This window comes from Saccostrea echinata, unplaced genomic scaffold (genome assembly GCF_033153115.1).
Source record: "Saccostrea echinata isolate AGI-Se365-2 ecotype Australia unplaced genomic scaffold, CSIRO_AGI_Sech_v1 ptg000002l, whole genome shotgun sequence".
NCBI lineage: Eukaryota > Metazoa > Mollusca > Bivalvia > Ostreida > Ostreidae > Saccostrea > Saccostrea echinata.
In genome coordinates this window covers 19,447,669-19,519,757 of record NW_026889751.1, presented here as the reverse complement: position 1 = coordinate 19,519,757, position 72,089 = coordinate 19,447,669, and the positions used below count along the sequence as shown (strand labels likewise).

Below are 72,089 nucleotides of genomic sequence, written 5' to 3'. Positions count from 1 at the left end.
CGTCACGTAGATCTTTTAGTGATAACAAACGGACAACGATCACATTACTGCTGGATTAAAAACTTTAATCGACTTCTAGCAGATCAAAACAGCGATCGCAACCAGTATTTCTACTGCTGCTATTGTTTACATGGCTTTACAAAAGCAAAACTGTTGGAAAAGCACAGACCTTATTGCAAAGTGCATGGAGCTCAAAGGATAGAAATGCCTTCAGAGGAAAATAAGTGGCTGAGCTATTCTGACGTTTCCAAGCAACAGAAAGTTAGTTTTGTCATATATGCAGATTTTGAGTGCATATCCTCCAAAATTTCAACATGCCAACCCAACTTGTCTAAGCCAAGTACAACTAAGCTAGCAAAACACACTCCTTCAGGGTTTACATATAAGATTGTTGGACCTGATGACAATCTTACGGAAGATCACGTGACATACCGAGGAGAGAATGTTGCCGAAACGTTTGTTGACCACATGGTGCAAGTGGAAGAAAGGTTGATGAAAATTCTCCGGAACCCTTTGCCTCTTGAGATGTCAACAAACGATGAAAACTTGTTTCAAACTGCTGAAAAATGCCATATATGTATGCAAGAATTGGGTGCAGATCGTGTTCGCGACCATTGCCACGTAACTGGGAAGTTCCGAGGTGCTGCACATAATACATGCAACCTTAACCTGAAACAACGGGAACGCATACCTGTATTATTTCACAATTTAAGGGGATACGACTCCCACATAATCATGCAAGCAATTGGAAAAATGAAAAACAAAACACTGAGCTGCATTCCACAGAACCATGAAAAGTACATATCTTTTTCAATGGGAAAACTGGATTTCATTGATTCCTTTCAATTTCTGTCAACATCTCTAGAAAAACTTGTGAAAAACCTTTCAAAGGAAGGTGTAGAGAAGTTTAAGCACCTTTATCACTATATTGAAAAGCAGCATCCAGGTCAAATTAACGAAAAGATGAATTTACTCATGCGCAAAGGGGTGTATCCCTACGAGTACATGGATAGTATAGATAAATTTCGAGAAAAATGTCTTCCAGAGAGATCAGCTTTTCATAGTAGTATTGATGATCAGGATTTGTCAGAAGCTGATTTTTATCATGCACAGTCTGTTTGGAAAACATTTGAGATGTCCGACTTAGGAGACTATCACGATCTCTATATGGAAACTGACGTCATTCTTTTAGCCGATGTATTTGAAAACTTTAGAAATCTTTGTCTTCGTATTTATGGACTAGACCCAGCACATTTTTACACTGCCCCGGGACTGGCATGGCAAGCGGCTCTAAAAATGACAGACGTTCATTTAGAACTTTTTACAGACCCTGACATGCATCTATTCATTGAAAGGGGTCTGAGGGGAGGCATTTCTATGATATCACAAAGATACGCCAAAGCTAACAATCCATATGTAGAAGATTACAATCATAGCCAACCAAACAATTACCTCATGTATCTAGATGCAAACAACTTATATGGATGGTCAATGAGTCAAGCTCTTCCAACACACGGATTCCGATGGCTTTCCAAGGAGGAAATAAATTCTTTTGATATTCAAAATATCAGTGAAGATTTTAAAGAAGGCTACATTTTATCAGTGGATCTTGATTATCCAGCAGAATTACATGACCTTCACAGTGATTATCCGTTAGCACCAGAACCATTTGAAGTGAAACCAAATATGCTATCATCCTACCAGAAAGAACTACTCAAAGAGCTGAATCTTCTTGAAACATCAACTCGAAAATTAGTTCCGAATCTCCACAACAAAACCGATTACGTAATTCACTATAGGAATTTGCAGCTATACTTATCACTCGGTATGAAGGTCTCTAAAGTTCATCAAGTGCTTGCGTTTCAACAGGAGCCATGGTTGAAAAAGTACATTGACTTTAATACAAACATGCGAAAAGCAGCTAAGAATGACTTTGAAAAAGACTTCTACAAATTAATGAATAACAGTGTGTTTGGAAAGACAATGGAAAATCTCAGAAAACGAGTAGATATTCAGCTTATTCACCGGGAGCAAAGGCTTCTTAAGGTTACAGCAAAACCAGGGTTCAAATCATTTAAGATATTCAACAAAGATCTGGCATCGGTGGAACTTACAAAACAGAATCTTGTCTTGAATCGCCCTATATACGTTGGATTTTCCATATTAGAAATGTCAAAGGTACTGATGTACGATTTCCACTACAACCATGTCAAATACACATATGGAGGAAATGCGGAGTTACTGTTCACAGACACAGATTCCTTATGTTACAATATATTTACAGAAGACTTGTACAAGGATCTGGAGAAAGTAAAGCACCATTTTGATTTCAGCGATTACCCAAGTGATCATTTTCTATATGATGACACCAACAAAAAGGTCTTGGGTAAAATGAAAGATGAAACCATGTCAGAGCCTATGACAGAATTTGTAGGTTTGAGACCAAAAATGTATAGTCTTACCTATGGACCAAGTGAAAAACGCACAGCTAAAGGTGTCAGCAAATCGGTGATTAGATCGAAAATGCGCCATTCGTCGTACAAAGAATGTTTATTTCAAAGAGAATCTCACATGGAAACCATGATTACATTTAGATCAGAAAAACATCAGATACTTACCATTGCCTTGAACAAAACATCTCTTTCCCCCTTTGATGACAAACGTTATATATTGAACGATGGAATTCACACATTAGCTCATGGACATTGGAGAATTTCCCATAATGCAATGGCTTTGAGTATTTAAGAAGTGACATGAGAGAGACTGGTCATTTGATGTTCTGTAGTCGAGGAGTCAGCGTCGATCATCATGAATCAATGTAAATTCTGCCCAAAAACTTACGTGTGGCCTCATGATTTACAGCGTCACTTGAAACTGAAACACCCGAGGAAAGATAAAGGATATACCGTAAGTTTCAACCAACAGCAGGAATATACAATGTTAACCCAGCAGCAGCAGCAGCAGCAGCAGCAGCAGCAAAAGTTATACAGCACTTTAAACAATCAACTGCAAGAAGAAACCTTTTTAACGCAACAAAAGATAAATGACGCTTCAAAGAAACAATACCAGGAAACACATCTTAAGCAGCAGCAGCAGCAGCAGCAGATTTTTCAATTCAAACATCCATTTACTGCAAACGTATCGGGACCAACCTCATGTGGAAAAACATACTTTGTCAAATTACTATTACAAAACTGTCTAACCAAAATTGCTCCCCCGCCAGAACGGATAATTTGGCTTTATAAACGGTGGCAACCTTTGTATGACGTCATAAAGGACACGGTTTTCCCCAGCGTGGAATTCATTCGAGGAATACCAATGGATTTGGAAGAGGATTCTTTTTTAAATCCTCAAACAAGAAATGTGTTGATTTTAGATGATATGATGTCAAGCACCTCCAAGGATTCCCGGATCAATGAATTGTTTACTGAAGGAAGCCATCATAGAAACCTTTCAGTCATCGCTATTAACCAAAACTTGTTCTACAACAAAGATCCAACCCAAAGACGAAACTGTCATTATCTCGTTCTGTTTAAAAATCCAATAGACAAACAACAAGTGATGACATTGGCTCGACAGATGTATCCTGGAAATACCCAACAATTGATGAGGCATTTCAAAGAAGCAACAGAAAAACCCTTTGGATATCTTTTAATAGATTTAAAACCGACAACGCCTGAATCAATGCGCATGCGCACTGAAATTTTCACAGACATGCCTATAAAAGAACACAAACCAGAAACAACAAGTCATTTGCAAAGATTTTCCGAAGAAGAAAGGACGCATCTAAATAGCTCTGGTAAAGTAAATAGTCAGACTTTTGAATCCACTGATACATCTTTGCGTTCTATGATGGCATCTTGTGATGATTGTGGACTCGTATTTGATTGTACGCATGACCTCCAACGACATGTCAAGAGATGGTGCCCGGAAAATGATAATCGTAAACGACAACTCCCTCTGGATGATTATGAGGAACCACTTAAAAAGAAGCAGCATATCTTTCAGTCAGATGAATACGCAATGGACTATGACGATGATTCTCCTAATGCATCAACAGAAGAAGACTACTTCAAAAGAATGAAAAAAAGATCAAAGGTTAAAAATGAGGATACGTGGTCTGAAAAGTTCAAAAAATATCGAAAAGAGGGATTGTCTAAAATGGAAGCAGAAAATAAAGCAAATAACAAAATGCAGGAAACCAATTTTATTGCATTTTTAGACCTATATGGAAGAACTATTCTGGACATTTTAGACTTGAAAGGTGGACAGATCCACGGAAAAATAATGAATAGTATTGAAAAGTTCCTTAAAAAGGGATATGAAAACTTACCGGCTGTTCGTATGGCTCTCAGGAAGTACAAACATCTCCTTGAGGAGATGATGTATTTAACAGACGATGAACAAACAGATGATGAAGATGATGACACAGATTCTGAAGATGAAACCGAGGATGAAAATGGTGAATAAATTGTCCTCCATAAATTTATGTAATATAGAACTTTTATTTCATTTTACCGCTGGAGATTGACGAGGAAACATGTCTTGGGAGAACTATTTACGTGACATTTATTACAATCCAAATAATGCTGGTAGTTTTCTGGGACCAGACAAATTATTCCGGTATGTGAGAAAAGACGGTAAATATGTAATTAGCAAATACAAAATTAGGAAATGGTTGCAAAGACAAGAAGCTTACAGCTTACAAAGACCACTACGGAGACGTTTTCAACGAAACAAAATAATGGTGACGGGTATTGATGACCAGTGGTCTGCAGATCTCATGGATATGGCCAAGTTTGCCAAGTACAACGAAGGATTCATGTATGTACTGGTCGTGATCGATGTTCTATCAAAGTACCTGTGGATGCGTCCTTTGGAAAACAAAAAGGGGGTTACAGTAGCCATTGCTTTAGAGGACATTTTCAAGGAGGGTAGAGTACCTAAAAGAATACGAACAGATAAAGGACAGGAATTTCGAGCGAAGGAAGTTCAGAGACTCTTCAAAGATCATGATGTTCAACATCTTTATGCTCAGAATGAAACCAAAGCAGCAATTGCCGAGCGGGTCATCAAAACTATGAAGACGAGGATATATCGTTTTATGACTTACCAAAAGTCGTATGCATATATTGAAAAACTTCAAACTTTTGTCAAAAGCTACAATAGCACATATCACCGAACTATCGGTATGACTCCTAAAATTGTCAACAGTGGAAATGAAACAGCTGTGTGGTGGAAAATGTATTGGCCAAAGGATCACACAGTTATTAAAAAGACGAAGACTGTAAGAAAACCTTTTAGATTTAAAATCGGTGACCACGTTCGACTTACCCATCTCAGGAATCCATTTTCTCGCGAATATGACGAAAGGTGGACGGGTGAAATATTTATCATTTCTCAGAGGATTTTACGTGGTGGTTTACCTGTCTACAGAGTAGAGGATTTTGACGGAGATGAAATCAAAGGATCTTTTTATCAATCAGAACTTCAAAGAGTGGATGTGAAAGACGATGATCTATGGAAAGTTGAAAAAATATTAAAGACTAGAGGAAAGGGAAATAACAAACAATATTTCATCAAATGGTTTTATTATCCAAAGAAATTTAATTCTTGGATCAATGCGTCTGATGTTTCAAATCTATGATATAGGAGAGTGCACTACCCTGGACAGGTCAAACATCAGATTCCATCTTTTCAGAAAGAGCGTACATAAACACAGATCGCTTAAGTATGATATGATGGATGGTAGACGACTCTCATAGTGTAAATAAATGTATTGTACATTATAGACTAGGCTGTAGGTCATTGTAAAATGGACATGGGATGGCTCTCCAACCCATGCTTCATAATTGTAACGGGGAAAATAAAAATCTAATTAAAAAATAAATGTTGTCTCTTGTCACTGATTCAAATTTTGTTAGTGCAACTCATGATTGTGTTTGAATCAATTATTGTTGTAAGCGAGGACTATCTATAACACCTTTGTTGGCGAGGACTATCTATAACACCTTTGTTGGCTACTCTATGATATAGGGAGACTAATTCAAATGATTCTTTTTGGAAAAATAATATCATTAATGAAAATGGTTACATAATGTCATAAAAGCCTTAACTCTTTGAAAGTTACTCTAAACTTAGTTGAATTGAATCTGTGTTAGAATCGAATGCGTTTGAAACATTTTGAGATTACTAGTGTGTATAATTATATAATTAATTTAATTGACACTCCGACTACACATGACAGAATCATATCGTTTCAAAAATTATGTAATTAATAATCAAAATATAATTAATTTTAATTAATATTTCATAATTAATTTGTTAATTTAATTCGTTAGATGACGTCATGGGTATCCTCACACGCTGGGAGGATACCAGGAGGATCCTCCATAGTAACTCTATGGGAGGACACTGGTCCAGAACCCTGGTTTTTCCCCTACTCAAATAGATGATATCAAAATACACGCTTGTAATTAATCTTTATCAATGTTGAATGCTACTCTTCTTAAAATATTTCAAAATGGTGTTCCCTTCTGTATATTATTTAACAAAAAAGTCAGAATCGACAAAAAGTTTTCCCCTAGAATGTAAGAGGTTCAAACCTCTGAAGCTACGGTCTCATCATAGACTCCTGGTGATTGCTAACAATATGAAAATGATCAATATTATAGACAATAATTATGCACTGAAAATATTTTTTAATGTTAGCAAAACATAGTACATGTATTCAAAAACAGACCTTCAGTGACTGATATACACCCCAAATCTGTCAATTAACGTACAAGTTCTCGTGCACTACAAAACTATAAATGGATAGACATTGTAGCAGAAAAAGGGATTCCAATGAATCCGCCCCAAAAAATTAACAGATAAAATGGCCAAAAATACAAAACAAAATGCACACGATATGTTTTTATGTTGAGCCATGATTACTGTTAAAACTGTATTCTTCATATATAGTGCCACTAGGACAATTAAGTCTGATCAAAATGCCGAATGCATGTTCATCTACAAAACGCACAAGTCTCAAAGGTTTAAGTAACATTACAACTGTTGGCGAAAATCAGATCCTAGAGGTGCTTTTCCATAGTAGTAACTGTCATATTCTACTCAAATGAAGACCTACATTAGCACATTAACACCGGTGTTCATTCTTAGAAGTCAGCCCTCGTGTGACAAAGTTAAAAAGCATGAGAAATGTAATCTAATAAGAAAGTGCTAGCAAACAGAAAATGTGCATCCATGTCAAAACCAAGTGAATTTACATCCTGGGGGCCACCATAGGATTGGGGATTTTTTTAAATTAATTTTTTAAAAGGTTTTTCTGAATCATAATTCAAAGAGTATCTCAAATTCAAATTCGACGCATGCGAAAACAACGTTAGAAAAGGTTATACTTCACAAAGTGGCGAAGGAGTTGAAGATCGGTGCCAATTAACTCTATTGCCCGATGCCTACTGTTAAGATTGGAGTGTTTAGTTATTTTATAAGTCATCATACATTTTTGTAGAATGGAAAACCTTTGTTTGGAATGTTTGACAAATCTAAAGAAAACAAATGAAAATATGAATGCAGTTTATTTATACATGTATATATACAAATTATTCATATTCTTTATTTTTACATTAACCCGATGGCAAAAGGATATAAATGAAGGGGAAATTCATGTTAAAATAAAAATCAGGAGTCGAATTAAAAAAAAAAGGTGACAAATTTACTGGATTAAATATTGACATTGGATGAAATATTGAGTTATCTTTTTTGTTATAATAGCATATATATATTATATATATATATATATATATATATATATATATATATATATATATATATATATATATATATATATATATATATATATATATATATATATATACGAGGGGTTATCAAAAAGTTCGTGGACTGATGCGATAAAATTAATACTATGTAGTTGATGATTACAAAATTTGTAGGGAACATAAAACAACAAAAGTTTAAGAAGTGTTGAAAATTTCAGCTTGATATGTTGATAATTTGCCAAATTATCATTAAATAAAAAGAGCATTATATGATCACCCGGCGCTGTCGCCGTTTAATTATTTTTATGACGTCCGACAACGTCATTATTTCTCCATGCCCGCTCCTTCTGCCTCAATACACTTATCTTGATGAGATTCTCTTGAGTAAAGTAAAGACCTAAACCCGTCTTGTTTAAACGACTTTACAGTGTTATGAACACCTGATTTCAACGCATTAATATTGTAAATATTAAATCTACACATAGAAAAAGATCCTCGCTTGATTTGCCAGCATAATTTTCTTGCCGGTGTTCAATGTCAACCAATGATCAACGTCACTTTTCGACGTGTCTGACTTTGGACACCCTGACTACAAATCGACATTAACCGTGTGTCTCTTTTCTTGCTGAATCTGTCTTGGTATTTAAACACAAGTACTCTGGATGTTTTATTTCTCTGTAGCCTGTTTAAACATTTTCTAGGTCTATGTCAGGTTTTCCAGGGGCTGAAACTTTATAGAATGTTGTAAAATGACACCCTACCCCCCTTCGACGTCATTTTTAACCCCTATATTGTTTGGACATTCCCTGTAAAATTTACGATAAAATTTCATAGAATATATAGAATCAGGTAAAAATTGCAACTTTTACGGAAAAATTATGTCATATCACATGAGTGATTTAATGGGAATTTCGGATGACAAATGCTCATATTAGAAGAGTTTTTCTCAGTTACACTCAGGTAGAAAATACGTCATGTTCGAGGTTGCGCCGCCTTGACATACCATTGCTTACAAAAACATTTACGATTCACTCAAAAATAAAACTTATGATTTATAGTTTATTTCACGGATAGAAAAGAAGATGCTTATTTAATGTTAAAAAATTCATTGATGTATCTTAAGCGGTTTTAATTTTATGACGCTAGTCCACGAACTTTTTGATAACCCCTCGTATATATAATTTACGGAAGCCCATTAGTGCCAACCTGTATATATAAAGGAAAAAGCAATATATAAAAGTAAACCTCGATATATAAAGGAAATGCGAAATATATAAACAAAACCTGGATATATATAAAGGAAATGCGATATATATAAACAAAACCTGGATATATATAAAGGAAATGCGAAATATATAAACAAAACCTCGATATATATGAAGAGAAATGCGATATATATAAAGAGAAAATTTTCCACTGCGTGACCTGTGTCGCTCAGCTGTCCATCAAGATTATATACAGATTAACTCCTGGCAGGGGGAAATCAGTTTTACAGTACTCTTGTATTACTTTCCCAGAATCAGCGGAATAGTGTTTGTTTATTTATACATGCATATATCGATGAACTGTAATGGTAGCATTACTTAATATAATGCATTTAATTGAGTAGATGAGCATTTAATTATGTATGCATGAAATAAGTATGTTTATCGTATTTTCTGTGTATTTATTGGCTTTACATGTATTTTGATCAACTTCCTTTTTACAACTACTGTACCTTGTTTACTGTTTTACAAAAATTTAGCCGTATATTACCTTAAGTTTGGTTTCACAACCGAGACATTATAAAAATAATGTTATACATGGAGTCTTTACAAGTTCAGTTTTTTTTAATACCCTAATTCAAATTAATTTAAATTAATTATAAAAATAATATACTAATATATCCCCATTAGTTTCAAAGAAAGTGGCTCCCATCAGCCACGTACCTTAATCACTTGACTCGAGTCTAATTTAGTGTTTCGGCGGTGTGATACGAGGTTTATGATTTTTAATTTCTTACAGTTTATTACTTAGCTGCAAATCCGTCATCATCAGGAGCCTAATTGCACATCTGTTATACAGATTATTTAATTAGTGAGGAGGTGATCATATCACCCAAATTTTTATTGCGTTTATATGACACACTAGGCAATTCAGAGAAAATCGCATTGCAGTTTTTATCTTCACTAAGAATGTGCCAGTATTTTATTAATTTCCGTTTTATTTTCCGGAGTCCAGGGTTATACTTGGTTACAAAAACAAGGGGGGATCTCTTGTTTTTTTTTATTATTATTTTTTACCGTGAGAGCTGTGTCCCTATTATAATTATCAAGGACTTTTTGTATATTTTGATTGATTTCATTTTCACTATAGCCTCTTTTTTGAGATTCACTTTAAATTCACTTAAAATTTCGTTAAGTGCAGTAGTGTCACTAGTACTTCTTAAATGACGAATGCTTTCGCCTTTAATTAATGAATCCTTTAAAAACAGAAGGTTTATGAGCACCACTACGATCCAAATATTGGAACGTATTGGTGAGTTTAATATACGTTTTAAAATCCAGGATTAGATTTCTGTCAAATCTATTTCCTTTTGTAGTTTCAAAGAAAGTGGTTCCATCAGCCACGTACCTCAAATCACTTGACTCACTTGACTTGATGGGAGCAACTTTCTTTGAAACAATTACTGGCACATTCTTAGTAAAGATAAAAACTGCAATGCGATTTTCTCTGAATTGCCTAGTGTGTCATATAAACGCAATAAAAATTTGGGTGATATGATCACCTCCTCACTAATTAAATAATCTGATAACAGATGTGCAATTAGGCTCCTGATGATGGCGGATTTGCAGCTAAGTAATAAACTGTAAGAAATTAAAAATCATAAACCTCGTATCACACCGCCGAAACACTAAATTAGACTCGAGTCAAGTGATTAAGGTACGTGGCTGATGGGAGCCACTTTCTTTGAAACTAATTTCCGTATTAACAACCAAAGAGAGCATTTTATTGTTTAAATAAAACATGATATCACAGAAATGCATTTTTGCACTGAATTATATTTCAATTGAAAATACCCCATTTATATATATCGAGTTTTGTTTATATATATCGCATTTCCTTTATATATATCCAGGTTTTGTTTATATATTTCGCATTTCCTTTACATATATCGAGGTTTGTTTATATATATCGCACTTCCTTTATATATCGAGGTTTGCTTTTTATATATTGCGTTTCCTTTATATATACAAGTTGGCACTAATGGGCTTCCGTAATAATTATATATATATATATATATATATATATATATATATATATATATATATATATATATATATATATATATATATATATATAATATATATATATATTAGCACAGAAACAGCGCGCTTGACCTCTCGGCCATCTAGGCAGGTCTAAAAACTTGCTTTCGATGCCAGGCCCGAAGGAAGCAAATTCAGTTCGGGGGGGGGGGGGGGCACAGCCATACATTTTCAGTTCACAGTTGAGGAGACACTATCAAAAATGTCCTGATTAGCAAAAAAAAAAAAAAAAAAAAAAAAAGGTCGTCAACTACCAAAAATTCCTTGACTAGCAAAGAAAAAAAAAGTCATCAGACTTTTTTTGAGGGGGCACAAGCATATAGTATCTATGTTTCCTATAGTAATCTATATATAGGCAATATTACTGGGGGCACGCCTCCCCGTGCCCCCCCCCCCCCCGGTTCCTACGGCCATGGATGCCGATGGAATTATCGCTGCGCTGTTCTACGCTACACGGTCATTGAGAATGGAAGTGAAATACAGTTATTTGAACATAGTTTTATGAGAGGATCGTTACCGATACGCATCGTGATGAATTCATTTTTATTTATAAAGCACATTTTACAACAACTCTTAATTAAACTAACACAACTGTCCTAAGTGAAATGATATCAATATAGAAAGCACAAATGCATTTTGATCTAGAGTGAAAATCTAGAGTAGATTTAAAGCAAAAAACTAAAGTATTGGTTAAATTGGATGAATCATCTCGGAGAAAATGCTGAAGAAACAACAGCGAACGACGGACAATATGGCAAAGTACACGTCGACGATCTCGATAAATTAACAGATATCAATACGACACATTAGTAAGAAATTATAGTCAAATATTTTTCTTCAGAACAATTCAACAATATCAAAAAGATTAATTATATTAACCTTAATCTTAGTGTTAATTGAAAACTGCGAAGAGACTCAGGTGAGTGTCAAGGCCCCGTGGTCTGTTTTTAAACGGGTCGTTTTCAATATTTTGGTTATCTTTCCTATAGAGGAAATTTAGTTGGTAGATTTTGCTTTAACTATGTTCTGTCTAAATTGCTTCTAGTTAACTAGAAAAAAAAGTTTGAATTTCTAGATGTAATCGCATAAAATGGCGATCTACATTAAATCTACTTGTACCTAATTATTGAATTAACGACAGAAGACCGTACCTTTACATCCCATAATTAATATACTACTGCCTTGAGAGCACTAAAAATATACAGAAGAAAAATGAGTTTCCAAACTACATGAATTATTAATTCATTATTCTACACACTTTTTGGATAATTTCGTTATAGGAATACATGTGTATGTTTCGTATAGCTGACTTACGGGGGAGTTTGTGTTTAAACGTATTATATAGCACTGTCCCTATCTGCATGATGCAAATATTATATTTTTGGTATAATTTCACCGTAAATAGAATCCCTACTGTAAAACATCTCATCTTTTTTTTAATAGAACAAACTCTCTTTTTTGAATAGAACAATGTCTCTTTTTTCTTCTCCAAATTGAAATGTTAGAAAATGCATCTATAACTGTTTGATTTTGTTTTTAAATACCTCGATTCCCTTGTCGTCTCTCTTTAGTCATATTTGGACATCTTTTTGATTTTTTTTAGCGATTGCTGTTTATTTTCATGACCACAAACTTCAAGTAAGTGTTTGCTTTCGTGGGTCGAGAGTCAATGAAAATTATGCGTGTGAGAATAATAATTTACTTGTGTGGGTAAAGCATCAAAGTCAAACACTTATAAAATGGCTGCCTCTTGAAAAACCGGCAACCGCCGACCACAAGGTCTAGTGAGAGGTACAAACAAGTTTTACTTAGTTTTGTACTTTAAATATTTTAATAACTTTTACTCCGTTTAAAAGATTTATACCTTAATTTCTTTGGTAATTTTTTTATCGAGTTACCCCCCCCCCCAAAAAAAAAATTAAAATGAAATGACAGCTTATTTATTTTTGGTATTGTAAAATAAACCAATGTACATGAATTGGCAATCCTTTTGTAAATTTTATTTAATCGTTTTTGACAAATTTCGAAATAGTGTATATTTAAATTATGAAAAACAGTACAGAACGTTCAACTGTCTATGACAGTGTATATTATCCAGTTCTTACTCTTACGATTTAGGAAAAATCATATGACAGTTAGGATGTCATTCAATTTTTATTTATAATGTAGTATTACTATTTTATCTTATTTGAATGTCATTCAATTTTTTTGATGTAGCATTATTAATCTTATTTTATATGAATGTAGCAGTTACCCGATAGCTATGGTGTCGTTTATTTCGTTCTCCAACACTATTTAACTTGAATAAAAAATATATATAATATCATTGACGTACAATATATATAAAAACCTTTTAATAAGAGGGTGTTCCAAAAATAAACATCCATGTATTTTTATATAATATGAAACTGACAGCTTCAACATTTTTAGACAATGACCTTTGTAGCCGAGATTTGATTATCAGGCAGATACGATGTTATATAATATTGAGGGAGAATGCTGGGTAATGAATAATCGTCTGAAAAATGCAGTAGGGCTACAGTGCGTAATGCAACTTTGGTGAAAGTAAGAAGGCTATAGATTTGTGTATTTAATAAATAAGTTAAAGAATCTAACTTCATTAAAGACATCGAGTATTAATAGAAAAAATTTCAATCTGAGAGGAAAAAACAGAGGAGGAAGTCCCAAAAGTGTGCGGGGGAAATACCGCAGAAGTCAGTATGATTTATAGAATTCTGAAATTTGGTATGATACATGTATTTTGAAGCTATACAATTTTTTGATACAAGACTAAGAAAATCGATTCTGGTAGTCGACTGACGTTCGCGCATTCAGTAAAACTGTTATCTTCAATGCGGTAAAAGAATGATTCCTGTCTCACAGATCATTTGAAAAAATTAATTTTAATCTGCAGCTATAAAGATTTAAAAATTTTTACAATAATGTCTTGAATGTCTAGGTCATTCAGATCGAAACTCTGTCACTTAGAATTTGTTTTCTGGATTGATTTTTTTTTTGTTTTTTTTTTGGCTAGCTGTGTAAATTAGTGATATATATGAAATTTTAACCAATTTTATGTAATAATTGATTTTGTTTACATAATTGAAAGTGTCGTTACCAATATCTTGTAATTTTGAATACTTATTGTATATAGTCATTGCGAAAAATAGTGTTTTCCAAATGGAAATTATTAGATATACATTCCAAATATCCTGGGGCAAAGTTAAAAATATATAACTATTTTGATCAAGAGACACAAATAACATATTATTTAGGGACCTATATACATATGAACGCCCCTGACTATGTCTATGGGTATATACATGTAATTACTATAAAAACTTACAGGAAATGGAAAAACCTAGTGGTAATACTGTATACGAAGAATACTTGATGTTTTTATATTGGCTCTTGAAAACGCTTAAACAGTATCTATAAATGATTTGAAAAAGCTTCGTTCTTTTTGAACTATTTAAGTGCCCACAAATTACAGATAGATGTTAATTGGCAGATATTGTAATTATTCCACGGGATAAAAGATTGTATTAATGTCAAACTGTTGTTAAAGATGAACATTTTTTTTTATTTTGACGTGAAGTACACTTTTTAACAACTTTTTAACAATACATGAAATTCTTAATCCAGCAGATGCTAAGAACAAGAAATATTTGTAACTTCATACATGATGCATTTATATACTGTATGAAAGACTTGCGCCACATGTAAATGTGGTTTTAGTCAATAAATAAATAAATAGACAAATAAATAAATAAGTATAATATTATATTTTCGTTTGTAAGCATAATATAATGAAAATAATTACATAAATAATCATAGACAATAATTAAATGGACAAGATTCTTATTTTTCAAAAAATGTAAGATATATATCAGTGGCCCTTTTCACAAAAAAATCTTACGAATAAGACAAAAATTGCACATTCCTCAAGTATCTAAGCTGTACTGAGCAGGCCCGTAGGAAGCAATTTCGGTTTGGGGCACAGCCGTACATTTTCAGTTGAGGGGGCACTATCAATCAAAAAAATCCTTGACAAGCAAAAAAAAAAAAAAAAAAGGTCATATAGTATAGCATATAGTAGCTATGTTTTCTATAGTAATCTATATATGGGCAAAATTATTGGGGGGGGGGGCACGCCCCCCCCCCCCCCCCCCGGTTCCTACGGCCATGCTGAGTAGGACACAAAAAATATTATATTGTAAATTACCTTTGATAGCAAAGAAAAAATATATTTATTCAACAAAAAAAGGGACAGAGTTGTTAATTTTTTATCTTAGTCGTATTAAAGATTTTTTGTGAAAAGGGCCACCGTATTGTGCGATCTTGGTAATTTATCTCGGAATTATGAATGTTTATCGTAACAATAAAACATTTAGAACCACGAATCTAAATCTAGCATGCGTTTGAAAATAACAGAGTAAATAACGTGCCATTATTAATGTTGAATGACATTGAATATCTTATTTCAACGTGCAATACCCAAATTTAATGATTGTGACATATTTTTTCTCCCCATTTTTTGTTTAAAAGAGGTAGGTTATGGGCTTGAGATTGGGTTATACATGCTGTACATTGTGAAGACCCTGTAGATTTATAATACCAGACTGTGCCGTACACCACATGTTACAATTAGTTTTGTATACCACCTAAATCAATCTTTGACAGGTGGAGAGACTGGCAGGTGTGTGACGTGGCATATAATCTCATAGAGATTCACCGAGACTCTAAATTTTTTACTGACGTCCCTTCTGAAGATTCGGAAGAGGCGTCAGTACAAAATTTTTAGTCTCGACGAATCTCGATGAGATAAAGGCATTGCATTAAGCAGGTTGGGCACAATTCCCCTTTTCAGTAATTGTTACGCTAAAAGGGAATTTTTCCTCTTTTCAGTAATAAAAAATAATATGTTGACGGTGCGACCGTTGGGGCGAGCGCATTGTTCACTTCATTTAAGGTCCGCCTCTTCAAACCGCACGAGACATTTGGAACGTCTAGACTGTGACGTCACATGACATCGTATGTTAGTTGCATTTCCATAAACAAAGTTTAATAAGTACGAAGATTTTAATAAAGAATGTTTAATCTACTATCTGTATGCAATATCCATTAAATTAAGGTGAGTTTATTTTTTGTGAATTTTTAGTTGTTACCTCGCGAACGAAGTTAGCAGTGAGAACAACAAGCGATGCATTGTGGGTCCAGAATTACTGCGGAAAAAAATTCTATTGAATGAATGTGCAGTAGTCCGAATTTTCTCTTCGCCCAGGCGTTGTCGTTAGAGCTCACAGTGACGAGCGGCACTTTGCGCCGCTCAAAGCGCCGCTCGCTGCGCTTTGCGCCACTCGCTGCGCTCGCTTTTACTGTATACAGGAATTTTCACTTGTTTACCCTCAATTCTTGTGTTTGCTTTGAGTAAAAGATTAAGTGCAAGAATGTTTTCACATCCTCTAAATATTTATAGTCTATTAATTAAGTGTATCAGTGATTTTTTTGGGTCAAAATGCCACCGATATTCGGCTGTTTCCCCTCACAAAAATTAGCTATTTTTTTTCCCAATTTTTAGTATATTTTTCCCAGTTTCAAACATACGGAAATTATCTTTTAATTTTGAACAAAAGTCGCTAAATTTGCTGACAGAGTAAATACGTTTTTATTCTTCAATTTTAATCTCCAAATCCATGCACATGCAGTCGATTTTTTAATGAATGTGTAAAACAATGCAGATATCCATATAAGCAGATTAGTAGCTTATAATATCCTAAATGAATTGGTAAATAGTTCCAAGATACAAGTCTTGTTGCATCGTTGACATCATGATCTTGGTTTGACCGCCATTATTATATAGAGGGTCAGGCTAATAGCAGGAAATGAACAACACATAGGGTTTCACTAAAATTGGGGAAAATCAAACAGTACAGACTGTAAACTTGATTATCAATATAAGACAGTATACTAGGTAGATTATGAGTCTAAATGCTGGTCATTTTTTTAATGAAATTAGACAAAGCAATTCCAAGAAAATACTGTAGAAGCTACAAGGTGTGACTAATATAAGCCATGTTCACATTCTATAAAATATTGATGTAAATTTATTTTAAATGATTATTTTCTGAATTTAAATCAAATTCAAAGTTAAAATCAAACAAAAGCTGTTGTTGTTACTTAGTTTGATTATTTAATGTATTTTTTAGCATTCTAATTTACTATAAATAATTTTTCCCAATTTGAGGAAAATATTGCTAATTTTTCCCAATTCAAAAGGAGGGGGTGGTGGTTTAAAAAACAAAAAAAATCACTGTATATGTATGCTTAAAACTACATTGTACCACAGTTAGGTGTATTTTCTTTTGTTAAAAGTGTGGGTTATCTGTACATAACTCACACTTTTCTATAAATTCTGCTCATCAAAGATCAAAGCAGGACAAAAAACCTTTCAAGAACCAAACCACATTATTGACATTGAACAATCATCCGGACTAGCTACATACACCAAATTCAAGAGGAAAAAAATTATAAATCATAGAAAGCATTAGACAATCATTATCAATTGGAAACTTGGATTTTAGACTTTGACTTACATTAACAAATAAGAACAAGTGAAGAATCGTTTGATTAATATTTTTTTCATTTTTTCTAAAAATATTCTCATGGCCAGTTAGCTTTTACCTTAGTATTGGTATTGATATCGTAGGTATTTCTTAAATGATTCCAATATTATCTATTTATAACCCACCAAAACATTTGGTACATAAAATTAAAAACGTATTTGAATACTTAAATTCCTTTACATTAATTTTAAGTAATTTAAATCATTATGAAAAAGATGACCCTATGTGCACGAAGAACATTAGGTAAAAGGTAACAGTAAATACTGTAAAATAAAGAAATTAATTCAGTTTCAAAAGTGAATAATTTGATTTTGACATTTTAAATACAGGAAAAAATCAAATCAACATGTCTTATTGAAAACAAGCACATTTTCAATAACACACGTCAGTTAAAATTGTAATGTAGTACATGTAAAAGACTTAGATATGATCAATTTTGGTAAACTATGGTACAAGTGACTTAACCCATATAATACTGTTGATTATGTGCAGATACCCGATAGCTGTGGTCATAATGACAACTCAGAAGCTACGCTCCCTCGTGTCATTATGACCAAGTCCATCGGGTATCTGCACATAACCAACAGTATTATGTGGGGTAACTACTACATACTTATCGCTGCAAAAAGCTGAAATAGAGTGATGAAATATTTCTACGATATAGATTTCTTACGGAAGCTTATCTGTGTTAAACTTTTGAGAAAATTTTTGTATTAAATAGTGGTTCAAATGACTGGTAATGTTAAAAAACTCGGCTCTTTAATAATAATAGATTCAGTGACCCTTAACCTTGGTGATAGCTATCTCCTTTATTTCATTTTTTAAAAATATTTCTTCTTACATATTTTACCTTATAATCATGCTGAAAAATAGATTGATAAAACAGTCTAACAACCGTATTTTCTTCTTTTTTTTTAAATTCAATTATCTTGATTACTTCAGGTACTGTGCACTCAAAATTAAAGTCTGACACAAAACTATGAAGGGAGCAACACCAGAGTTGCTGTCCTTGTTGCAAAGAAAGCCAGAAAATATACGCAACATTTGTATCTTAGCACATGTTGACCACGGTAAGCAAACCACAGAATTTCTTTTAATAAGATTTTGATACCAGTTTTATTCTGCTAATGAACACCTATATTCTCATAGGGCTTTGAGTACTGACCTTAAAAGTAACAAAAAGTAACTATTATCAGAGTACATTGTATAAATATTCCATTAATTATTTTAATGTATTGTAAGATTCTTACCTATAATAAAATGATTGTTACTTGATGTATATCTATACAGGCAAAACCACCCTGGCTGATGCTCTGGTGGCCAGCAATGGAATTATTTCACAGAGAATGGCAGGCAAGGTATGGGTTTATTGAAATAATACCTTCTTTCTTAACATATGGCTAAAATTTTGCATTTTAAGCACTTGCCCTTTTCTGCCTTGTGTACAAGAGAACCTTATAGGAAGGAAGCTTAAAGCCTCTTTGTTCAGAAACTTGAGATCTTGGGAGCTAGTAGCTCTAGTTTACACTAACAGTTAAGAATGTGTTATCGACTTATTTCAGAAAAAAAATGTTTTGAAATATACTGTTTTTTTAAGCTTAACTTTATCCTGTGTGGGATGTCTGTAATTTTATATGGTAAGAATTAAATTGTGGGATGTTTGTATGCTTATACTATGCTAAAAATTAAACTTAACCAAATTTATTTTTGTTAAATTTCTTTACAAATACAAGTATATTGGACACTTTCAAATATGACCATTGAATGATTTATGATGGGAAGTATACTGTGCGATTTTTTTTTCATCAAAAATACCTGTATAACCAAATTACAGTAATTTTTCTCTAATATTGTACAGCATTCTATTAATAATGAACCAAAAAATTAATTACAGCTTCGTTACATGGACAGTCGAGAAGATGAACAATTACGGGGAATCACTATGAAATCCAGTGCCATTTCATTAATATACAATTATAGTAAGTTATTGTTTATATAGCTGTAGTAAAAGAATAGTTGGAATTTTATTCATTGCCATGAATGTGATTCAGTTATTAGTGAAGAGAGTAATTTATACGTCCATTTACTGTAGATCACTTAATTTTTGTGACACCTTATTTTCATGAAATTCTTGTTCAAATTGTTTTTTATAAGCAATACAAAATTTTCACAAATTTTGGTTATTGCTATATGTAATCTTTGATAATAGAATTATTTGTGAGAATGAAATTTTTATGAGCAGACAGTCACACATAAATACGTGAAAATAAAGTTCTTGTGATAAAAAAAGATTTACAGTACACAGTAAAGAAATTTTTAACGTTCATATTCCTCTATGTACCAATACATATTTCACAGCATTAATAATGTCTTGTATCATGGAAATAAGTACTATACTCCCATTTCTATATTATGTGCTTTGCTCCTAGTTCATGTTACTAACAACAACATACACATAAATATCCAGGTCTACAGTACTTTATCTTAATAACTCCCATTTCTCTTTTGAGAAAATCTTTTAAGGTATTAACTAAGATACTTAAAAAAGGTTGAATAGAATTTCACTCATGTGCCTTCAAGGAAATATTTATATTTCACAAATCAGTTAGAATTCCTACCTGTTGATGTTTAGGATTCCTGATAATTTCAGAAAACGAGGAGTACCTAATTAACTTGATTGACTCCCCAGGACATGTAGACTTCTCCAGCGAGGTATCCACTGCTGTCCGACTCTGTGAAGGGGCTGTGGTTGTAGTGGACGTAGTGGAAGGTGTTTGTCCACAGGTACAGTTATATCCCTTGTTCAAGTTTGAATTAAGATTGAAACTTGTTGATGTGACTATAAGTAAAGGTATCGGAATGTAAAAGTGAAAAAGGTATACAAAGAATCTAAGAAACCAAATTATACAAGGAAAGCGAACTGTTTTGTTGAAATTTGATTAAATTTTACAAGATTATGTAGTCTGTCTTATTTCTCTTGTGACTTTTCATCTAGACTCATGCAGTGCTTCGTCAGGCTTTTCTGGAGAATATTAAGCCAGTGTTGGTTTTGAATAAGATTGATCGCCTGATTGTGGAAATGAAGATGGAACCCATGGAAGCTTTTTATCATCTTCAGCAAATTCTAGAACAGGTAAATATGACATGCAGAGTTTGTCAACACAGTAAAACTTTTTAAAAATTGTCTTAGCAGAATGCTTTTGTTCTGAAATCTTGTCTGTAACTATGGAAATATTTAATCCATTATGGTTGATTCAACTTTTGTTTAACCCAGAATGCTGTCTAATCCAATAAATTTGACTGGAATTTACCTGTGTCGAGATTAGACTCGTTTTGGTGCATTTAATGCAATTCATCTTAAAAGAGTAGCAAATTTTGTAATTTTGTACCCATACTAAGCAACAAATGCAGATTTTCTATGTATGAATGTCATAATTTTTTTCCTTTCAAATTACGCATGAACTGAGACTTTTCTTTGGTCGTCTTAGGTAAACTTGGTGACAAATGAACTTTTCACTGTAGAGGCCATGGAGAAATCTGCTGTGGTAAGTCAGGATTTTATAAAATTCTCATTCATACCAGTACATGCATTTATAATTTAAGAAATTATTTTATACATTGATTCATTTGTGATTTACTACATTTCTCAATAGCTTAAGAGACCAGTGTAAATATCAATGATGATACATGCTGACAGATATTTTACTAGAGCTAAAAATGTGTGGTTATGACTTTGATAAGTTTTACTTTGGTAAGCTATCAAATATAACACAAGAAGTAAACTTTGGTAAATGAATTTGTTTTTCTTTCAGGATGTCGATGGTGACAATGGAGATTTATCACAGGTACTTAATTACTTTAAAAAAGTACAGTTTTGACAGATGCCTTGTAAATATTTATTCTACATTTACATTAATTAGTGTTTTTATTGAATAAATTAATTAAATTCCAGATGCATGACTGGACAAATTTAGAGGACGAAGAAAATAGAAACATCTACTTCTCCCCAGACCAGGGAAATGTTATTTTTGCCAGTGCATATGATGGCTGGGGTTTTAGGTAGGTAATGCCTGTTTCAGGGTATTTTACAATGAATATTTCTAATCTCCAATACCCGTGTACAAAAATTTCATACCTTATGGCTCTTTTTGTCATTGAGAATGGGCATTAATGAAGCTAGTAAAACTGAAACTATCCTGAATGCTATTGTTTTTTCCTTCATATTTGCAACAGCAAAAAAAATTGTTGGCCAAATTTGTTATGTTTACCGGGGATAATCTGAAACATTTCTTAACAGCATTCAGGATTTTGTAGTGCTGTATGCCAGTAAAGCCAGAATTAATCAGGAAGTACTATGTTTATTAAATATTTCAACAATTTGAGACATTTCTTTACAGCATTCAAGACTTCGCGGTGTTGTACGCCAGTAAGCTGGGGATCAATCAGGAAGTTCTACAGAGAACCCTGTGGGGAGATTTCTTTCTGAACACAAAAACAAAAAGAATCATGAAAGGGGCTCAGGTTGTAGATCTTGTTTATTTGTTAAAATAGGTTTTATTTGGTTTCATTTAAAAAAAATGTAAAAATTGATTATGTTTGACACAAAGTACATGTGTGACTTTTTTTTTCAACAAAAAGAAATTCATGTAGTCAATAAAGTCTACTGTGGAACCATTATACTTCATGGAGGTTCAATTTTTGTACACCACACCCAGGAATTTATATTGAATTATAGGTGTAGTCTTTTATAATGACATTAATTTGTACGTTAAATTCAGTCCTCTTAAACCTGTAAGGTATTAAGAATTCTCAAAGATTGGAGACAATGAATTAAATGATTCCACAGAAATATCTAAAAAAAAAAAAATGGAATTCCTGCACATGACCAATTCATTTAATGGATTTGGAGTAAAGTGCTTGACAATGGAATACATGCATATTACATTTCAGATTAAAGCCAAGAAGCCCCTCTTTGTGCAGTTTGTCCTTGATAACTTGTGGTCTGTGTATGACTCTATATTCATCAGAAGGTAAATGTAGATTTCTTGTGGATTGATAATTAAGTTTATTTCATTGTTATGAACTCTAGTTTATGACTTTCTTTCATCTTGTTAAGTTCTGTCATTTTAAAAACATTTTCTATAAAATTATGAACACAATCAGTTTTAACTTAATGCACTGATTAAGGTTGTTTCTGTTTTTTGATAGAGATAAGGAGAAGACAGAGAAGATAGTTACCTCCCTTGGCCTGAAGATTCCCCCTCGTGACATGCGACATTCGGACGGTCGGGTTCAGCTACAGGCTGTCTGTAGTCAATGGTTACCTGTGTCCAGTGCTGTACTCAGTAAGTGTCCTTGAAATTTGTTTATTTATTTTATTAGTTCCCTACTAGTGAATCCGGAGTGGAATATAAATTTTCTCCTTATCTGTCCACCCATAGCCTTCTGTTCGTCTGTCCCTCTGTCTCTCTGTCAGTCTGTCCCATGGTTTTCCATACTTTTTTCCTAAACACTTGCAGATATTGAACTAATATTTGATATTTACTTTGATGATTTTTGAATGAATTACAGGCTTTTTAATTTTTAAGGGGAACTCAGAATTCCCACTTGGTTTTCTGTACTTTTTTCCGAAACACTTGACAGTTTGTAAATATTGAGATGAATTTTGGTATGTGAGTGTTCTGTGAAGAAGTCACGTTTTGTTTCACTTAAATGATTTTTAACAGAATTTGCAGCCTTTTTTAAAGTTTTTATCAGGAACCAGATTACACTTGCCAGTAGGGGGCTAATATTGTTAATGCAATACTGTCAGAATGCTTGTTACTAGTAAAATTTATCCCAAAATTATTAGTTTTATCATGTTTTCATTTTTATTTCATATAATTGGTAATATTTAATGTAGTTTACATAATTATTTCAATTAATATATTTAATGATGCAAAAAGATTGATTTATTTTGAAGAATTTTTAATTGCAGGAGTTGTAGTCAGTAAACTCCCCTCTCCACTGGCTCTCTCAGAAGAAAGGGTGGAAAAACTGATGTGTGCCCAGATGAGAAAGTTTGACTCACTACCAGCAGAAACTCAGGGTCTTAAACAGTGTATGCACTTTTAGATAAACATTATTTGACCATAATTTCCTCATATTTACCTTTGAAAAATGAATTTGTCTATTAGTAAAGCAATAACAGGTGTATTAAATATTTGTCGCCAAATGGATGTATTGAGAAATGACAATACTGTACTTGTATGTTTAATGAAAGTATGGGGTACAGGTTATTTTTACTTTTTGATGCAAACTATGTATTTCATTCTTTACTTCACAGCATTTTTAAACTGCTCTGCCTCAGAAGAATCTCCTGTGATTGTGTTTGTCTCCAAAATGTTGCCAGTTGACAAGAAAATGCTCCCTCAAAACAAACAAAGGTAGATATTTAGTAGAGAATGATTATAGCCAATGCTACTTTAGAAAACAATTTATTTTCTCTGGATTTTCATAGATTTTACTTGCAAGTATGGGGGAAATTTTTTTTACTGAAAATACATGTATGATATTCTGCAGTACTGTATATTATAATGCTTCATTTTCAAAACAAGTCTAGAGTTTTACATTTTTCCCGTATTTGGATAGACCGTTAACAGAAGCAGAGATTGCCGAGAGACGACGAAAAGCCAAAGAGAAAATGGCAGAGAGAGCGGCAGCTAGAAATCAGGAGCAGACAACTGAGGCAGCAACTCAGGAAGGGGACACTAATGAAGGTTGTACATATTAGGGATTCTGAAATGTATAATCACATTTTAAACATCTGTCAATTTTAAATGTTCTTCTATTGCGTCTTGTTAATTTATAAGGACACCTTCCAAAAACACAGTTTACTATTTTTTGGAATGAACAGTAAGCAATGTATATGTAGAAGTACAAGTAATGTGATTTGTCTGTCAGGTCAGAATGTACATAATCATTTTTAAATCATAAGAATGACTTCCTTTACAGCCCTCAACCCCCTTCCCGAGGATGACCCAGAGAATAAAGAGAAGGAGACAGACTTTGTCTTTGTTGCGTTTGCACGGGTATTTAGTGGCACCATCAGAAAGGGACAGAAACTGTATGTTCTGGGACCCAAACATGATCCAGCTCTGATATCCAAAAAGGTAGATTAAATTAAAGGTTATTCAATGGGATTTTAACTTCTTATGACCATATTTCTGTAATGTTCTGACCCATTTTAGCTGTAGGTTTAGTAATGGATGTTTTAATACAAATCAGAGAATCAGTTAAAATGGTGTGCCAAATTTGTAATATTTTTATTTGTTGACACTTTTCATCCTGTTACAGATACAAAGTGGTGAGGAAATAAAAGAAGTGAATAGCATTCAGGAGTTGTCACATGATGACCATGTGACCTGTGTCACTATCAAGGAACTGTTTGTATTCATGGGGAGGGAACTAGAGGGGATGGACCACATCCCAGCAGGGAACATACTGGGTTTGTATCAGAAATTACTTGTATTATTTAATTAATATTATACATTTATTGACTGGGTTCGAGGGCAACATGTGTTTTGTCGGACCCAAGAACCAAACTGTTTGGTTTCAGGGGTCAACAAAACGCATTTTGCCGGAGAACGCAGTCAATAAATGTTTTGTTAAACCTTTTATTTATTTATTTCATCATTATTATTTTTTGACATACATGTATGTCAAACACCAACGAATGCAAATGAGATTTAGCTGACCCTGCCTATTATGTGACGTAACCAGTCCAACATCTCATCGACAGGTCCAATATCTCACTCCGAGGTCAAACATTGATTTTTTTATGCCCACTCAGTAAAACATTAGAAATGTTAGACTTTTTTTTGTTTTGATTTATATAGGAACTAACTTCTAAAGGTATTACAATAATTAATATTAATAGTATTAAAATTTTTATGTAAGTCATGATTAAACTGTGTAGGCAAATATGCAAATTACTGAATTTCAAGATTACCTACATGTATTTTAAATTATATATTTGATTCATGCATTAAAGATTATGTGTTCGATTCATAATGAGAAGAAGAACATATTTTTTTATTGATTTATCAAAATGAAAGCTTAATCAAGTTTTCTTTTACTCTTGTCTAGGAATTGGGGGTTTGGAGGATCATATTCTGAAATCAGCTACAGTGTCCAGTACCTTAATGTGTCCAGCTTTCTGTGATCTCTACTTTGATGCAGCTCCTATCGTCAGGGTGGCCATTGAGCCTAGTCACACTCGTGAGTATAAGTCACAGTGGCCTTTGAGCATACTCACTCTTGTGAGTATCTGTCAGGGTGACATTGAACCTAGTCACACTCATGAATATCTGTCAGGTGATTTTGAACCTAGTCACCACAGTATTCTGTCTGTCTTAAGTATCTTGAAGATTATTCATGTGGTATATACTTCAATATAACTGTCATTGAATTCATAGGAGACAAATACTGTAAAAATTATTAAATCTACTGATTTAAGTTATTTTTTCTCACTTTGACCAAGCTTTTCTGATTAAAGAGTGTTCTGTCATCTCTGCCCTTCTGTTGTGTTTTGGCTATACTTTTTACATTTTCATCCAAAATCACTAGGCCCACTTAAATCAAACTTGCAGCAAATCAGTCTTGGTGGAAGGGAATGCATATTGGGCTACATCCACTTTCACTGGGAAATAATTAAGAAATAATGAAAACCTGGTGATTTCATTCCAAAAAAAATCTTCTTCTCCAGTTGTAAAGGCCTGAAAAAGCAAAACTTATATGAAAGTCTCCAGACAAAGTGAAGATTCTAATCTGTTCAATTCATGGCACCCAAGGATAAGATGGGGCCACATGTTTTACATGGGAATACAAAGGAAAAATATTGAAACTTTTCTTAAGAACAGCATGGCCATTAATATTGATATAATATGCAAGCATCCTCTTTACTACAATATACCCTGGTAAGTCTAGGTGTGGGTGGGGGGATGTTAAACATTCAAAATTTCAGAATACATTCATGTCTGAGAAATTCATAATGACATCTAGTGGACAATGTGTTTGATCAATTATAATGTTGTATGAGCTCTCTGTCAACTTTGCAAATTTTTAAACTCCCAGGTGAAATCTTTTATCCAAGGACTTCTAGGAGATTTTTTTTTGGGGGGGGGGGGGGGGGGGCATGATTCTGATAATTAAAATGCCCTAAGTTCCAAGTTGCAAATTTTGTGTTTTGAGTCCATGCATTAGGGCATCAGGTCTTAGGACAGTGTCCATATTTTCAGGCCAATTAATAATTAGTTTCAGCAAAATATTCTTAAGACTTCATTTCAAATTAAAGATGAAATATGTCAAGCAATGAAGATCTTTTAATATCTGCCACCTGATTTTTGCGAACCAGTTTTTGGTACTTAAAGCATGACAATATTTTCATGAATTTCAATTATTGATCTATATATTCTTTGATAATACAAAGATAAGTGAGAATGAAATTTTCATGAGCAGGCACCCATGCTTAATTACACGAAAATAAAGTTCTTGCAAGTAAAAACTGATTACAGTAATTTATTTTAGTAATTACTAAAGCCACTAGGTTTATGGTTTGTAGAAAAAGAAGAAAAAAGTTTTGGACAAGTTTATAACACAGCAACTTTAAAAAAAAAATTATGTGACAAAAGTTGGCTCGTCTTTTAATAGAGTATGTAGAAATAATTACAATACTGAGGTGATCAAGGCTCAATAGGAATCTTGCTTGCTCAATACTGATGTTAATTCACTGTTTTAATATCTAACATTAGTTTGAAAATACACATTGTTTTCATCCATGCAGTGTTTACTTTGTTTTTAATTTAGAAGTGTTTATAATTCCCTTCAGATATATATTGATAATGAATTATAAGACAAAAATTGAATATTCATTACAAGATTTCATTGTGTTACTGTAGCATACTGATACATCAGTAATTTTGCATACCCCTTATATAGAATATAACACAGAGATGTACATGTATACATGTAATTCACTGCAGATATTTGATTTTCTTCACATGTTTGTTCCACAATTGAGCAACAAACAGATTGTCATTTGTATCTATACATAGACCCCAGGGTCGACTCAGTCCACAGTCTAAGTAACGGAGGAATTGTCCATCCTGGTCTATGATGTGGACACAGTAATTGTTAACATCAACTGTAAGGATGTGACTCTGACTGTCTGTGGTGATTCCTCGTGGATAGAATGGTGTGTTCTTTAGAGCAGCAGTATGTCCAGTGTACCTGAATCTCAGTTTCCCGGCCTGATTGACCACCACTACTGCTCCAGCTCTATCATCAGACACACAGATATCCAGGTTCTCGTTCTCAGTTATGTATCTGTTATAAAGAGAACGAGGTGAATAGAGAGGTTTACCTTTATCATCAAACTGAATGCTTTGTTTCTCTGTGGAGCCAGAGTAACAGACAACTTTTGTTTGTGTGTCATCATCACTGACCATGATAACCAGGAGGTCACCAGAGGAGGTAGTACAGACACCTTTAGGTTTCCAGTTCTGTAGTCTGATCACCTCCTCTATCTTCTCATTCTTCACAGTGTTCACAGTTCTATCTTTGTAATCAGTATAAACTAGATCTCCACTTTTCTTCACTGCTATGTCCAATGGTATTTTCCCTGACTTGGTTGTGATTGACTTGACTAGTGATCCCTGATTGATGCTGTATAGTTTCGTGGTGCTGTCATATCCACTTGTCCAGATTTCTTCATCACTCAGACAGACCACATTGTAAAGGTTGTCTCTATACCCAGTGTGTATGGTGGTGACAGTCTCTGGTTTATCAAGTAGCTGTTTGACTGGAGGAGAGGATCCAGTTTCTGGTGATTTCTGTGTTGTCTTCATGCTGTAGCCATGTTTATCTGATATTAAGGAACTTGATGATAAGGCTCCAAACAGTTTACAAAGTTCTCCTTGGATTTTTCCAGGAGTGAATTTGGGTAAAGATGACATGATTTTGTGTGGAAGATTCCTATATAACAGTACATTAGATGTGATGCTTAATAGTTTTGACAAGTCATTACAGTCTATAGCAGTTTCAAATTTATTAATTTCATCCTTGATGTCAGAAATTTTCTGGTTTATTTCATCCAGATGTTTCTGTAGAGTTTGTAACTGTGTATTTTTCATCTCATGAACTTCGGCTTTTAATTTCTTGACAAGTTTGTCAATTTCTCTGTGCCAGTCCTCTCCATGTTTTGTTATGGCTGTTGAGAGATCTCCATATTCCTTTTCTAATTGACTCATTCTGTTTTGTAGATCAGAGGCAATGTCCTGGTAGGTTGGATAAATTTTATCATTTAATTCATTGTGTTCTTGTTTAATAATTTCCATTTTTTCATTGAAAACTTCCAAGAATTTAGATAATTCATGACCTAAATGTTGATTAGATGTGAGACAGCTAAGACAGACAGGAATATCACATTTATTACAGTACATTTCACATTGTTCTTTGTCATGAGTTTTACATCCAGGGTAGATGGGAGTGGATTTTCTATCTTGGAAGTCAACAATTTTATGAGGTTTTGAAAGATCAGCAGAAAAATGTTTTCCAACACAAGCTGTACACAGGTTGACAAGACATGTATCACAGTGCATCTGTACCACAGCGGTCTCACACAGGTCGCATCGCATCAGGTCCTGGGCACTAGTACGGGGATCCATCATTAAATTTTTCTTGAAGCATATAAAGTTAAAATATTTTCTTAAGAATATTTACACAAGATAGAGACAGAGAATTTGGTTTGGTGATAGAGATAGACAAGTCACTTATGTTTACAATATTCATGTGAATCTTTGCATGAAAGAGGATTTAAGAAATAGATGAATTTCATTCCCCATTGCTGAAGCCTCATTAAAGGATTTTAACTTTTTAAAATGATCAAAAATGCTTAAGTTACCTCCTATATTTATTTCCTGACTTCAGTAATTATGGCCGTCCTGTCGATCAATCTCCAAGTGCAGTCTCTATGTACTCTGATCACAAGACACACCTGTGTTATCTACCTGTCAGGAGTTTATACTTCCTGGTCTAGATGGAGATTTAAATACCTTAAAAGCAGGATTGGTATTTATAAAGATTTATGAATGTAAATTTACTAAGAATACAGATTTTCAATTTTTATGCCCCCGTATCGAAGATTCGGGGGTATATAGTTTTTGCGCTGTCTGTCCGTCTGTCTGTCTGTTTGTCTGTCTGTTTGTCCGCAAAAACTTCAACCTTGCCCATAACTTTTGATTGGTTGGAGCTATGGCTTTCATATTTCACATGTGTATTCCTTGTGACAAGACCTTTCTTTGGGTACCACCATATTTGACCTTTTGACCTTGACCTTGGAGTTTGACCCAGTTTTGTAAAATTTTACCAAACTTTAACCTTGGCCATAACTTTTGAACAATTTGTGCTAGGGCTTTCATACTTCACGTGTGTAGTCCTTGCGACAAGGCCTTCCTTTGGATACCAACAACTTTGACCCTTTGACCTTGACCTTGGAGTTTGACCTACTTTTGGAAAAATTTAATCTTGACTATAACTTCTGAACGGTTGGTGCTAGGACTTTCATGTTTCACATGTGTAATCCTTGTGGTAATACCTTCTTTAGGATGCCAACAACTTTGACCCTTTGACGTTGACCTTAGAGTTTTACCTGCATTTGGAAAACTTTAGCCTTGGCCATAATTTTTGAACGGTTGGAGCTAGGGCTTTCATACTTCACATGTGTAATCCTTGTGACAAGACCTCTCTTTGGATCCAACAACTTTGACCCTTTGACCTTTGAGTTTTACCTACTTTTGGAAAACTTTAACCTTGGTTATAACTTTTGAACGATTGGTGCTTCAGCTTTCATATTTCACCTGTGTATTTCTTGGGAGAAGGCCTTTCCTTGGGCACCATTAATTTTGACCATTTGACGTTGACCTTGATGTTTGACATACTTTTGAAAAAACTTTAACCTTTTCCATATCTATTCAATAATTGCTGCTAGGTCTTTCATATTTGACAGGTTTATTTCTCGAGACTAGACCTTACTTTAGGTACCAACTTATTTGATTTGCATTTGAGAAAGTTTAACCTTTGCTATAAGTTGCCATACGGGGGCATCAGTGTTTCACAAACATATCTTGTTGCCAGACTAATATTCCACTGCTTATTAATTTAAGAAACAAAATATTATTTTAAAACTTATATTCAGATGTAAACATAGTTGCATGGTCATGTGATCAAATCATATAAAGCCCAAAGGGCTTTATGGAAGATTTAATTAATTGTGTACCAACCCCTATTTACATACCGATAAATGTTCAGAAATGATACCTTATTACTTCCAATTGATAGTAATTGAAGTTTACATTTATGACCGATTTGAAATAATTTTAAAGCTATATATGGCTAAAAAATAAAAATGTGAGATTGAGTATTGATAAAAATGATATATGTTATATCCGTTCAAATTAAAATTTTCACCGATTTTGAGATTAAATAACCTCTTGTTTCCATAGTTAAATAGACTTCAAACTGTGTCTGTTATTTAAATGCAGAGTCAGTAAATAAGGTGGTTATGGTTTAAAATTTCTAATATCTTTCAAATGTGATTGATATAAATTGTGTAATTTACAGGAAAGTCCTATATTTACATAAAGTAATAAAACAAATAGAAAGATCTTTAGTGTATACAATGGTGTACATCAACTGTGTTGAATATGTCGACCACTTGTGACGTCACTGTGAAATTATGTCTATTGTTTATGAATAAACAATGAATTTATGGTCATGTGACCAACCTGTTTATATACAGGCTTAAAAATGTCTCATCATTCAAAGAGTGTCATATAAGGGAAAACATTTGTAAATGTAAAAATATACATACATACGAGGGTTGTTCGAAAAGTTTGTGGACTGATGCGATAAAATCAATACTATGTAGTCTATGCTTACAAAATTTTTAATGAACATAAAACAACAAAAGTTAAAGAGATGTTAAAATTTTTACCTTGATACCTTGAATATTTTACCAAATTATCATAAAATAAAAAAGACATTATATGATCACCCGGCGCTGTCGCCACTTAGTTTCATGACGTCATTGTTTTTCAATGTACGCATTCTCTACCTCATACACTTATCTTGATGGGTTTCCTGGGAGTTTAGTAAAGATTTAAACCCGTCTTGTTTATATGATTTTACAATGTCATAAACAGTTGATTTTAATACATATAATATTGTAAATAGATCTGAAAGATCCTCACTTGATTGTAACAGCATATTTGCTTGTCGGAGTTCAACATCTATCACACATGATCAACGTCACTTTTCGACGTGACAAACTTTGAACACTCTTACTACAAATCGACATTCACTTTTACATCTCTCGTCCCTCTAATCTTTTTCGGCGTTTAAAAACAAGTACTCTGAATGCATTTTATTTTTCAGTAGCCCATTTAAATATTTCCTAGGTCTATGCCATTTTTTTCAGAGGGTGAAACTTTATAGAATGTTGGAAAAAGAAACCCACCCCCATTTCTGATGTCATTACAACCCCATAATTGTTTGGACATTTCATATAAATTTTACGATAAAATTTCATAGAACTTATAGAATGGGGTAAAAATTGCAAATTTTACTGTACAATTGTCATACCATATGAGTGAATTAACGGGATTTTTGAATGACGAATGCTCATATCAAAAAAGAGTTTTTTCTAAGTTACTTACGTAGAAAAAACATAATCGACGAGGTTGCGCCGCCTGGACATACCATTGCTTTCAAAAACATCAACAACTTATTAAAAAACAAAACTAATGATGTATAGTTTATTATATAAATAAAAAAGAAGATGCTGATTAAACTTTAAAAAATTCATTGATGTATCTTAAGCGGTTTTAATTTTATTGCGCTAGTCCACGAACTTTCCGAACAACCCTCGTATATATATATATATATATATATATATATATATATATATATATATATATATATATATATATATATATATATATAAATCAATTTCTGCATAAAAAATTTGAAAGGTTTTTGTTGTTGACTTCTTCACTTTTTCAAAGAAAATATAGAAATGTCACAAATTAAGAAGCTCTGTTTAAAATTGCAAAAATGGGTTTTGAAACAAGATGGGATAGATTGAACAATAATTGTTCCTGAACTTATTTATTGACACTAGCTTGGGATAAGGTTTTGAAATGGTTGTGTGTGTTTGTTTTGGAATCTGTAAAATCATGTTACATTCTGTGGTCAGTTTTCATGGTTACTGTATACAGGGAAATTTTTGCCCCCATTTTATTTTCGCCCCTTTTGCCTTACTCACAGGTGGGTGAATTTAAAATGGAACGAATTCAAAGAATGCAGTATATTTTCTTAAACAGAATTGTAACATTTTCAGCTTCTTCTCTTGAACCACTGAACCAATTTCAACCAAATTTGGCACATAGCATCTATATGTGAAGGGGAGTAAAAATTGTGAAATTCATGACCCCTACCCCCCTGGGGCCTGAGGGGTGGGGCTAAAACCATCAGAATTAATGCAATCTTTAAAAATCTTCTTCTTTACTCCTGGGCATCAAGCAGGCAAACTGTTGGCATGAATGTAATAAGCATTGAGCCCTCTACCTAAATTGTGAAATTTATGGCCCCAGGGTCAGGGGTTCTGGTGCTAGGGTGGGGCTCTGTTGAATATGTAGTGAAAAGCATTATTCTTAAAAAATCTTCTCCTCTGCTCTTTGGTATTTAGAAAACAAACAATATGCATAGTTATGATGAGGAAAGGTGTCTCTTCTAAAATTGTGAATTTCATGGCCCCTGGGTCAGGGGTTCTGGTGTTAGGGCGGGTATCTAATGATTATATAGTGAAAATGCATTAATTATTCAAAAATCTTCTCCTCTGCTCCTGGGTATTAAGCCAATGAACTAAGTACATAGTTATGATGAGAAAGAGTGCCTCTTCCAAAATTGTGAATTTCATGGCCCAGGGGTCAGGGGTTCTGGTGTTAGGGTGGGGCTCTGTTGAATATATAGTGATAATGCATTATTTCTTTAAAAAGCTTCTTCTGTGCTCTTGGATATTATGAAAACAAAATAAATACATAGTTATGATGATGAAAGGTGCCTCTTCCAAAATTGTGAATTTCATGGCCCCAGGGTCAGAGGTTCTGGTGTTAGGGCAGCGTTCTGTTGAATATACATGTATAGTGAAAATGCATTATTTCTTTTAAAAATCTTCTCTGATCCAGGGCAAACAAACTGAAGGCATAGTTATGATGAATAAGGGTGCCTATTCCTATGTTGTGAATTTCATGGCCCCCTGGTCAGGGGTTCTGGTTTTAGGGCGGGGCTCTAATGATTACATAGTAAAAATGCAATAATTCTTTGACAATCTTCTCCTTTTCTCCTGGGTAATAAGCCGATGAACTACGAGTATAGTTATGATATGTAAGGGTTCCTGTTCCAAAATTGTGAAATTCATGGCCCCTAGGTCAGGGGTTCTGGTGTTAGGGCAGCGTTCTGTTGAATATATAGTGATAATGCATTATTTCTTTAAAAATCTTTTTCTTTGATCCTGGGTATTTAACAAACAAACTGATGCATAGTTATGATGAGTAAAGGTGCCTCTTCCAAAATTATGAATTTCATGGCCCCTGGGTCAGGGGTTCTTGTGTTAGGGTGGGGCTCTAATGATTACATAGTAAAAATGCAATAATTCTTTGAAAATCTTCTTTTCTCCTGGGTATTAAGCTGATGAACTAAGAGTATTATGATATGTAAGGATGCCTCTTCCAAAATTGTGAATTTTATGGCCCATGCATCATGGTTCTGGTGTTAGGGCAGAGCTCTAATGATTACATAGTGAAAATGCATTAATTCTTTGATAATCCTCTGCTCTCTTTCTGGGTATTAAGTAAGCTTACTAAATGTAAAATTATGATGAGCAAGTGTGCCTCTTTCAAAATTGTGAATTTCATGGCCTCTTGTTTAAAACATGAATCCATTGTGGCGAAGTTATTGCATGATACTCAGGTGACCTATAAGGCCCGTGGGCCTCTTGTTAACAGACTTACTCATCCCCCCTTCCCACAGAGAAGTACTGTGGAATCATCAATGTTCGTGGGGGACCAATGTTCGTGGATTTCATGGGTCATCCTTATCCACGAATTTACATCCCAACGAACAATTATTTTGTCAGCATATTTATTCATTGAATCTTCTGTATATACGAGTTATCCACGAAATTACGTCCCCACGAACCAACAAAATTTTGCTTACCCACGAACATTGACCCCCACGAATTAAAATGATTCCACAGTATATCATACAAAAGATATTTCCCTAGTATCTGAGTGGAAAATTAGGTACAGTACTAAAAAAGAGGCCTTTACCTGATTTAATTAGCCGAGATATAAGTAACCAATGGAGTTTTTAGCTCCCCTGAGCCAAAGGCTCAGGTGAGCTTATTTGATCAAAGAGTGTCTGGCATCCATTTTTAGCTCACCTCAACAAAGTTGGGGGAGCTTATGTAATACCCTTGGCGTCGGCGTCCCAGGTTAAGGTTTTTGGAGCAGTTTTCTTTTCAAGTACTTCTATGGCCTATATTAGTCAGAGATGCATGGAGGATGCTTCTAGTGTGTTTCATTGTACCAGTCAAGGTTTCAGAGGCTGCAATTTCAGCTAAAGAATGACCAGGTTAATGTTTTTGGAGCAGGTTAAAGTTTTGGAGCAGGTTAAAGTTTTTGGAGCAGGTCTCATTTCCAAGTAACTATAAGCCTATATTGACTAAACTTACATGGATGATACATCTAAGGATGCACACTACTGGACTGGATCTGACCTACATTTTCTGGATGAGTGACCAGGTTGAAGTTTTTGGAGCAGATGTCATTTCCAGGTAACTATAAACCCTATATTGACCAAACTTGCATGGATGATACATCTAGGGATTCACACTACTGAACTTGCTTCAGATGCTGGATCTGACCTACATTTTCCGGATGAGTAACCAGGTTAAAGTTTTTGGAGTAGATCTCATTTCCAAGTAACTATAAGCCCTATCTGAACCAAACTTGCATGGATGATGCATCAAAGGATCCACACTACTGGACTTGCTACGGATGCTGGATCTGACCTACATTTTCCGGATGAGTAACCAGGTTAAAGTTTTAGGAGCAGATCTCATTTCCAAGTAACTATAAGGCCTATATTGACCAAACTTGCATGGATGATACATCTAAGGATGCACACTACTGAACTTGCTTCGGATGCTGGATCTGACCTACATTTTCCGGATGAGTGGCTAGGTTAAAGTTTTCAGATAAGTCTATTCCCAAGTAACTGCAAGCCCTATCAGACCAAAGTTGCATAAATGTTGCATCTAGGGATGCACACTCCAAGGTTATTAGTTGAGTGTGGGACTTTGCCTTACTTAAAGACAACATTCGTTGAGGTGAGCTCTGTAATTTCTGATTACCTATGTTCTTTCTTCAGATTATGGCACCTAAGATTTAGGTAGTGCTAACATCTGGAATAAATTTTTTCCTATTGTACATATATATACATGTATATGGGGAGAAAAAAATTCTTTTTCTCCAGAACAGCAAGGTCATATTAGTCCTATTGATATTAAAGTATCCTCATAATTTGTAAACTCAAAATTGGTCATGTCATGACTGCTTGGGGCTGAAATTGTTCCACAGTAGGGGTTTAATTGACAGACGGACAGTAAGATCACCGTAGGGCACTTGCATGTTAATGCTGACCACATTTAAATGAAATATACTTTGAGCAGAAAGATTAAAATTTGTAGTTCATAAATGTTAATTTTAAGTATTAAATTTCATAAATTTTTCATGTAAACAAAGAAGGAAAATATCTTATTCTGAAAAACAGCAGGGCCAAAGTGACTCATGTGATCATTCTGGCCCGTGGGTCTCTTGTTTTTAATTCCAGGTGACATGCAGAATCTAGTGGAGGGTCTGAGATTGTTGAACCAGGCTGACCCATGTGTTCAGGTTCTGGTTCAGGAGACAGGTGAACACCTGATCATTACAGCAGGAGAAGTTCATCTACAGAGATGTGTGGATGACCTTGGAGAAAGGTTAGATAACTGCATTGGCAAAGTGACCTTCATCTGTCTCAATGTCTGTTTGTCTGTAGACAATAAAGTTTGAATATGGTGATTCATCGCTGAGAAGATTTTGCATTTATGCGAGTCATGATTTCTTAAGTGCGTTTGAGCTTGTTTTGACTGACAGTACATTTGTTCCTTTTTCTTTAGATATGCCAAGATCGATATCAATGTGTCTTCACCTATTGTCCCATTTAGAGAAACTATTGTCCCTCCACCAAAAACAGACATGGTGAACGAAACCATCTCAGACCAACGTCAGGTCATTAAGAAAGATACTGAAGACGATGAAATCATTGAGCCAGGGTTAGTTGAGGTCAACACGATCAATGGGAGGTGTACCCTCAGGATCAGGGCGGTGCCCCTACCGGAGAATATCACACAACTACTGGAGGAGAATCAGAATTTGATAAAGACAATGTCTCAGATCTCAAAGGCTCACGGAAAGGGGAGGGGGGGTCTGGAAGTCCAGCAATCTGTGATAGACTCTATCAGAGAATTCAAATGTCAACTCTGTAAAGTTTTCAAGACCTCTGGAAGGATATGGAGGGATGCAGAAAATCAGATATGGTCGTTTGGACCTAAGAGGGTTGGACCAAATGTACTACTCAATCGTGTGAGGGGATATGACAGAGCTAATGTGTGGAACTGTGTTGAACAGAAACAGTGGGAGCTGAAGCTTAGACAGTATGATAACAGCATAATCAGTGGATTTCAAATCGCCACCCTCGCTGGGCCTCTTTGTGAGGAGCCCTTAAGAGGGGTATGTTTCATTATTGAGGAATGGAACTATATTAGGAGTAGTCACTCAATTTCTCTTGATGAAGAAGTCCATAAAGGGGAGGTTACTGAGATCAATTCCTGTGATAATCCTACTTCAGTCAGCCAGGCTGAAACTGTGTCCCCTATTCAGAGCGAAACTGACAGAGATGGCAGTGAGTCTGAGACTGAGTCATCTGACAGCGAGATTGAGCCATCTCAACCGAGACAGAAGGAGGGGCACAGTCACGTGTCAGGTCAGCTGATTTACTGTGTGAAGGAGGGCTGTCGTAAAGCATTCCAGACCCGACCTCAGAGACTGATGGTAGCTATGTATAAGTGTAATATACAAGCTACTGCTGAAGTCTTAGGTAGGTGAAATATAATCAGAGCATAAACTTATTTTTGTAGGGGACTTTCTTCTGGATACATGTATCTGTAAATGGGGGGAGGGGGGTGTCCTAGGAAAGCACTTTGGCTGAATTGATGAGTTCTGATTCAGCAGTTCTCTTTTCTATTTGCTTTGGAAAACTGTATGGTGTTCTAGGGAATCAGTTTTGCTGAGTTACTGAGCTGTAATTCAGTAGTTCTGTTATTTACCAGGTATTTGCTGTACAAAAACTGAGAGGTGTTCTAGGGAAGCAGTTTGATCAATTTATTTAGTTCTAGCTAATTCAGTTGTTCTGTTATTTATTTGCTGTAGGAAAACTGTTAGGTGTCCCTGGGAAGCGTTTCAGCCAAGTTATTGAGTTCTAATTCAGTATATCTATTTTTTTTCATTGTAGGAAAACTGTGTGGTGTCCTCGGGAAGCGATTCGGTCGAGTTATTGAGGACACAATGATGGAGGGATCTCAGAACTTTAACATTAAGGCTGTGTTGCCTGTGGTGGAAAGTTTTGGATTTGCTGAGGACGTGAGGAAGAAGACGAGTGGTTTGGCCAGTCCTCAACTGGTATTCAGCCATTGGGAGGTCGGTATATCCATGTCTATGTAGCTTATATATATAAATACAGTTGAACTTTGGTATCTCGAACACAGATATCTTCAATGCCCTGGATATGTCGAAGTGATTGGGAAGTCTTAACCACATATTTCTTAAGTATTTTACCCTTGATATCTCGAACCCTAGGATATCTCGAAGTTTTTTCCTTGGTCCCATAGAGTTTGAGATAACGAGGTTTGACTGTATGTCTTTTGTATGGCACAAAAGTTTCAGCTTAATAATTGTGCATTTAGTCCTTTATGAATGTATAAGTGTATTATTCATTCATCATATTTATAAATATATCTTAACAATGTTTATAAGAGGAATTCTGGACAAACAGCAGATTGCAATTATATTACTTTTTGAAATAGATTGAAAAGTATTAGTTTCCACCCTTGAGACCATCACAGTAGCTCAGTCGATAGAGCGCTCGCTTGGTGATTGGAAGGTCGTGTGTTCAAATCACAGCTGCGACTGACCTAAGTCGATAAAAAAATAGGTAGCAACTGTTCTTTCGCTATGCGCTTGGCTTTTTGAATGAAAATTGCGGGTCCTTCGGATGAGACCTTAAAACCGAGGCCCCGTGTCATAGTATGCATTGGCACGATATAGAACCCTCACTGTTCAATGGCCCTGAGTGCCGAGTATAGGTCTAAATTTGAAACCCTTCACCAGTATATGGTGATGTCTCTATATGAGTGAAAAATTCTCAAACGGGACATAAAACAACATACAATCAATCAATTCACCCTTGAGTCTGGAATATGATTTAATATTTTAAAAGTAACTATTGCAGCAATTCTAAACAAATATCTTATTACCTTTATAAATTCAGTCCTTAAGAAATCTAATCTTCTGGAAAAAAAATTTAACAGGTGTTGGATGTTGACCCTTTCTGGGTGCCCACCACAGAGGAGGAATACGCTCATTTTGGAGAAAAGGCGGACTCTGACAACAGAGCCAGACATTATATGAACCAGGTCCGAAAACGGAAGGGACTCAAAGTGGATGAGAAAATAGTGGAGCATGCTGAAAAGCAAAGGACACTCACTAAAATGAAATAAATCATGTTTTGTTAAATTAAATTTTAAGCATGTCTGTGTTGTTTGAAATAAATTGTTAAACTGTTTTAGTCTTGTTTGTGCCATTTCATTATTTTGGGGTGTAATTTTAATATTCTCTGTACAAACCTCACTCTTCACATGGAAATACAATGTATCCATATTTTACATTTCTAACTCAAATGGACTTAAAAATCTATATGTATACAGTTCCTAGACCTTCAGGTTCAGGTGAACTTAAAATGTCTATTTGTATACATTTTATGTTCCCCTGAACCAGAATCCTCTAGATGTGAGCTTTTTTCTGATGAAAGTTTATCTACCATTATACATATACATGCTTATACATATATATGCATACTAGTCTGTTGGGATGTTTTTGGGTTATAGGCATATTCATTTCAAACTGTTTGGCATTTTCTGGTCTTCACCAGAAAATCAGGCCAATTTCGGTCAAATTTGAAGAGAAGCTGGGTGAAGTAGAAATAATTAAAAGTTCAAAGACATTGATGACCAAAGAATGGAAAAATAATTTATTTAAAAAGTTATAAAAAAAAAACTTAAGATAATGTGTTGTTATTTAAAACTATTATTCTGCTGAATTAGAAAGGACAACACTTCTCCATGAACTGCAGATTTGGTACTAAATATACTAAAATTAAAGCAAGCATTCCCTTTGCGATGCAGATTGGAATTAAGTATGTGTTTTTACTTGCACTGATGAGCTTTAAAGCATAAAATTAAAAAGGAACTGAACTGTAGTGATGAATTCTTGGGGTTATGTTAGGAAAACAAATAGGAATGAAAGGTTTTTAGGTGTTAGTTCTACATAAAATTTTGAATAATTGATTGAAAAAGTACATTTAAAGATTATCATCCCTTCATAAAAATATACATGCATTTAACCTAGCTTGAAAGGTTAATTTTATAAAGATGAAAAACAACCAAATAACAATTTTAAGAAATGGAATAATGACTGGGTTGTCAAACTCTAGTAATACCTTAAAGGATCATGTTTCCATCTGATTATATCCATTTATTAACTTCATTCAAAAATTTGCAAGTTATATCTCTGTAAAGTATTAAGTGACTGTGTAATTTAACTTGTCCAAACAAGGCCTGTACATGCCCTAGACAAATCTAAATTAAAACAGATTTTTATTTAGAGAGTCACTGTTGATTTGTTTACTCATCAGTAAACCCCACCATGCAGTTAATGGATAACAAAACAAGCTGGTATTGTATAATTGTCAGTGTCACAACCTTTAGTTATACCTGATGGTGACCACCTGCAACGCACATACCATTCTGCCTTTAACAAGTGATAAGAGAGACAAGCAGCACTGATTCGCTGGTCTGACTGGTTAGTTCTCAAGGTCGTTAAATGTCCGTCACTCCATTGACTTTAATTTACATTTTAGGTCCTTATGTTGGCCAGATTTTATCTTGATACCTTTCAATTTAGTTGCTAATTCAAGAACACCAATATATGATAATTTATATAGAAATGTTGATGGGCGTGAATCCATGATAGTGCCAAAGAATGCATGATCTGTATATGGTACGTCGATCTGCATTAATAATTGTGCTGAATTCTGAATTGAATATTTTAGAGATATTACAACAACTGTACAGTATGATCTTGAAAAGCTGCTTTTTTCTTCTGCATAATTAATAAATAAGCTTGTAGCTAAGAGTAATTAACCTCAGACTGACCTATGTACATGTATAAGCAGACTTAATTTACTGAATACTCATGGCTAACTTATTGATCTATTGAGGCTAAATTACTGAAAATGTTACATTTCAAGGAGATAGTGTTTTTCTTCCTTGCAAGAATATTTAATGTCAGGCTCTTCCATGAGAACTTGTTTATTTATGGATTTAGAGTGATCTGCCCTTAGATGTAAGCTACATACAATCTGTAATAGCTAGGGCCTATTCCTCCATGTAATATTATTTTAGACCAAGATAAAGTAATGAGATACATTACTTGCATGTACTTCCCCATGAAAGTAAATAAGTGAGTTATTTTCACTTCAATCATTGTCTAATTTGGACAATCCTGAGGAAATTTAAGTCATGACAATTAAGTACCCTATATGTTGAAAATGAACTAGATAATCACAATATGTATAAAATTTTCCTCATGTCCAAAGAACATTTTTCATTAATAATTTATTTTAGACAAAGACTTTACTACCACGTAAATAAAAGACTACATATACTGTAACTGTTTAGACTGTGAGTTTTAGTGAGGCCTGAAATTGGGTGCAGCAATTTAAGCCAGCAGATAATTCAAATGCTGTGAGTACAATAAAATTATGAATGTCTATAGCTAACATACATACCCAGTATACATGCACATGTTTATAGTAACTCCCATAGTTTTTTTTATATGATTTTTATCCAACATCTGTGTTTTCTATCATTTCAACATGCAAGATAATTATGTTGACATATGCAAGTTACCAATATTTTTAGAAAATCTGATGTAAACATGGGTAAATTTACTTTCTAATACCTGAGTATCTAATATCAAACAAGCAAGATAATTATGTTTACATGCAGCTTCTTTATGTCAACATGCAAGATAATTATATGTAGACATGCAACTTAAATATGTATCCATGTGAGATAATTATTGAAACATGCAACATACTTATGTTGACATGCAACTTTTATATGTCAACATGTGACTTATTTGTTAACATGCAAGATAATTATGATGACATGCAAATTAATTATCTAAGTCGCATGTTGACATTTATAAATAAGTTGCATGTTAACATAATTATCCAACACAATGACATAACGAAGTTGCATGTCAATATAATTATCTCACATGGTGACATAAATAAGTTTCACGTCAACATAATTATCTTGGATGTTGACAGAAATAGGTCACTCAAAATATTATCATGCAAACTGACATACCTAATTAACTCGCATGTTGACAAGAATAAGTCCCATGTCAACATAAATATTGTCTCATGTCAACATAAGTATGTTTCATGTTTACATAATTATCTTGCATGTTGACATATATACACTGTACAATCATATTGCTACATAATTATCTTACATGTTGACATTAATAAGTTGCATGTCAACATAATTATTTTGCATCCTGCATGCATGATGTACGTAAGATACTTGTGTTAGAAAGTAAATTTATATACCCATGTTTAAATCTGATTCTCTTAAAATATATCGGACTTGCATGCTCACATGATGATATTGCATCTTGATATAATTATCTTACATGTTGACATACTTTTCTCATATGCAGACATAATATATCTTGCATTAAGGGGGCAGAAATATGCCATGCACCATTGTATAGAGACAATGCAAACCTATACATACATGCTATTTCACTCTAGCTGTTTTCAATTGTGTCAAAAGAGAGATAACTCTTGTCTGTTAAATTCACCCTTTTCCAATATGTAAATTTAGTGAATGAAAAGGGCAAAAATAAAATTGACAAAATTGAAAAAAATTGCCCTGTATACAATACATAAAAACAATTCTGCTTCTTGGGTATCACTACAAAGTATTGGATTTTTCTCTTCTTACATGTACTGGTCTACACTGTTAATCCTTATATAAATAAATTAACAAAACTCAACGATAAAATATAGCGACATATTTATTGCATCACATTTTGGAAAACACAGTTTTGATGTGATTGAATTGAACACATTAGCTCTTGAACCTGGTGATTTTTTTTTTACAATATGATAAAGTGATTCCGAACAGAATCTGTAGCTAAACACTTGCAGAAAAAGTCCCCTTACTCTGGAAATTCTCAGGTTAAAAAAAGAGCAAAACACAATATTTTACTGGAAGCACATACATTCCAAAATACATTCATATCAAAATATGTGAAATGTATAAACAATGACAAGATGTAAAACTGGACATAAGGTGGATTTCATAATATACATTATGTATGTACACATACACTTTGTAATACTAGTTTTCAATTGACATTCATGAGAAAAAAATTCTTATTAAACTATAAAGAACAATACACTTATCATATATAATACACTTAGTCTAGTATAAATGCCCTCTAAGGTGGGTAAAGTAAATGCTACACTTGATCGAAACTTATAATAATGCAATATAAAAATAATAATGTACTGTAATGTAATATGATGCTCTGCTTCAAATTTTCCAAAAAAAAAAAAAAAAAAAAAATCCATAGGTGCTGCCCATCTTATTTGGTAAATGAATTAAGGAATAACTGTTTAATTTTTTGGTTTCATGATGTGATCAAGCAATTGGCTTGCATGATAATTTGCATAAATGCCTATGGCGTTTATGCATAAATTATCACGCAAGCCAATTGCTTGATCACATCATGACACTAAAAAATCTGACAGTTATTCCTTATATTTTTTACATGCACTTGATTCTGTAAATTCACATGCTACAAGCCCCACCTACTTCTGTCTCTTTCTGTCCCGCCCAGCACATAACTATCAATGAACCAGTAGCTTTACGTAGAAATCAAGTATTTTTACCATTTGTAGTTATATCTTGGACAAAAAAATTTTAAAATGTAAATATTAAATGATAAGTCTATATATAAGTTTACCCCTCTTTACTATAAAAATCAATGTTGATTTTTAGTCTAGAGGGGTAGTCCTAAAAAGATATCTTTTTGTCATTTAAAGAAAATTAGATGAAAAGTATCTTTGATTAAAAAAATGTAAAGAATAATTGAGAGAATTTAATAAATAAAGAAACTGTTTTTTGACATTAAGAGAGTAGAGCAAGCCTTGATCCACATTCTTTAAGTATAAAAGTTTTGGGAATATATATCTGGCAACAGATGACCCTGCGAGATAAGTACACTATATGTAAATTTACAATGTTTGTAAATCAAAGTTGCTTTTTAAAATAGGTGGGGGAAGTTTGGCAGTTTTAATACAACATCACACAATCTAACAATGGTTTAATACTATTGTCAGGTACATCAAACGAAAAATGATCAGCGTTATAATGCGTTTTACAGAACGTGAGACATTTTTATTTATTGGGCGCCTATATAGTGCAAGAACATGTTGAAACTTTATAATGCGAAAGGTAGAGCCAGATATTTTTAACATGAGGTTTATAACTGAGAAGTTACCTAAAACTTACATTCAGGTAACAAGCCCACAAGCCAGGACATTTGTAATTTAGTTTATCACAGAATTCAAAATTTATTAACCACTCCAAATTGACTTTCTCTACAGACTATATATATGGTCATATTTTTGGTAATTTTAACCACAATTGAAGTACAATGTATGTTATCAACAATTCAAGTTTGTTCATGATGTATTTAGACACTGAATATCAGTTAATGTATTTATATACAATTACACATTTAAATATCATATTTAAAATATGCAAAAATTTGTTTGTAAAATATACTTTCTGAGACAGAGATTTTACAGATATAAACATAGAAATAGATCGATTCTTAAATTATCTCCTTCAATCTGGCCCCATTACCGTGACACAAAATTATTACATATATAGTGTATATGCTTTAATAATTTTAAAGCCATGATTCAAAACTTTACAAAAATATATAACAATGCATAGATTTGGATATCATACAGTATCAACAATGTAGTTATTAAGGCACGTCAAGGATGATATATCTACAGATCAGGAGAGAAAGAGAAGGAGAAACAAATAAAAATGGATGGTAATTAATTGAAATACTGTAATCCCTATGAGTAGCAATTATGACTGAAGGAAAACAAAGAAGAAATATTTATCTACAAAATATGTAAGCTATTACAGTGAAAAATAGCCAAGAAATTTTTGTTAAAGTAACTGCAAAAATTGGACACGAGTCAGAGATATTGTAAGCTCTCTTCAGAGTGAAGACACATTGGAATAAACATTGAGCCCTCTACCATAAACTGTGAAATTCATGGCCCCTGGGGGTCAGAGGTTCCAGAGTTAGGGTAAACAAACTACAAATAATTGTTAATTATTAACTTACTGCACAAGCATGAGCAGACAATTTCTTTAGAAATAAAGAAGAATCAAACATCATTTTACTATAAACGGTGATGATGAACTAGGTGTAAATGAGTAAAAACAACAATACTGAAATCAGGAGCTTTGATAAACACTCCAGTGACAAAGATGAGCCCGTGGCTGTTGACATTCATGATCGTTTACACGGGTTTTAAATTGTTGTGCGGGGTGGCATTTCTCAGGTCACCTATTCAGAATGGTCAACACTAACTAGGACGCTAAGGAGACCCTTATAAATCACTTGGACAACACAGACACATAACTTGTTAGATATGATCTGAACAGACATTAACAATGAAATATATGGCTGAATTTCCCATGTAAAATTTTTACATTTTTTGCATAAATGTACTTGTACAGTCATTTGAAAAAAATCTCTCAATATCTTTCGGATTTAATTAAAATAGTGGGTGTTTCAAACTGTTCAAAGTAAGCATATTCCTTTTGATGAAATGCTATCAAGCATTTACTTTGTAATGTTAAACCCACTACACACCACATGTAGTTGATGCAAAATATAAGTTCATTTAACAGAGCTCAGAATAATATTCATGGACATCAAAAGTGCATACTTATGTTTATGACCCTGCTGCTGTGATTAAAAATTTACAAATGTTTACAGTGTATTCTTTATTTAAGGTCGTACGCAACATACACTACAATGTACCTTACCTATTGATACTTTTTCAAGATATTCTTTAATTAAAATCTTAGCACCATCAGATGTTTGTGGCCAAAAAATCAGCATACATTACCACCAATGGTTTTCAATAGATATCAAAGGATGAAAGGCTTTGTGATATATATTAAAATTACCAAACATATTTTTTTAGCTGATATTTCCTAAAATTATGTTTTAGAAGAGGAGTATACAGCATCATTAGGCATTATCAAAGTGCCACAAATGTCCCTCAATTATTGGACATCTTCAAGTATACAGGGAAATAAGAAAAAGTTCAAAACTATGTTGCATAAGTCCTTAATTTGTACAAAGGTAAATAATGACTAGACATCTCCCAATCTGTGCCTCACCACTTGACTATGAGCTGAGATTCTGGTGATACTATTTTTTTTTCTCTGTGAGTGGAGATAAGTTGTAGCTTAGTAATAGTGCTCTCTAATCATGCTAATACTATCTGATAATCTACCAGTAAATGCAGGACTGAGGCTCTGTCTTTGTGAATGTTTATTTTACATCCTTCATTTTCCTGACTCTTTCAGTGAATTTAGAAATATTCTCCCAGATTTGGCAAAAGAATTAAGATAGTAGACACCCCCAATCCCTTCTGATCCCCCCCCCCCTCCCCAGATATATGGACCTCAAGGTTCCCTTAAATATAAAATATAAAAGATATGATCCTAAGTATTAATTAAATTACAAAATTCACACACAGAAATTATTTCTTGATTCTGAATCATATATCTCCTCTTAATTAAATAACAAATGTAGTTCACACGTAACATTTTAAACAAGCAACCATTTCACTCAACTACACCAACAATTCTTGTGTCTAACACCCAAAGCTTAAGTTACAAGTTGAAAAAGTTCATAAATAAATTGACTGATATTTACAGCTCTAAGATTTGACTAGCTAATGTCCACATTTTTACAATAAAGAAAAAAACACATATAGACTGGCATAACCAAAACTAATTAAGCTTATCTTGTAAAACTCCAGATCTACTAGCCTAAATCCAATTACACAGCAATCAGACTGTTCTGGGTCAAGTTTTAGGTACAATGTGGCATTTCTATTATCATTAAAAAAACACTATGTTCCCATAAACATAATTTATCAGCAAATCCTAATTCTGAGGAAAGATAAAATGGTTACCCTCTCTTATTTCTAGGTGACACAAATGAGGATGAAAATTGCATAAAAATATTGTAACATGTAACAGGCATTGTGCATGCATAAATTTGTGAAAATGAACTATTTTATATACAGAAACTACCTATCAATCACACAATTACATTGGACAAATGGCTTTAAGCAGGACTTACACACAGACAAAGTCCTGCATCATGATCCGGGATCTCTGTTCAAAATTTCAGGAGTCCTTCGAATTACTTCTGTCAATACATGCATAGAAGCGTAACTAGCAGACTTGGAACCTATACACATGGTCATCTGGGCGTCATTCAACCCTGAATCACAGTGTACTGAATGATAGAGGTGGACCATGTCCGGATCCACCCCACGAAATATTTGGATCTCACTGTCACTGAACTTTGTGTAAAGGTCTACATCCTCCTTCCCCCAGCCCTGAATACTGGTATCAAATCCTCCAACCAGTTCTAAATCACTTTTATACATACTGGCTATCCCAAAGCCAAAGTTTCTCCAGTACCCAGTGTCAGCTGATAGGTTGAAGTTGTCTATGTGACACGGCTTTATCTTGTAAAAACTGCACAAAAATGAAGGGTCATATTGACTAAACACAATGGGGTAATACACTTGTGATCCCCGTTTTGTGTTCATGCGTATTCTATGTAATATATTGGAAGTAAATAAAATATCTACATCTATAAAGAATAACAAATCATTTTGATCACACTGAATTGCTCCAAGGTCCAACGCTTTGGCACGAGCAAAAGAGCCCTCTGCAAAAATCACCTCAATGTTTTCACCCCCGTATTTCTTTTGATATCGACCTATCAGATTGATGAGGGTGTCTGTATAACTGTCATTAAACAGAACAACATGAAGCTCTGTTTTGGCACCGGTTTTTAAACAGACTTCTTCATAGTTGGTCATGAAGCGCTTAAAAATATTAAGTCTCCCCATCAGGGGAAGAATAAAGTGTATGACTTCTTCAACTTTGTTGGAAATGAGTGAAAGACTAGACTGGTTTCCTGCCCCAAACTGTTTGAACAGGAATGGGGATTCTATTTCATCTGGAGGTGGGTAGTAATTCGATGTGAAGGGATCTTCAATGAAGTTAATCTCACCAAAAGCCTGCTGTAAATAAGCATGTCTTCTGACTGCTACAGTCACTTTGTTACCAGTGTGTTTTTTGTAGGTCAGTAATATATCTAGCACAAAGTCAGCCCCGTGAAGCGGGTTAACTCTGCGATAACCATACCACAGATCCTTATAATCGATTGTCCTGCCCTTTTGTCGGGCATTTCTATTCACGATCTGAATCACCTGACTAATGACGTCATCCAAAGCGACCTTGAGGGGAAAGGTCAACCCGTGACGTGGATTGAGATTTTTATGTGATACAATAGCTTTAGAAATAAAGTCCCAGGGTAATATGTCTTTTGTAGATTTGGGAATGGTCTTGCTAAGACTTGGAGGCAACCCTTGCTTGCCCATGGCAGTTTGAGCCCCCAGCATGCGGTCGATGTTGGAGATCTCACGCTGCAGAAGAAGGCCTTTTTGTTGGAGATCTTGGATGTGAAGTGACTTGAGGTAGTTGTATATTTTGTACTGTTGTTTGGGTTCTTTGACGGAATGCAATGTAACAGCTTTTTTCACTGCTTTATCTTTCAGGGTTGTTCTGAAGGAACCTTTCTCCTCTTTGTAGTTTTGGAAAAACAAGCGCTGCATCTGAAATGGATAAAACACAAAAATATATCACTTACACCATTAATTACTAAATCTTTAAACTTTTTCTTTTCCTTTGATACTATTTTGTTTAAACCTTATGTATTTGGTCTTAAAAGCCAGACAGAATCAACAGTAAGCTGATAATATCTGTCCTAATTGTTCTACATCATATCCTTTGAACCATGACACAGATGCTAAGAATTGGTACTACATGTATTTATAACCACTAGACATGAGCTCTTTGAGACAATTAACATGAAGAAAAAGCCCATCTGTTAGTACAAACCCACGAAACAGTAAATCAAAATATTACATGTCCATGGCATAAGAAGATGTATCAAATGGAATTTAAGACAGCAATACAAAGCATTGTAAGCCTATACATTTGTTTTTCTGGTCTGGACTTTGTTGACTCTAAAATGGAGAGTCTGTTACACAGTCTAACAGCCACCCCCCTTATAAAAATACTCCCGGTCAATACTCTCAATTTCATGTTCTTTATAAGCTATAAATGCCACCAAAGCATTTACAAATGTTTTCAATTAAATAATTGTGTAGTGTTTTCAAACAAGTTTTTTTTTTTTTTAATTGTTATGAAGTTGCATGCTCAATTTAACCCCAAAGAATAAGAGATTTAGCTTATGTTTACAAAGCATTGTAAAAAGTCCTTCTAAATTATTTTTTTGAAAAATTCTTTCCATTAAAAATGCACAGTTCAAGAACATTCAATGTTATCAGCTAAAATTGGTTAATACGTATACATGTGATTGTAATACATGTGTATTAGGAAGACAAATGAGGGCAACAGCAATTAAAATCAAATTGTTAAATTGACGATTTACTTTCCAGAGTTAAGAAACATTTTTTTAATATTTATTTTCTACATAATGCCATTATAATGGGGAGTCTGAGTATAAAATGCCTCAGTCTACATTTGTACATATAATGTACCAGCTCCAATGCAATAAAAGGAATTTTCCTTTTCAACAAAACACTCACAAGGAAAGTAATGTAATTCTTTATTAAGATTAATAATTACTGGACAGGTTTGCTTGTAACAAACAAAACCTAAATTCTGGGCTTCATTAAAAAAAAGTGTAACACTGATAGTAATATATCAGAATATTCCTCTTAACTTTTGAAGTTGAAAAGGAAATTACAACTGACATAATCTACACTCTGGTTGCATATGTCTGGAAAATGTGAATATACGACATTGCATGGTTAAAAACTGAGTAAATGTGTATGCTTAGAAATCTACTAATAAAAACGTGATTTTATTCCATTGTGTGTACCGTACTTAATTCTTTTGTGCTGCACTCCATAAGCCAAGTACTCTGAAGTGAATAATAGTACATAACTGTGTTAAGTACTCCTGAGTGCAAGTGACTTGTATACCCTCGACATAACTCTAGTGTAGTACAGTACACTCAAAAAAATCGGAGTCTCCAAACAATTATTACTACTTAAATTATCTCCCATTTCTTTCAACAATTGCTCAATGCCATGCATCTGCAATTTGCAAATTTTGACTTCAGGCAAATGTCAAAACAAATTTCCTCGGCATTCCCTGCTGCCTAATACTTGTGTGTAAGTGTTAACAGACTCCAACTCGGACATGATTCTGGTATTTCAGGTAATTGTTAATGAAGGGAACCTCCCTCCATCTAATGATAAATCCAGTCACTAAGACATTCCAGAATCAGCCTCTGGTCATTATCATGGGAACCCCAACCTTTGAAGAAAATCCCACTGTTATAGTAACAATGCTGCTTGTTCTCTAAATCCTCTTAACACAAAAACAAGACCAAAATTAAACAGGATTTCCAGGCAGGGGTCTATTACACAACCTCCTCCATCCAGAATGTACCTTTTGTCACATAATACAGGTGTTAGAGACCTGCATTAGTCATGTACTACTGTAGTTTTAGAACATGAGCCATCAATATAGCTTATGAGCTAACAATAATATTATTCTGACCAGTTTTACAGGTGCAACTGCGCATTTAACAACACTATAATTTTTTTTTCAAAACCTCTGAGTAATGCTGAAACATATTACTCAGCAACTCTAAATACAACCCCCCAAAATTTCCCAAAATAGGAAAATCGAGTCTCTAAATAACCGTAGCGTGAGCTACATGGCCAGCAGACAGCCTTTGACACACAATTGTTCCTGTACTCTAGCATGGAGATCAAACACCTCAGAAGGGTCAATGTCTCACCCCCAGCAATTGTGTGGAACAGATTGACTGGGGGGTAATTAGGCAGCTGTTGCAATCACCTGATATCCCCCTACAAAATATCTCCCCCCTTAGAGGTCAAATCAGGTTACAGACCTAAATGAACTCGCTACAAATCCATACACTAATCAATGAAAAAAAAAACTTGTATTTACTGTGGCCTACTGCACTCAAGCTGTTATACAAATATGAAGATGGTATTTGCTTATGATTATCATACTAATATTATATTTACATAAAACATTAATACAATGCTAAATATTATCTCCCAACATAAAGCTGGAGTTCTTCAAAGTGGACACCTACTGGTACCAACAGAATGTGTAAAACTACAATAAAATTATTATGGTAAACCAAATCTGAGATCTCTCAGCCTGCACTTGATTTTTGGTACCATTTTCAATTTTCCAAATAAAAAATAAATTAAGACAGCTATTTCTTCTTGATCAAATTTTTGAAATTGCACAAAAAATTACTGCTTATGACTTGATCATGGAGAGATATTTATGAACCATTTACAATAAAGTGTATTTTATCTGGATTAATGCAGTTTATCAGCCTTATCAATGACTAGCATCAAAGAATACAGTAACCTAGTGACCCACATCTCAATAACTTGACATTCATTGCCACTTTATAACACCAAAAATCTTCCACATCTCACGTCCTAAATGTCATTCTCATTTATAATACCACAATATGGAAATCTCATCTTACGTTTTTTTTCAAATTTTGTAAATGCTTTAAAAATTGAATTCATCCAGATTATCATATTGTAAATTGAGTGTATGTTGTGATGGATAATAAATATAACCATATGTTTCATTTCTGCAGTACCATGTGTGCAGTGGAATCTTCTACATAAACTTTATATACATAGGTCTCACAGTTTTTAGAAGGTGGTTGTCTGTCTATAGGTTTATAGGTACAATGACTGCTAGTTCACACAAGCTAATTTTTGTCTGACTGACACCGCAAAGTCAGCAGAAATCCTCAGTGTGTCTGATACCAACGTAATTACGTCTGTCATACTGTCGACTTCCTAATTCAGATATATAATTAAGTATACAGCTAATTACAGAATTTACAACCCTCTCTCCTTATCTAAAATTGAAGTGACATGTTCTTTTGTCTTGTCCTTTTCCTTAACCTGACTTTTGTTTCCTGTTCAAGTTTGCAAATTGTTTGACAAGAAAAATGAACGAAGAAGTGAAATTTGGGTTATCTCTTGGCCCATGAGTCACCTGAATCAATAAGATTATGTAATTTACAAATCTTCTTCAATGCCACCTAGGTTTATCTCAACTTCCATTCAATATACCCAAAACACCACAACCTCTTTAATCAAACTGTCACTTGGAATGATTAAAGGTACATACAGCTTGCATTAGGTACTTGCAACTGTGCAATGGCAAGCAATATTGGAGAAAACTATTTTTAAAAACTTTTAAGCAAGGATAGGTTGCTTTATCACTAACACCTGGGTATTTCAATGATAAGAAATTGAATATCAAAATTTATGAATGGGATCCATTTCTGAGTAAATATACTCATGAAACACTTTCATTGACAATGTTACAGACTGGCAATTGCGTGTTACTAAAAAGATTTAACATCACATATATATCAAATATCAAAGGTGATGACACATAACATCACACTATGTATGGTGGGATAATTTTGAAAATTGTTTGTTGACCCGTCAAACTATAAGAGGGTTAAGTGGCTTCTAACCTTAATCTTTCTGCCCTATGTAATACAGCACTGCAGTTCACATGCAACAACTATTGCTTTGTGCAGAGGGATTCAGTTCATTTGATTAAGGTATAAACATGCAACAAAATTAATTATTAACAAAACAGTCGATAAATCTAGTATGGGTAACTCAGCAAAAAATATTTGAATCAACATCTATGCATGTGTCTTTGGAATCCAAATCTCACCCAAAATATACTCGTTCAACAGATGGATTAAATTGTCTATGGTACTCCGGCAAGCACTGGGAATGTACTCTGAAGTTGTTGTCTGTTTACCCCAGATATCAGACAGACTCTAAAACATCCTAAAATTTCACAACTTTACAGCATTGAGGTCAACAAAGGCTGACATTTTATGTCTGGGAATTAACTTAAATGGGATAAGTGCCAAGCAATTCCTACATATAATGTGTACAATATTTACAATCTTACCCATACAAGTATGTGTGAATGCTGATGTGTTGGCATGTACAAAAGTACTTCAAAGAATTGACCCCTTGGTTTATGAACTTTTACACAGTATTACATTGTGCGTACATGCAACCAGATCATCAGATGACTATTAACTCTGACATATACCGATTTAGAAAGAAATGACTCTAAGATCCAAAAAGCTTTTTTTTTTATCTTTGCAGGTAATGATTTAACGAAGAAGGAAAACCCATTAAAATCTGCCAAGGGAGAACCAAGATGAACCCCCCAAGTTCATTCACTTCCTGAACATTTAGCCTGTCTGGGAATGAGGAATCCATGGTTTAATAGTTTTTGTACCACTGCCCTCCGGAAATCGGGTCTTTTTACAGCAGCTTATATACCTGTTTGGAACCCACTGCTTTATCCCTATACCCTGTTTACCCCCATCCACCGGACAATACACTGTAATCATACCCAGCAGCAGACATAAATACTCATAATAATGCCTTCTATTTTGTCCTTTGTCACTTTATAGATGTCATGAACCCCAGACAATAGGTCCTATTCTTACAAAATCTAACCAGGTCTGAAATATGCAAAATACATAGCTATTTGTCTTTCATCATTGATTCTAAAAAAAACATGCTCACCCCCTGAAAGCTGATACACTTGGAATGTTGAATAAAAAGGTGGCCATGCTCTCATAATGACCATTATGATTTTAAGGGTCCTATTTTAATACTGAATCGTGAATGACTTACGAGTTCAATAAACCTGTAGTTTAAAAAATTACAAAATCTATCAAGCATTTTCGATAATGAGATACATACCCCGGTATATACCGTGTGTATATGCAATACAAAATTTGATTAAAATTTACTGATAATCACCAGTAAATACAAATATCAAATTGTGCATAATACTGCCTGGCAATGCACTGTCATAGCTTCACAATTATTAAGCCCCAGCTTTTGACAAGCTGACAAGACAAAATGAAATATAAAAAAATTAAATAGCTATAATTAAAAGTAAAATCTGCTTCTGTGTAATACTTGACAGCAAGGACAAACTGTTGCACTGCTGTCATGATTCTGTTCTATTTTTAACATCCATACATTTTATAGTATGTTTAAATATTGTTTCATTCATAATAATAATTTTGGTGAAACATACATTACATGTATAAACTTAGTTTATATAGTAGATAATTGTACTGTTCTGTCTTATTCTCTTTGAAAAGTGATTGAATAAGAATGGCCTTGTAAATAAAATAAAGGCTATATCAATTTCACAGCCTTGTAAAAAATTACATGAAGGCTTTGCTAATTCAGCAAAATAAAATAGCTTTCAATAATAATATGAGTAAAACCATTCTCTTATTTTCTTATATTGTCATCTCATCTTTGTTAAAAGATCAAGCAGAATTTGTATGTACAATGTTAATACATGTGAACATGAAAAATCTATCTGAAATTCAGACTTTACCTCAAAGGCCCAGGTACAGGACACACCTGTATGGTCCCTGACACAGCGCCCCACTTCTACATCCTCATGGGTGGTCAGGAGATTCTGCAGACACTCCCCCACATGTGGGGCAAACATCCTCAGGGTCATATGACTGAATACGACCCCAGGACCTCCCATACAAAAGTTCTCATTTTTTTTCAGGTACAGTTTCCCCAACTCTTCTTTCTTCCCAATTCCTGCTTGTCCAATGTACTGAGGTATTGAACTATTGATGGAGCGCAATAATTTTTCAATACGATCTCCTTTGATGAAAACATCATCATCCGCCCTCATAAACCACTCAAAGTTATTAATGTAATTGTCATGCATGTATTTTAACATGAGGAGGGATTTTCTCTGGGGTGGGTAGGAGTCGTCTACGCCATCAATGCTGATGACAGGGATTTTATGTGATGAAGATCCCTCACTGGAGAAAAACAATACCTTACATACACCTTGACAGGTGCTTGTCCAGGTATCAAATGCAGCAACAGCACGAGTGTCTAGGAACTTTTTTGCTGTTATGACACCAATTAATAAGAATCCTCTTTCATCTGGTTTAATGTACCTGTTGAGTCGGAATTCCTTGGTTTCAGATACTGGCAGTGTCTTTTGAGGCAGTTGGTCAGTTACATGCAAGTGTTCAACAGCGATATTAACATGATAGTTGATGTGGATACAGCAACGGTCTTTCTGAGATCCGCATGGAAGTAAAGTATGACGACACCAAGAAGATAATAATACACCAAAACAAATTCCCAAAACCAAACCGGCTAACTTCTGAAATTTCCACCTACATCCATATCTTCTCGCCATCGTAAACCTCTGTGAACCATTGAATGTTTAATCCTGTGAGTCTTCAACTCGATGTGGCTTCACTACAGTTAACAAGGGGATTATAATTTCACAAAACATGTTACCCGTGGGAGAGCTCGAAAACGTAAGTTTTGCATGCGCAAGTAAACAAAGTTAACAACGTGCTCGTCTTGTGTATATTTTTTCTACGACTCTTTTTGCGCCTTTTCATCGCTCTGAGTGGACACTGTAACCTTTGGTCGATCCTGTGTCACCCCTGACCAGGTTACACCGAGAGTGTACCACTTTTGAAACATATTCTCGGACGATCAACGCTTCACTGACTTTACACACACTTATGAATGGGGAGCAAAATATTCCGGTCACCAGGTTAAGTAACGTAACTTCCGGTGAGCTATTTGACGTATAAGATACAGTCTATGGGTACTTTTACATGTCTTATGCCTCATGTGAGGCCTTGCGTGAATAAAAAGTTCAACAAAGTTTCAAAGGCAATAAGTGAGTCATAATTTCATTTTTCACTATATATTTCATTTCAAAAACCAATTTTTATTTAAAAAAACAAACAAACAAAAAAAAAAAAACTTATTCCGAGGTCAATTTTAGTCTAATATTTCATCAATTTTTCTTTTTCCTAGGACGCAAAGGAAAATAACAATGATGGCAGGTATTATTAAATCATCAAGACTAAAATTTTTCTAAACTCAAAATACTATGATTTCTTGACGAATCGAGTTGTAATTTCACACGTGTGATTTCACCGTAACACTTACAGTTAATTCAACACATTTTATATTTTGCACAATATATTTCCTTGAAAATGTTTTTTTCTTTAAATCATTCTTGCAACATAACGGTTATTTATTTCTCATTTTTATGACTATAACATCGATCATAGCATGTAGATTTTTTAAAATAATAATAATAATAATTATTATTATTAATTTTAATATGTATTGACCGGGGTTTTTTTAATAAGAAAAAAGTGTAAAGTCAACGAAGTGCCTGTGATTGAGTCTAAAGTGTATTTTTTTGAAAAGCAAATAATAATAATTAAAAAAAAAAAATAGAGGGATTTTTCCCAAACACGAAGATCCTATTTTGTGGGCGGGGAAACTTAATTTTTTGCACAAGAAAAACTTGTACATTACTATGAGGGAGTTTGACTATGCTGTGACAAAAGGCGAGGACCACACAACCTTTCAGTGAACATATTTGTACTTATAATAAACGCTTAAAATTATAAAACTATGCCCCCCTCACCTGTACTCCATCCCCACCAGGCCAAAACCAGTCACCTGTAACAATTTCAGATTTTTCGCTAAATGCCGGGAAGACACCCCTGAAGAAATTCTTTATAAAAAGTTTATCTTGTTTTTTCCGTTTTTTTCAACCGCTACCAAAGTTATAATTTATAGGTACATGAATCAGTTAATTATAACAATCAAGCTTTCCAGCCTTCTTTGAGATCCTGACTTAATTCAGTTCCCCTTAAGAGATTTGGGTTGAAATTGAAAATTATTTTGCTGTGAGAAAGGGAGGTGGGGGTGAAAGTTGATGCACATATACTCAGTATATAACAACTAACCATGAGGGGAATAAAATCAAAGCTGATAGACTTGAAGGTTCAATGTAACTTGAAGGTCACAGAATATAAAGGTCAAGTACTCAAATCATTGCCATCAACAATATTTCTATAAGCTTACATAGATATTGACCTTGACCAACTTTCAAGGTCAAAAGTCAAGATCATCTTTCTATTCGTTCAGAAGTTATAGACTTTAACGAAGAATCCAACAAACTTAAGATCCAACTAGCTCTGTTAGCTGCTGCTATTAATATTATTGTCTTTTTCTTTTTAGTCGGATAACTTAGAACATTTGGACCCCTCCATTTCCCTTTAATATACAAATATAGCCCTTTTATTAGTAATGCGCGATTTTATCGGTATATCGCGATTTTTTATAGCGTGATACGTATCGTGTTACGGAGACTAAAATACCGGTATTTGGTACATAACTATAAATTCTGGAAATTATTCATTTATTTGTTCAAACTATTGAATGACAATTATAGGAAGTGTAAAAAAGGTTGAAAACAGGTAAACAACGGCATCAAAATATGCTTTATATTAAATAAATGAAAATTTAAAAGTAAAGTTATGTTTTTATAGCATAATTTTTAAGAAATATTATGGAAATTTACTTGAAATTGTAGTAAAAATTGTGTGTTAAAATATCACGATTTATCGTGATATTTTTGGGGGAAAATCGGGATATATCACGATGCGAAATTTTTTCCAATACCCATCCCTACCTTTTATGAAGTGCAAAGTCGACATATGCTTTTATGTGAAGTCGATATACCTATGGATTGGCCGAATCAAAGGGCTACATTTGTTATATTATTTTCTGTGGAAAAGAAAGAGACAAAAAATTCATTATATAGGATTTTGTGAAGTTTTAAACACTTTTCACCATTTATAAACACATCTGTTTTATTTTCAGTAACTCAAGTCAATATCGTAAAATATAATTTTACACGTGATAGCAAGCAGACCAATCAGATTTATTGAATTACACAGTAAAAATAATATGTTTTATCTTATATGTTTATTATTAAGCATGTTGCTGTCAAAAAACTTTATTATTTTTTTTTAATTTGATGACCCCTCCTCCACTTTATCAATTGGCTATCAGTGTCAAAATAAGTTACATTCAAAAACTAAAATAAATAAAAGGATTTTGTTACCTTATGTTGATTCTGCCCGCAGACAGCTCTTCATCTTGATATGTTTCCACTGCTCTTTTTCCGGTAAACGGTCCATAATCCTTAAGTTTGTAAAATCGTATTTGAATGGGAGAAATAAATCCCCAAAATAGATTTATATGACTTTCTTATTTATGGATACTATATTTAAATGAATAATTATTTATTTAAAACACATATTAGTTTTTCCATAATGATCGGGATCGAGATTTGATATAAACAATTTTGTTTCGTCAATTAGTTAAATCCTAATTTCCAATATGGTTGAATACCACAAGTCCAGGAGCAAGTTACACTTTTGCTGCGTTTCTTGTGCCAGGAATCATTTTTGTTTAAAGCAATGTTGACAACTTAAATTTAGGATATTAATTTCAATAATTTGCAATGCATTTTAATGGACATTGATGAATGACTTTTAAACTTCGCTTCTAGAGTTAGGTTTATTTATCAATCTGTAAAACATGGCGTCGCCGTCTCATAAAATGAGTGACGAAAATTTAGAAAAGAAGATGCTAAATGTATCTAATACACAAGACAGTATTCAAAGCTTGTCGCTTTGGTTGATACACCACAAATCCCATCACAAACGTGTAGTGGATGTCTGGCTGAACACCTTTAAGAAAGGTAAGAAGTGAAACTGAAAGTATATGCACTCTGTTTCTTTAAAGAATGATATAAAGGTTTTTAAGTCACAAGAATCAGTGTTCTGTGCAACATAGAAGTTTCTTGCTAAAATATTGCCATAGGGGTATGAATTTTAGTTCGAATAAGCTAAATGTGTCTTGGGACATGCCCTCACCACAGTTAGAATACGTCCCATATACTTGCAATGTAGCAAATCAGAGCGGATCCACTCGGAAATTATTTTGAAGAATACAAAAGGAGTTGCACTGGAAATACTACCAAATTAATCATAACAAACCTTTTTGTGATTGTATAGGTTTTTCAACCTTAAAAAACAATCCATATAAATGCTAAAATTCAACTCATTTTCTCAACGTTTTCTCATTGCTTCAAATTTACAAACCATGTTGACAATTGGAACTCTCTGGATTATTCATAGAAAATGCACAGAGTTTGAGTTATCACCCACGTTAATTTTGCTACACTGCCAATACATGGAAGGAGTTCCATCGTTAAACTTGGTCTGTAGGACAATATCAATTTAACGATAGAACGTTCTTTCAATATGAATTTCAAAGTCATTAAGTCATTTCAAGGAATTGAAATAATATTGTACAATGTATTTAAAATTTGATTAAACTTAAACATAAAATTTGAAGCCTGTCAGACCACCTGCAACGTAACAAAAGTAAACAGGAGTAGATACGTCTTGTTAATCTGTGTGCTAATATGTTTGATGGTGCAAAGAAGCAGAGTTGTATTACTTACTTAATACCATCAAATAAACATTTCCTTTTCAAACGGTAATGGAAAGTATTGACAATTAGCTCTGAGAACATTCGCCCCAAAAGAAGTGTTATGTGCTGCATAATATGTATATGAAACTTACAATTTACATTTTAAGTATATATTTATAATTTTTATTAAAAATGTACCTTTTGCACTAATTGATATGTAAATATGATAATTCAGCAATCGTTATAAAGTGCCCTCAAAGGCTTTAAAACTAATTTGAGGCTCTTAATGCAATTAACTGATTAAGCAAGTGAGGATAATAATAATGTGTAGGTAGAATGACCACTGACTGTACATTGTAAATTTGCATATGCTCTGTTATTTTCCTCTAAAAATTTGCAGCTAGCAGTAGCATCCATAAATGCAATTGTTCCTAGTATATGCACATGCTGTGTCAGTCTCAGTCTCACATGGAGAAATCTGCTGTTGAGTAGTATATATAGGAAACATAGTAAAAAATCATAAATTGTAGGTTATAATAAAAATCTCAAAAAATGAAATAATAAGAAATGTTGTTTACCATTATTTATAAACTTTTTAAAATTAATGAGTATTGTCATGTGTCATTAAATTTCTGTACAGGAGTGTAAGAAAAGGCCCTCATATAAATTTTGTGGGACCATGTTCCCTTGAACTTTCTTCAAAACTTGCCTTGATGTTTTGACCACCATTATGCTTCATCAATGAACAGAATTCTGTCCAAAGTCCTCTATTCTTAAGTTTTACTTGGCTTTTTATAAATTCAAAATGCCATCTTTTCTAGTTCCATCCAAGCAGAAGCTGGTATTGTTCAACCTGTGTAATGACGTTTGTCAGAATGGGAAAAGAAAGAGGGCTGGTATCTACATAGAGAGCTTTAAGACAGTACTGACAGAAGCTATCGCATACTCTCGGTAATTCAATTTTCAGAGTTACTTCTATGATGTGTAGTGATGCATGTATATGTTTTAGTCATTCACATTTTCATGTTCCTGTAATCGAAGATATGGGGGCATGCAGTTTGTCTGTCTGTCAATTTGTCCGTTCATCTGTTTGTCTGCAAAAACTTGAACCTTAGGACCAGAGTTAGAGCTAGGGTTTTCTTATTTCGAGCATTTATTCCTTGTCACTAGACCTTTCTTAGGGTACCAATATTTTTTACCTCTTGACCTCGGAGTTTGACTTGCATTTGATAATTTTTAACCTTGGCCAGGTCATACGGGGGCATCAGTGTTCCACACATTGTTGACTTCTGTAGAACCACTAGACCACTTTCAACAAAACTTACCATAAAGCATCCTAGGGTGAAGGGAATTGAGATTTGTTAATATTGGACATTAAATACTTAAAATAGATATACTATATACAGGGAAATTTTCGCCCCATTTTATTTTCACCCCTTTTGCCCTACCACACAAGTGGGCAAATTTAAAATGGGGCAAATTTAAAAACTATAATTTGTTAAACAGAATTGTGACTGGGAGAATTTAAATGGGGCAAAATTGTTTGCAAGTGTGAAAGGGTGAAAATAAGACAGATCAAAAATAACCCTGCATGTATACAGTATTTCAGTTATGAAATCTTGTATTTAATTTATTAAGGCTGAATCTAAACCATTTTAAATATGATATTTTGCTTAAGGTCTGTCAACATGTTCCTTGAATATCTGTTTTTCATCTCTCTATAATATATGTAAGCATTGAATTATTTTTGTTTGAAAGATCTGATAGGTCTCATAACTTAAACAATGTGTGCTAACAAACTGAGTAACACATGTTTAATAACCTTTTCTTTCCTGGTCTGCCTGTCTTTTCTCCATCAGTCAGTGCATTTGTTTCTCATAAAATGTAACTTTGTCAATTTAATTCCATCTAGTTTCACATACAGTCTATGATACCTTCTCAATGTAATTCCATTTAGATTTAATTAGTACAAAAGTACATAATAGTCCACCATCATGTGTAAAGATGTGTATGGGTGAAGAAAATTGTTTAATATTTAGATACAAGTATATCAATATATAAACATATCTAAATGAATTTTTTATTGTTTTAGTGACAAGTCAATCCAGCCAAATATAGGCAGGATATTGAAAATATGGGGAGAAAGAAGTATCTTTCCAAAGGGTTACTTAGACGAGCTGACAGAAATGTTAATGAAAGGTACAAGTATTTCATGATAAATTTTTTTATCCAGTTACAATTTTTAAAAAGATTTAATCATTCTGTGGTACTGTAGATCACCAAATTTTAGCAACACTTTAATTTCACAAGAATTTATAAGTGAGACATAATTTTCACGATCTCTGGTTATTGTTCTATATAAGCTTTTGTACTACAAATATATGCAAGAATTAATTTTTCGTGAGCAGACGGTCTTGCATAATAACACAAAAATAAAGTTCTTGCGAATAAAAAGTGATCTACAGTATTTATTTTATTTGATTCAGAAATATATGTATTTATAACATGGATAACATGGATAAGTAATATACAGTTTGGAAAATTTTTGAAGTCAGGAAATCTGTCTGTGCCTTGGGTTGTTTAATACTGATGATTTTTGACAGATTCTCCGGCCCCTACTCCAGTTGGAAATAATGCTGTCAGCCCAGCCACTCCAGCAGGATCCACCCCAGCTACTCCCACACAAGCATACAAACCAACAACAAAAATAAAAGATGAGGAAAAGATACTGGCAGAATTCAAGGTTTGAACCCCCCTCCCCCTCACTTTTCCCCATATATTGCAATATAGATTAGTATACTTCCCTTTATATGGAATAATATAGGAATATAGTATTCAATTTAGAATGCAATTTCTATTCAGATTGACATTGTTTTCTTGCAAATTTTGATACATTTTTAAGTCAAGAAGTATGTAAGTCGTATGATGTCATCAGAGAATGTTAATTATTGTTCCCTGTGTTATAGCCCCAGATGCTGATTGATAAAATTAATAGCTACAAAAGGCTGGAGGGAGAAGTGGAACTCAAATTCAAACAGATCTCAAGTCTCAAGCTGGACGCCTCCAGTGTAGAAGCAGTGTCACAGCTCAAAGGTAGGTGGAGACATTTATCATGTGAGATATCAAAGGAAAACCAAGTTTATTACCTCAGGTGTAGAAATATATTGAAAATTGAGTGTAAATGAAATTGATGTTCATTTGTTTTTTATTGATAAGGGGATTTTGAAACGGTCTGTCTTTACAACTTCTAGAATGATAAAGGTTTGATAGTTATCATGTTTCCACTCTGGGATGTCCATGTTTTGCAAAAATATATTTACAAAGCTTATGAGAATTCCAAAATTATTGACAGTTATACGAATTAAAAGATAATAATAGTTCATCTTCATAGGGTATTTTGTAGGATGTGCTAAAGGGGTGAAATGATTCACCACAATATTTTTCTCTTGGTTTGATACATGGTGCAACTTCATTTACAGTTTGATTCATTTTACAGTTGGGATCATTTCAATCAGGTTTTGCATGGGTAAAAACACACTACTCAGCATAATCAATTTTTAAAAACAAATTTTTGAGGACTGATCTGATAGCTTGCAAAATAATCTTTAACAGTCAGTTCATTCAAATTAATTTCTTCTAGCCAAGTTGCACAAAGATTAAGTGACTGGATTTAGTGAAACAAAACATAAAACAATGTTGAATGTTTCCTTCTATCAAAATGTATTGTATCGAAAATAACTGTACCGAGATGAAATTATATGTATTGTGAAGGAGGCATATCATTTCACCTCTGATATGCTATTGCTGTTCAATGTATAAGATTAGCATATAAAACTGAATTAAAAAAAATCTTGCTCAACCCTAAATTATGGACTGGAGTGGTACATTATTTAAGATATGTTTATATTTATAAAGACATGTTGTTTACCAATAGAGTGTTGGAAGGATGTATATAATACACTCTTTGCATACGTTGTACATTTCTTTTCTCTGTAAACAGATCGAGCCCACGGGAAACAGTTCAGTCAGCAGTTTGAGGACTCTTGTTCTAAGCTGGAGAATTACGTCTCGAGTGCTGAGCAGCAGATCCAGGAACAGAAGGTGATGATTGAGCTTCTAGAACAGAGTCAAGTGTTCTACGACGAGCAGTATCGGGAGGCTAGGATCGTGGCTAATGTGAGTCTCAGAATTATTTTGTCCTGCATCTCCGAGTATTTTGCAGATATCATTTTGATAATTTTGCAAATGAAATCTTTTAAGCATAGTGTAACCCTAAAATTACTGCTGGAAGCATTCATAGATTCAAGGGGACACAAATCCTGTAAAATCCACAAGCTGACAGGACAATGATTTACTCAAAGTTTTTTAAATTAATATAAATGTTAGAAAAGATTGGTGTGCCTGTTTTCCATTTAAATATTGCATATGTAATGGTTTGGGCCGTGGATATCAGCCTGGGTAGCTCAGTCGGTAGAGCACCTGACTAGTGATGCAGGGGTCCTGGGTTCAATTCCCAGTTCAGCCATGCATTTTCTCCTTTCCTGTTACAGATTTGGTGCCATGACCAGGATTTGAACCTGTTACACATACAATTACTATGGAATCATTAGATTTCCTGGTGGCTCAATGTTCATGGAATTTGGGTATCCTTACGTCCTCCACAAATTAATATGCTAGGGTTGCAAAGTCATATTTCCTTTTGTAGATATGAGTGAATGCACAAAATCAAGTCCCAACAAAAATTTAAGAAATCTACGAAAATTGGCTCCCATGAAATTTGATGATTCCACGGTAATACAAGGGATAAAATCCTAGAACTTATGATCTACAGAAATGGTCCTATCATACTTTCTTATTCAACTTTACTAGAAATTCAAATTAAAAATACTGTAAACCAACTTTTATTTGTGTGCGAGAAATATTCGCAAGTCTCGCTACCTACTTTAACTTGGGAATATTAATTGCCGCGAACGATTTATTTTGCTTTGTATTTATGGAGAATGTTTCCTCAGTCGCAAAAATTAATCATCGTGGATTGATTTCAAACTGACGAATTGCGAATAAAAGATGACGCGAATAATAATTGGTTTACAGTACATATTTTCAATGCTGAGTCTCTTTTCATTCTACTGTAATTTTATAAATTCTATTTTAGGCTTACAAGAACTTTGGAACCAGAATCAATAATCTTCGTAAGAAGTTGGAGGATTTGATGAAGTCTCTACCTAGCCCTGTCCCCTCCCCCTCATATGATGCCCCGTCTCCAGGCAACACCCCTCCTCTGGAGGAGATTGACAACACAGAGGCTGTGGACATGGATCTAGATGATGATGATAACCCAGCAGCTAGCACTATTCTAGGTAAGAATGGTCACATATCGGATTATTTACAGATTTTAAAGACTTTTTTGAAATTGACAACATCTTCATGTCTAGAGAATTTCCTATCATCACGTAAGAGTTTTGAAAACACCGAGAGAAATTCTGGAGGAGAGTACTGTAAATGTATTTTATTTGGCATGTACGATATTTGGCGGAAATTGATTTTTTAACAAGTTAGCGTAGATTTGAGTTAGCGCTTTCTGAATGTGCTTTATATGAATATATGTAAACAAGACATTTAGCGATGTACTTGATTTAGCAGAAGATGCTTTCCGCGAAAGGCACTAAATAGAATACACAGCCAAATGTAATACATTTACAGTATCTGATGAAACTTATTAAAGAAGGCTTGAAGAGAAATGTATAATTTTTGAGTGATTTAAAATATACTGGGATCTGGAGGTGGCTCTAAGATGTCTCAAGATTTGTAGTCTTTATCCATGGTAACCACATTATTTTCATTCTTCAGATATTGATATGTAAAGGTTGTTATACATTGATGATACCCTGCTTCAATTGAAATTTATTTCAGCATGTATCTGCATTCTATATGATGTTAGCTATAAAGGGAAGTAACCACTGTAGGATGCACTATCAAGTTTTATACAAAACTTTTCTTTTTCCAGCTGCACAGCAGTCTGCCAGCATCAGTAACAATATGGGTTCATCTGAAACTGAGGTGTATGATCCTGAGGAACAGATGTCCTCCAAACCAAAATATGTTGGTAAGTTTATGTGAACACAGAATCTGGGTATTATTGTTGAGCTATAGTGATTGGAAAAAAATTTTAAATATTAATTTCTATCCTTCCAGCTGGACCGAATGCGCTAGAGTCACGAATAGCCACAATGATACCATCGCTCCCAACAGGCAGTGTCCAGCACACTCCAGCAGTCCAAACAGGCAGTATTCACCACAATGTGGATCCTCGATCTCAACTGCCACCATCTGCAGATAACCCTCCTGTCTACATCCCCCCAAAACCAACAGTCATCAAGGTGCTACAACAAGAGGGAGGTACCCCCACAAAAGATGAAGGCAGTTCAACCCCAGTCATGGATGAAAAGGAGGACTCACCCCCTAGATCACATCAGAATCCTATTGATTTTCTCACTCAGATTCTGTCAAAAACTCCTAAAGCCTCCACTCCAAGTTCTAATTTTCTTCAAAATCTTTCTCTGCTCACGAACACAGTGAAATCCCAGTTTCAACACAACAGAGATGTCGTTAAACAACCTCAGGCACCTCTTCAACCCCCTGCTTCTGAGACACCCAACTCTTGGGCAGAATGGAAGGCTCAGATGAAACCAGAGGAGGTGCCACAGGCAGCAGCTCCTGCTCTAGGAGTGCCACAGGCTAATCCACCACCTCATCTGGCACCACCAATGTTTTCACAAATGAATTCTATGTCATCAGCACCACAACCAATTTCTGCACCTGCCCCCACCATTGTTTCCCCTCCAATAATTTCTCCTCCTTTGGGTGTGGTTAGACCACCCCCTCTTCAGGTCCCTAGGCCTAATTTCATTCCTCAGCAAGCATCCAGCCCAGAGGCTTGGAACCCTCGACCCCCTATTCCCCCTCAACCATTTCCTACACAGCCCAACTTTTCTGGGGGAGGATTTCAAGTGGGTCAGGGGGACAGGGTTTCTCCAACATGGAATCCACCAAGTGCTCCAAGTTCAGGCAGTACATCACCAGGATGGAACCCTCCATCTGGACCCCAGAATCATTCCGGCCAAGTTTGGAATCAGCCAGGAGCGGGACCTCCACCTGGAAGCAATTGGAACCCCCCAGTAAACAAGCCTGAGCAGAAATGGGGCAACCAGGATGAGGGGTCCTGGAATCAGCCTTGGGACCAGAAGAAGGAGGCTACTCCCACAGAAGATGAATCATCTGCAAATGTGTCCTCACTTCCTCCACCACCAAAGGGAATTTTACGGAACAGGAAGTCTAGTCTTAAAGAGGTGCCGATAACTCCTAGTGAATCCTTGGAGGACAATTCCCTCCCAGTACCCCCTGGGGAACCCCCTTCACCCACAGAAGGTAAACCCAAACCAGCAGCTAAGGAAAAAACTGCCAACAGTGCGCCTGATGATCACAGAGAGTTTTTGGAAAAACTTAAGAAGAAGACTACAGGGGGTGCAGGCAGTAATCTTGTGTCTCCCCCAGTCATGGAGGAGAATGTTGATAAAGCCCAAGCCAAGTCTAATGTCTCCAATGTCCCAGTGATGGACTATTCAGAAAATAATAACTCTTTCCCTAGATCCAACACAGGTGACCAAATGGAAGAGGAACAAAGTATATCGAAAATAGAAACTGTGAGAGTGGAACGTCGTTACCAGGTAAAACATGATGACATTCGCTTGCCAGAGAAGCCATCAGTGCACAAAGACTATAGATATGAAGACAATTATGAGAGGCATGATAATTATGAGAGACCTGAAAGGCAAGATAATGGTGGCTTTAGAGATGACTATGGACCACCATTTAGGGGTGGTAGGGGGCCTCCTGGACCACAATACAGACACCCTGGTCCTTACAGAGGGGGGCGGGACTCAGCTTGGAGGGAGCCCCCTTATAGGGAAAGGCCAGGACCCCCTCCCCCTAGACACTATTATGATCAATATAATGATCACAGAAGACCATACTATTACTGATTTTTAGAGTTTTCAGATTCTGTTTTGTATATTGGTCAGCTGGAAATATTAAGGGAGAAAAATCTGAATTTGTTGTAATTTGGAATTATGTCTATGCATGAAAATATGACATATAATGAGCAGCTCTGAAAAATTTTTAAAAGCAAGAGTACAAGAATTGTATGATGCTTATATATTTGAGTTAGGTGTTTTTTTCATTGGTTCATAAATTCATCTTATCATAATTTCTTCATTTTACTTAGAAATTTTCAACTATGTTGAAAGCTGTTAATTAAAATAGCTTTTATTTTATATGAAGTTTGTTGATTTTATTTCACATTCATAAGACAAAAATTACATGATTTATATGTACATTTGGGCATTCTCAGATATTGAAGTGTACAAATAGAGTGTGTTATGTAGATCTGCATTTGAACATACAAGTTTTCTGTTGAATTCTTCTGAGGGAAGACTTGTTCAAATGTGTGATTGAATTTTAAAGAATTGTAAGCTCAATATTGTATGGAACATTTTAACTAAAAATTGAAAGCTTGAAACGTGTACCTCAATATAAAAAAACATACGAAGCACAATTTTAAAAAACTGGACATCTGGTACATGTGTTCTACAATTTAAACAAGAGGCCCACAGACCACAATGCTCACAATAGTTGCCTTGGACCTACTGTTCTGATGAAATTTTGAAAGATTATTTTCCTCTATTTTTCCATAAATAAAATTTGACCCAATATTGTGGTCTTATCCTAGCCCCAAAGGGTCATAACAAAAGAAATTTGAATCCCCACTACATGGGGAATTATAAGTATCAGTTTGAATAACACAGCCTTGCTGTTCTGGAGGAGATGTTTAAAGACTTCTCCTAATTACACATTTAATGTAAAATTTGATTCTTAATTTTAGCCCACCCTATGTCCAGCATCTCTAATTGGCACAAATTTGAAACCACATTAATTGGGAATGTTTGCACAGTGGTTACAATTGAGTGTGGAGTAAAATTTGGTACGTAGTAGTGTTACATGATGTGAAACAATTTGAGTCAAGAGCAATGTTTTGTTGCTGATAATATGGATAGAAGGCAATAAAAACAATTGTGTCATATGATTTTGAAGATTAATTAGTCCTGAAGAGAATTTTAATGGTAGTAAACATTTTCCTCATTATACAGTCACTGGAAACGAAATTGTACAAAATGCTGAGTAGGTTTTGTATTTCTTGTTGGCTCTTCTGAGCCAAGGCTCAAAGAGCTAATGCTATGGCCATTTGTGTGGTGTGCGTAAACTTTTTAGAATGTGGGCCTTAACTCAAGAACCCCTTGGCCAATTATTGTCAAATTTGTCACAGGGTATCCTTGGCCCAAGGGCTCCCTTTTATACTAAAACTAGGGTTGTGACCCTTTAACAAGGGGAGATAATTAGGAAAATAGAAACAAAAGTACTGGTTGCTAAAAAATCTTCTTCTCAAGAACCACTGGGCAGATTATCACCAAACTTACACAAAAGGATGAGGATATGTTGTAGATTAAAATTTGCACGGGGATTTACCCTGGGGCAAAGGGCATGGTCTCAAGGTCACTTCAAAGTTGACCAAAAAGTACATTTTATTAAAATGTTGATATTTTGCTTACTATAAGGACTAGGATCATCAAGTCTTGTCAGTTGATGCATCTAAGGACCTCATATCATGTTGACTCAAAAGTAGGTCACGGTGACCTACTTTTTAAATTTTGTGGCCATTCTTTTTCAAAATGATTTAGAGGCATATTTTAAACAATTTAAGGCCTATGATCATCAAACTTTGTCAGTTGATGCATCTTGGGTCCTCGAAGTGCGTCAACTTAAAAGTAGGTCACCTTGACCTACTTTTTGAATTTTATGGCTAATCTTTTTCAAAACAATTAAGGTCATTAATTCGAATACCAAGAGGTTTTGAATCATTAAATCTTGTAAGATGATGCATCTTGGGGCCATAAAACATATTTATTAAAAAGTAGGTCACAGTGACCTACTTTTTGAACTTTGCAGGCATTCGATTTCAAAGCGTTTTAGAGGCATAATATGGACATTTTAAAGCCTATGATCATTAAACTTTGTAAGTTGATGCATATTGGGTCCTTAAAAAACGACAACTGAAAAGTAGGTCACTGTGACCTACTTTTGAAAATTTATGGCTTTAATTAAATATTTCAGGTACTAATTGGCTTAGAATCATCAAACTTTGTCAGTTGATGCATCTTGGGTCTTCGGAGTAGGTCGACTAAAAAATAGGTCTGACCTACTTTTGAAAATTTATGGCTTTAATTAAATATTTCGGGTACTAATTGGCTTAGAATCATCAAACTTTGTCAGTTGATGCATCTTGGGTCCTTGGAGTACAACAACTGAAAAGTAGGTCACCGTGACCTACTTTTGAAAATTATGGCTTTAATAAAATATTTCAAGCCAATATTGGCTTAGAATCATCAAACTTTGTCAGTTGATGCATCTTGGGTCCTTGGAGTACGTCAATTAAAAAGTAGGTCACCTTAACTTACTTTTTGAATTTTACAGCTAATTTTTCTCAAAACAATTAAAGTCATTTATTCGAATACGCAGAGGTTTAGAATCATTAAATCTTGTAAGATGATGCATCTTAGGGCCATTAAACATATTTATTAAAAAGTAGGTCACAGTGACCTACTTTTTGAACTTTGCAGGCATTGGATTTCGAAGCGTTTTAGAGGCATAATTTGGATATTTTAAAGCCTATGATCATAAAACTTTGTCAGTTGATGCATCTTGGGTCTTTGGAGTAGGTCGACTGAAAATAGGTCACCATGACCTACTTTTGAAAATTTATGGCTTTAATGAAATATTTCGGGTACTAATTGGCTTAGAATCATCAAACTTTGTCAGTTGATGCATCTTGGGTCCTTGGAGTAGGTCGACTGAAAATAGGTCACCATGACCTACTTTTGAAAATATATGGCTTTAATGAAATATTTCGGGTACTGATTGGCTTAGAATCATCAAACTTTGTCAGTTGATGCATCTTGGGTCCTTGGAGTACGACAACTGAAAAGTAGGTCATGGTGACCTATTCTTAAAATTTTATGGCTGTATTTAATATTTTTGGGGTACTATTTGGCTTAGAATCATCAAAATTTGTCAGTTGATGCATCTTGGTTCCTGGGAGTAGGTTGACTGAAAAGTAGGTCGCCGTGACCTACTTTTGAAAATTTGTGGCTTTAATGAAATATTTTGGGTACTAATTGGCTTAGAATCATCAAATTTTGTCAGTTGATGCATCTTGGGTTCTTGGAGTACAACAACTGAAAAGTAGGTCACTTTGACCTACTTATAAAATTTTATGATTATAATTTTAAAAAAAATATTTTAGGTATTAATTGGCTTAGAGTCATCAAACTTAGTTGATGGGTCCTCAGAGAATGACACAAGTGATAAGTAGGTCACCTGACCAACTCTCAGGTACTAGTTGGCTTAGAATCATCTTGGGTTCTCAGAATGTGAATTGGAATTTCAAGGGTTTATCTAAATATACAGGATACTTAGAGGCTTCAAATAGAAGTGATAGGTTGTACAGTTTATCAGAAGAGCGATTCAAGGCTCTTGGGCCTCTTGTTTATTTGGCATCAGATACCTCATGTTATAGTATAGGGTGTAAACTTTAGTTATAGTGACATGCCTGTGCTCCATGGCCATGAAAATGAATCTGCACATTGGGAATGCTTGCATAATCATGATTTAAATTGTGCCCCAACTGTTCTTGTGAATCTTGAAAGGGAGTTTTGTTCCCTGCTTTCACTGAAAGTGAGTCTGTCCGTTCATCCATCCATCTGTCTGTGTGTAACACTTGTATCTCAAGAAAGCTTTAAGCTTTTGAAATGAAA

At 34.3% G+C, this 72,089-nt stretch overlaps 5 protein-coding genes across 5 annotated transcripts in view; 3 read left to right on the top strand and 2 right to left on the bottom strand.

The window, feature by feature from the left end:
- Nucleotides 1-2,745, top strand: part of LOC133178103 (uncharacterized) — a 3,603-nt gene extending 858 nt beyond the window's left edge. The window contains exon 1 of the mRNA XM_061312862.1: nt 1-2,745. This exon is cut by the window's left edge and continues 858 nt beyond it. Coding sequence (XP_061168846.1) covers nt 1-2,745 — 2,745 coding nt within the window.
- Nucleotides 2,746-18,663: 15,918 nt separating this feature from the next.
- On the top strand, nt 18,664-39,756 carry LOC133173910 (elongation factor-like GTPase 1). The gene is made up of 21 exons (XM_061308979.1): nt 18,664-18,785; nt 19,006-19,073; nt 19,610-19,694; nt 20,366-20,499; nt 20,711-20,848; nt 21,204-21,260; nt 21,528-21,560; nt 21,668-21,774; nt 22,113-22,236; nt 22,666-22,745; nt 22,924-23,060; nt 23,693-23,815; nt 24,041-24,140; nt 24,346-24,473; nt 24,709-24,866; nt 25,051-25,201; nt 25,843-25,974; nt 36,706-36,853; nt 37,034-38,013; nt 38,428-38,612; nt 39,503-39,756. The coding sequence occupies exons 1-21, from the start codon at nt 18,695-18,697 to the stop codon at nt 39,689-39,691; spliced, it is 3,348 nt and encodes a 1,115-aa protein (XP_061164963.1). The 5' UTR covers nt 18,664-18,694; the 3' UTR covers nt 39,692-39,756.
- LOC133201101 (uncharacterized) lies at nt 27,649-29,431 on the bottom strand. The gene has a single exon (XM_061336899.1). It carries the CDS (start codon nt 29,421-29,423, stop codon nt 27,729-27,731), a length of 1,695 nt encoding a protein of 564 aa, XP_061192883.1. The 5' UTR covers nt 29,424-29,431; the 3' UTR covers nt 27,649-27,728.
- Nucleotides 39,757-47,465: 7,709 nt separating the features above from the next.
- LOC133173900 (chondroitin sulfate synthase 1-like) lies at nt 47,466-56,352 on the bottom strand. Its single transcript, XM_061308969.1, has 2 exons — nt 55,196-56,352; nt 47,466-49,296 (listed from the first exon to the last, which is right to left on the bottom strand). The coding sequence occupies exons 1-2, from the start codon at nt 56,030-56,032 to the stop codon at nt 47,764-47,766; spliced, it is 2,370 nt and encodes a 789-aa protein (XP_061164953.1). The 5' UTR covers nt 56,033-56,352; the 3' UTR covers nt 47,466-47,763.
- Nucleotides 56,353-59,056: 2,704 nt separating this feature from the next.
- LOC133173889 (regulation of nuclear pre-mRNA domain-containing protein 2-like) lies at nt 59,057-68,289 on the top strand. Its single transcript, XM_061308960.1, has 9 exons — nt 59,057-59,425; nt 60,984-61,113; nt 62,255-62,361; nt 62,766-62,905; nt 63,129-63,255; nt 64,163-64,338; nt 65,318-65,522; nt 66,170-66,268; nt 66,358-68,289. Exons 1-9 carry the CDS (start codon nt 59,263-59,265, stop codon nt 68,202-68,204), a joined length of 2,994 nt encoding a protein of 997 aa, XP_061164944.1. The 5' UTR covers nt 59,057-59,262; the 3' UTR covers nt 68,205-68,289.
- Nucleotides 68,290-72,089: the final 3,800 nt, after the last annotated feature.

Bases quoted from the DNA above. Each gene is read 5' to 3' on its own strand.
- LOC133201101 (XM_061336899.1), bottom strand. From the start codon at position 29,423: ATGATGGATCCCCGTACTAGTGCCCAGGACCTGATGCGATGCGACCTG.
- LOC133173910 (XM_061308979.1), top strand. From the start codon at position 18,695: ATGAAGGGAGCAACACCAGAGTTGCTGTCCTTGTTGCAAAGAAAGCCA. The intron at 20,849-21,203 runs GTAAATATGACA...TGGTCGTCTTAG, and splicing joins TTCAGCAAATTCTAGAACAG to GTAAACTTGGTGACAAATGA. The intron at 23,816-24,040 runs GTATGCACTTTT...TTTACTTCACAG, and splicing joins AACTCAGGGTCTTAAACAGT to CATTTTTAAACTGCTCTGCC.
- LOC133173900 (XM_061308969.1), bottom strand. From the start codon at position 56,032: ATGGCGAGAAGATATGGATGTAGGTGGAAATTTCAGAAGTTAGCCGGT. The intron at 49,297-55,195 runs GTAAAGTCTGAA...TATCCATTTCAG, and splicing joins CCTGTACCTGGGCCTTTGAG to ATGCAGCGCTTGTTTTTCCA.
- LOC133173889 (XM_061308960.1), top strand. From the start codon at position 59,263: ATGGCGTCGCCGTCTCATAAAATGAGTGACGAAAATTTAGAAAAGAAG. The intron at 61,114-62,254 runs GTAATTCAATTT...TTATTGTTTTAG, and splicing joins GAAGCTATCGCATACTCTCG to TGACAAGTCAATCCAGCCAA. The intron at 65,523-66,169 runs GTAAGAATGGTC...TTCTTTTTCCAG, and splicing joins AGCAGCTAGCACTATTCTAG to CTGCACAGCAGTCTGCCAGC.